The 72089-nt window shown below is 40.3% G+C and overlaps 1 protein-coding gene across 5 annotated transcripts; it reads right to left on the bottom strand.

Moving 5' to 3' along the window:
• Positions 1-12748: 12748 nt before the first annotated feature.
• LOC146621373 (transducin-like enhancer protein 1) lies at positions 12749-33513 on the bottom strand. Of its 5 annotated transcripts, none has more exons than XM_085367365.1 (20): positions 32725-33513; positions 32276-32364; positions 31516-31579; positions 30804-30848; positions 25923-25985; positions 25694-25798; positions 22451-22670; positions 22252-22268; positions 19109-19222; positions 18914-18967; positions 18576-18725; positions 18330-18468; positions 17796-17995; positions 16726-16802; positions 16378-16627; positions 15264-15511; positions 14744-14891; positions 14416-14566; positions 14147-14223; positions 12749-13712 (listed from the first exon to the last, which is right to left on the bottom strand). In XM_085367365.1, the coding sequence occupies exons 1-20, from the start codon at positions 32746-32748 to the stop codon at positions 13605-13607; spliced, it is 2343 nt and encodes a 780-aa protein (XP_085223491.1). In that variant the 5' UTR covers positions 32749-33513; the 3' UTR covers positions 12749-13604. The 5 variants fall into 5 exon arrangements, with proteins under 5 accessions (XP_085223491.1, XP_085223490.1, XP_085223488.1 ...); XM_085367364.1 differs by having other exon boundaries at positions 32276-32376; XM_085367362.1 differs by lacking the exon at positions 32725-33513 and having other exon boundaries at positions 22451-22667; positions 25724-25798; positions 32276-32473.
• Between the last annotated feature and the right edge of the window lie 38576 nt (positions 33514-72089).

A 72089-nucleotide genomic window follows, 5' to 3' on the forward strand; every position in this document is an offset into this window, starting at 1 on the left:
CTGATCTGGTAAAACCTGGGACAGTGCATTTGTATGCCCTGGATAATCCTATTCTAACCACATTTTACCAGTTTAACTTAATTTTGTATTCGATTAGGCCTAAAACTAGCAACTGAGCCCACAATGGATTTACTGGTGTCACAGAGCAAAGGAACTGAGGACTATTTTCAACCTCGAAGATTTTCTGAAACCAGAGGAGTTGCCCTCTGCTGGTTATTAATGTTAAATTCTGGTTTTAGACACTTCCATCTTTGCTTCACCCTTCTCTCATCTTTAATACAGTGGTCCCTCGCTATATTGCAGTTCACCTTTCACAGCCTCGCTGTTTCGCTGATTTTTTTTGTGCAATTTTGCATGTTTTTTTGTTTGCTTGTTTTTACAGCGCATTGTGTTCTGCATCCTGATTGGCTGTAGACCATTGTCAATCAATCTCGTGCTGGGTCTCTTGTACGGTAATGCCTCCAGCATGTCAAATTTACTTAAATCTTCGATCGCTAGCACTGTGACTCTGAAGTACCGAACTGTATGTTTGTAAGTTTTCTCCCCAATGTCGATGAAACGTTTTGCACCGGCAAAGGCACCTGGTTTCATTCTATAATACTGGACTTATTTTTCTGTTGTTCATACCTGTCTGAGAAAAGTGTGTAAAGTGTGTAGTGAGGGGGTTTTAGAGCCTTAAAACATCTATAATAATTGTAAAAAAATAAAAATAAAAATAGCGTTGGCTACTTCAAGGATTTCACCTATCGTGGGTTATTTTTATAACGTAACTCCGGCGATAAACGAGGGACCACTGTACACGTTATTTGATAGTGCCTCTAGTGGCCACCTGAAAAACTGTAGTTTCTTGGAACTTCCTGTTGGCTTCATTTTTCAGTGTGTTATGTTGTGAAATTGATTGTAATTCAACTACCCTTATCGTTAAAGGGATATCTGGCAATTACTTGGATAGAATTTCTAACTTATCCAAATGGAAGATAAATGTACACCTCCCCTTAGCTGGTCTGTCTTTTTCTGTGTTGATTAGAACCTTTGAAGTGGTGCTCAAACTTCAGGTCTTCTTTTGGGACCTCAGATTTCATGGCAGCATGTACTTTACACTGTGGTGGAAAGCTTACGTCACAACATTTAAAACTACAATTGTGTGGGTAAATGTTTTTCTTAAATAGCTAACAGATTGGACATTTGAGTGTTTGGTGTTCCATGTTTGATTCTGCACAGTACATAAACTACAATAATAGCCAAATAATGTCATTTTCAAATAAATAAGGACTTGCTTTGAGACCACAGTGAGAAGGATCCAAGCGTGCTTCATTTAACATGATACAGCAGCATCAGAGGTGACCTGTAGAATTAACAATGTCGACAGATTAAGAGGAAAAAAAACATAAAGCAATCAGAATCCAGTGTTTAATCTCCATTATGATTAGAATTTTGATCAAGTGAAGTCTAGCGGGAATGGAGAACATTACAACGCCCTTTTGTTCTGGATTTGACTGTGAGCATGAAACACCGAGTTTGTCGGAGTGCGAAGAATAACACCTTTAGAATCAGTGAAACAAATGGATGCTGTTTCACAGTCTGACAAAAAGGATGGGATGGGGGCGACAAACAGAGTTCTATCAGAAGAGGAGGATTATGGAAATCAGGTTGTGATCTCTGGTGCGGTAATCCTCGCCACAGCAAGCAATCCCATAAAAAGTGTTAGTGAGATTAACCAGCAGATTAGCCACGTAGCCACACACATGTTTAACTGATTAAAACCCTTAAAAATCCAGACTCTGGGGAAGACCCATTCCATTTAGCGTCTGTATTCAGAGTTTCCTCAAGCATAATTAAAGAAAATTTTCTGAGTTGCCCCCTGAGTGTGTGAGCAGTGGCAGAGGCAGGCTAAAATGAATGAAGATAGAGGATTAGTGTGACCCAGAGAGCGATAAAAGAATTTTAATTCCCTTTGTATCCTGATGATTGATGAGAAATCCCCTTTTCCCCTCCACTCTATTGCTGACTGAAAACATAACATTTTGAATTAAAAATGAAATAAAGAAAATGGAGATATGAACTACGAGGGGGTTTATGCATGTATGTTTAGTTGCTTGTGGTTAGCGATAGCTGAAATGAGTCACGCTAAAGGTAATCGATGTCTCTGATCGGCAGACTCCAGTTTATAGCTATTGACTGGGTGGTCAATACATGATGAGCTTTCAGCCTGCTGGGAAAAACAACCCTGGAGCCGTGTGTTTGAAAGCAGCTCGCCAATTTTCTGATCAATTCCCCAAAACTGGGTGAGTCAAGGGCTGAATGTCGAAAGTTGTTCCACTCATAGGAAAACAAGCTCAGTTAGACTCATAAATTAGAAATATTGAAGAAGCTTGTGCTGGTATATGCTGCAAGTTAAACGCACACAAAATAAACAGCAGATAAGGTCAGTGTACTAGGATCAAAGAGCCAGTACATCAGAAGAAGTCTTGCACATATAGAAATGACCCTAAAATAAGACTGAAAGAAGAAGAAAATAAATGCAAGTGCAGTTTTTTCCTTAGTAAACTTTACTGAATATGACTTTTTATGTGGTGCTGTATTTTCAATCGGTCTCTACAGTGCATTATTGTGCAAAGGCCAAGTGAGGTAAATAAAGTCACCTCCCATTACCACCCAGGTAGGCCACGCAAGACATCTGGATGAGCTTACTGTAGTTCTTCTGTGGATTTAGGCTGTCTTAGTGACTTCCGCCTCGTCTAATCCCACATTTACTCAGTGATGCAGAGATCAGGGCTCCATCTGTTGCAGGACTCCTTGTTTTTGTTGTTGCTGAGGAAAGATCTCTGCGTATCTGGGATAAGTCAGACACTTCCCTGATGCTCCTGGATAATGGGCAACAAGTTAAACACCTACGCTGCCTAAAAGTTGAAGTACAGTATTGTGTTACTTCCCACCTTACCAGGATCGCAGATAGAGTGATTATTGTGATGCAGACAACTGTATCCTATAAGTGAATTCAGTGTTTAAACCTACAATGAGTGAGAAAATAGTAAATGTGCAAAGACCGAATCCTTGTGAATGCTATCATCTGTGCCAGTGGCTGAGGTTTCTTAGATACCTTAGCACTATTCACTTACACGGCACTCTAATCATTACCACATTTTCATAAACGATTTATTTTACAAGACTAATCCAAGTTACATTTCTCTGATTATGCAAGTCCAAGGTTAGGAAAACTCTGTGGCTTATTTAATCCTAAAACCTCAACTGACTCAAATATGAAAAACACATTCACATATAATGAATAACTACAATTACACACCCCTTCAACAAATTGCCACCCACAAACTCAATAAATGAAATTTGTGTGGCAGGAGTAGAGATCAGGCTGGAAAGGTGGAGGTATGATCTGGAGAGAAGAGGAATGAAAGTCAGTAGAAAAAAGATAGACTACATATGTGGGAATGAAAGAGAGACAGGTGTAATAGTGAAAATGGAATGAGCAGAGGTTGTGAAGGTGGATAAGTTTAAATCCAAAGCAACGGACAGTGCATATGAGAGGTGATAAAGAGAGTGTAGGCAGGGTGGCATGGGTGGAGATGAGAGTCAGGGGTGTTTTTTGACAGATGGAGTGAAAGGGAAGGTTTATAAGATAGTAGTGAGACCTGCTGCGAGGTATGATTTGGAGACGGTGACACTAACAAAAAGGCAGGACGCAGGATGTTCTTTGGCGTTCGTCTGCTTAACAATTAAGCTCCTAATTAAGACTTTATTGTAGATGACATTTCAGCAGCTGCAGTTCCTCTGGGTGGGGCCCAGGCTGAGGTTTAGCTGCTGGTGCGGACCGCTGTGGTGTGCTTCTTTTTTTTTTTATTTTTTCAATAACTCTGACTGACAGTCAGCTTCAGGTGAGGATGCATATTAAAGATGGAAAAGCCTCACTCACATTCACACACACATACACACACAGATGCAAGTACACACCTTTATCTCTGTCCTATTGAATAACTCTCTGATGCTTTCCATATTCCATGCAAGGGATTATTACAGCTTACCCACAATCCCCAGCAGCTGATTATCTTGTGTGTTGACAGGACAGAGTTGTGCTATCGGCCCTGCGCAGCAGTCAGCTGTGTGTGTGTGTGTGTGTGTGTGTGTGTGTGTGTGTGTGTGTGTGTGTGTGGGGTTGAGAAAAACATACCGTGTTTGATGTGTGAATGAACATGAAAAGGAGAAGGAAAGATGTATTCTGCATTTATGTGTACGAGTGTAGCAGAGGAGGAAGAAGGAAATGATTTTATTCTCACGTGTCTGTGTTAATGTGAGTAAAATGGAATGAAAATTAGTGCGTGTGTGTGTGTGTGTGTGTGTGTGTGTGTGTGTGTGTGTGTGTGTGTGTGTAGTAGTAGTCCTGAAACAGGCAGGTGTTTGTGGTTGATACCTGCAGCTCCAGCAGTGCTGATCACCCCAGCATGGTACCTCACCTTGGGAGGGAGGCAACTCTAAGCTTATTAACACGCACACACGCATGCACAGAAACACACACACACACGGGGGGGGGGGATTATTATAATAATGATAATAATAATAGTAGGAAATAGAAAAGTAAAAGGGAAAAATCGAATAAGCTCGGGGGAGAGCGAGGAGGAGAAACCATCGTATGTTTCCAAAGGAGAAGGAGACGTGTGGAAAACAAGTAGAGAAAGATGAAGGAAGGCGCACCAAGCAGGACCAAGCGGAACTATAAGAGAAGAGGAACCACAAAAGGCAAAAGCATCTTAGCTTTGAAAGAAGATAGAACAGAGGGAGGTGGGAAATAAAAATGAGAGTGAGGGCAGGAATAGAGAAAGGAGGAGAAAGAAAAGTAGAAGGAGGCTTGAAGACACAGCATAACAGCATGTAATAGTTTTAGAGGCCCCGGTTTTATTCATGCTGGCAGCACCCGCTCTCTCATTATCCCCTAGTCAGATTTGTGTGAATTTAATTTAATATAGGCATTTTGTAGCTTGTCTTTCTTCAGACTCTCTACTGTATGAGAGATGTCCTCAAACTCTGTGAGGAAAATGTAAACAGCATTAGAATAGAGTAACATAAAGCACACAAGTGATCCCGGAGTGACCATTAATAGTGTTGGAGTGCTTGTGTGACAACATTATAGCTCGTGCTATTATCATCTTTCACATCGAGGTGTCATTTTTCAACTTGAAGGGTTAATTCGACCTAAAAATCAATGTTTCCCCCAGCCTGCAGTGATACTTATTCACTAGATTGTTTGTGTGTGTGTGTGTGCGTGCGTGCGTGCGTGCGTGCGTGCGTGCGTGTGTGTGTGTGTGTTGGCCAGGTTTAGCAGAATAACACAGAATTGGATGGCACTCGGTTTAAAGAGCAGATAAAACAAAATAACTTGAAAAACTATGCAGCAGGTAGACAAAGTTTCACCTCTCTAAAAGCAGAGGTTTGGGCAGGTTGCTGGTCTGGCGCAGTAAGGTGTCAGTGTATACAATTACCAAATAGGAAAGACATCAGCAAGGATCGTTATTGCTGTCTGCCAATTTAGGAAGGGTTATAAGGTCATGTCCAAACACTTTGAAGTTCTACAGTCAAAAAAATTATTCATAGGTAGAAATCCTTCAGGCTGATGTTAGAAATGATAGTGCAAGAGACTGGCTGGGTTTAGGATTTTTTTTTTTTTTTTATCAGTTTTCTTTCCTTCAGCAGCCTGAATGACGTGACTGCACCCACTTGATTTTTCTCGTTACCGACCAGACCAAATTGAAACAACCTAAGAACAGTTTTCCCATTGCACTACAATTATATGCAATTGTGTTGTTTTGCTGCTAGTTAATGTCCAGCTGCAGAAAGCTGCATATTCATACTGCATTGTAACCATTTCTCATGCCTGTGTGCACTGACATAGTATTGCTATATGATTTTAACTCCTGAAAATGTTGATTTTTGAGGAGAAATTATCCTTAAATACCCATGTGTGCCAACTTTGCTTCCAAGTGTTTAGTCAGGAAGAGTGTCAGATCAAGAGGAGCTTGTGTTTTTTTTTTTAAATCATTTCTTTGTGCCATGCAGCTTTTAACTCACTACAGCAATAACCAGTTTGAGTTGTTATGAAGCTTCCTGGTCCTCTGTCCCCAAGCTTTTCACCGTTACCTTCTCAAAATTATCCACAAAAACAAAACAAAACATGGTGACTCACGTTTGCATGCCAACTTTTTTTTCTTTTCCAGTTTTAGAGGTAGTTGAAGCCTATGATGTTCCTGTCTTTGCTCCTTCTGCCTGTGAGTTAGAATGTAAACCCTCCTCCCTTTGCTTATATCGCTGCTCTTTGACCTCCAGTGAACTCTGTCTAGCTAGCATTGCTATACGCTAACTCAGCATCTTATCTCTTGACCTTGACCGGTGTGCACAGTTCAAACTCCTAACCTTGTTTTGAATGTGATTATGACAATGAAGCAGAAAATACTAAGAAATACTTTGTACATAGTTCAAATTCAGTACTTGGGTAAGTGAGTATGTACGTAGCGTGAGCTAGAAGGTAAAGTTGGCTTTTTAAAAATGATAATTTATCAATAAAAAAATAAAAAAGAAAAAAGAAATCCTTCAGGCATTTGCCAATCTTCCCGGGAGTGGACATGTCAGAGAAACTGCAAAAAACATAAAGGCTACATCTCAGACACTACAGGCCTCAGTTAGCATGTTCAATTTTTCATGACAGCACAGTTAGATAAAGACTGGACAAGCCTGGCCTGGGTTGCCAGGAGAAAACATCTTCTCTCTAGTGAGGATGTTTCGCTATAATGCACAGCATCACATTTGGAGGAAACCAAACACAGCATATCAGCACAAACAGCTCCCACCAGCTGTCAAGCACACTGGTGAAGGAGTGATGATTTAAACTTGCTTTGTAGCCACAGCACCTAGACGCCACGCAGTCATTCAGATGACATTCAACTGTATTCCAGTATAAGTAAATGTGTAACTTTTGTATAGGCGACTCCATCTGTCTGACACCTAAAGCTTCCCAAAGCTGGGCCATGCAAGAGGAGAACAACAAGCAAAACAGGAACAGAAAGACTGAAAAAGAAAAGAATCAAGGTGTTGCAGAGACGAGACCTCAACCCGATTTAAATGCTGTGGTGGGAACTTTAAGAGCGCTGTACACAAACAAATGCCCACAAACCTCAATGAACTGAATCAGCGCTGTAAGGAAGAGAGAGCTGAAATTCTTTCACAATGACAAGAGACTGATAAAGTCATACAGAAAGGATTATTGGGGAGTACTTAGTTGTTCACAGGAACTGCATAGTAGTGTCCAGTGAGAACTTTCTTTTTTGCATTGACTATGCATGCCTGAATAATATAAATATTAATCACAATGATGGAACTGACTGTATGAAGTATTTTAAGAGCTTTTTTGGTCGTTCTGATCTTCCAGTCTAAAACTTTACTGTTTAACGTTGAGTTTCTCTGATCTTAACTGAGATTTTGTCCACAGCCAACTGTTTTTAGGCACTCCAAAAATCTGCGATAAAGACAATAACCCACTGTGCACCACCTCGTAACATGAAATGGTCCGTGGCGTTAACAACCAGTAGGTACAGATATGGTGTCACATTTATCAGTTAAAGATTCATGTGTAGAAAACCAGAAAAGATAAAAGAAGAGTGAACATTAAATATTACTAAAAAGGTGGCTAGAAACAAAACTACAAAAGAAAACAAAGCTGTCCTTGTGTCTCTGTGTCATCCGGATAAACATGTTTGCTTTAACATTTAAAGCTGTAATATCTGAGTGCAACTCGTGTCACTTCCCTGAGAGATGGAAGACGCTGATTGTCGGCCTTAAAACACAATAAAGTCTGAATTATGCTGAATCCATGCATTATAGTTTGTGATAAGGTTGAACCCTGCACGTGCATGCATCAGTCGCGTTAACGGAACTTTTTCATTCATCAGTAGATCATTTCTTTCTGTCTCAGGCATGCTGAAGGAAGAAATATCTTGTACCATACATACGCACTTCACCGTATGGGGTTTTTGTATTTGTCTGTATGAACGCTGTAGGAACCCAAATCCAATCTCTACTTGTGTTTAAATCCTTCAACAGAAAGAGCACAGCCTGAAATATCTTATATCCCAAACCGGTCCTCATGAATGTAGAGATTCGTTTCTACATACTCACACCCGTACTGTACACATAAGCTGAGCAGCAGGAAGAGAGCACCTTTTTTGTGTGGCGTTGAGATAAATAGGATTAGGGATTTGGGAGATTTAGGAGGAATAATCCGTCTGTGTATCGGAGAGAGGCAGCAGCGGTGATGATCAAAAGAGAACACTGTGATTCGGAGCTCAGACATCTCCGGATGGACTGAAAACTTGGAGTGACATTTTCTCCATTTTTTTCCTCCAAGGATCAGCTCTCATTTTGTCACTGTGAGTGCTGTAATTGCCACATAATCACCTCGTACTGTACGACAGTGTGTTTATGCAAGTGCCAGGAACGGATGGAGAATTATATATTCAAAGTAATTAATCAGATTTACAGTTTACATCGGGGGAAACAGCGAGCTAGTCTGCTTGTTGTTGGTGTTAGTATTAAGCAGGGGATTGGACTTAGTTATTTAACACACAGATGATTTGAACAGCTGCTTTGTTCAGCTGTTATCTATATGTCCACATCAGTACAATACAGACAAAAAATGTTTAAAAAACAACAACTTTTTTTTTCCTGCGGACAGATTGTTAAGTGGGCCACCCAACAGCTCCATTCTTCATCTACCCATTTAATGCTACTCTTAGCCATGAGATTTACCCTCAAAGCAATGCACAGAAAGCAGGAAAACACTTCATAGATGGAGGTCAGGTGTTTCTTCTAGTCAAAATGAGTGGTAACACAGGAAGAGGTTAGACTTTAGTGAAATTCAGCAACTTGTTAGCAAGACGAAGGCAGTCAACTGAAGCAACAGGAGAAATGGACGCTGTCACGTACAGATGTGGTCAGAAGTTTACATACACTCATCATGGGTCGTTAATGTCATGGTGATTTGTGGATTTTAATGATTTCTTTGAACTGTTCTTAATTGTACAACATGCATCAGAATTTAAAAAAGATTTTTTCAAAGAGAGCTGGATGCAAAAGTAGGTGGTTATATTTTGTCAAACATCCCAGTATGCAGTTGGACATCCACCAGATGTTTTTGGTAGCCATCAACAAAATTGGTTGGTTTCCTGGCACGGACCCAGCTTTTAAGAATAGTCCACAGATTTTCAGTAGGGTTAAGGTTAGGTTGGTTTTGATGTGTGTTTGTTGAGACCATCGTCCTGTTGGAACACCCAGTTGTGTTTCAGTTTCAGCTATTGAAACTATTGATTTTATCGATTTACCTTAGCTGTTTACTTGAAGAATTTGGAGGTAGTCTTTCATTATTCCATCTACATGCAATGTACCAGTGCCCCTGGGACCAAAGCATGATGCTACCACCACCATGCTTGACATTTGATACAGGGTTCTTAGGTTTGAAAGCCTCCCCTTTACTGTCATTGAGGTCAGATAACTCCGTCTTTTATTGATCTGAAGATAAAAAAAAAACATTCCCCAGAAGGCACCTGACTTTCTCCTACAGGCAGCTACAAATTTCAGTGGAGCCTGAAGGTGTCAATTTTGAAGCAGGGCCTTTTTTTTAGTCTGCACCCTCTCAGTTCATGGTGATTTAAAACTCTGAAAACCTTCTATGCCCTTTTGCTTTTAATCATTCAGTGCAGTCTAATACCAAAACATTTCGCTCACTGCTCTTCTTCTGTTTATTTGCTGATGTTGTGCGTTTTCCATTTAGCACCTATATATGTTTACATTTAAGACATCCCATGAGGTTATTCTCCAACTGTCAACACCAGCAGACCCAAACCCAATCCAGTCAGTAATTATGGTCAAAACATACTCATTAGGTGTCTTCCTGTTCAAACAACGTTCAACCCCAACCGGGACAGACTGTGTCACGCCTCCCTTTAGCAATAACCAACTGTAATATACCAGAGTGCTGTCATTAGTGAGTGAAACAGTTACACAACTGCGTTGCCTTAACGGCAGGTCTCACCATTCAGATGTTGTACTAGTGTTGCAATCTTGGCAAAGGTAAGGCCCTGAGGAAGTATTTTGGACAAAGCAAGCACCAGTACATCTCCCAAGTTATTCAGCTGACTTTTCTTGGCGACCCTCTCAAAGCTGCAGTCATCCCAGTTGCTCGTGAAACTTTTCCTGCCACACGTTTCCAGTTAACGTTCAATTTAAATGCTTTGATAAAGTTAATCTGTGAGCAGCCAGCTTTCTGTGGTGTACCCTCCTTGTGAAGAGTATCGATAATCATCATCTAAGCAACTGTCAAATCAGCAGTGTTCCCCATGATTGTGGTTGCATTTATTGAACTTTGTGTTCTGGATGTACTCAAACTTGAAATGATCTATTCTGATCATTTGAGGTGCTGATTTTATGATTTTTATGATCTGTAAAAAGCCTTCAAAGTTAAAATTAAAAAAAGGCTTGCAATATGCCATGTTCAGTAAAGAGTTTCTAAATTATGAAAAAACTATGTTCTCATAATATCTTTTTGTTGTTGTTGTTAGATGCACTGGCATGCTAGCTTCACTTAGGACTGTACAGGTTGGACCTTTCAGCTTATAAAGTAACAGAGGTGACAAAATCATAAGATTTTATCTCGTGTCAGCAGTTATGTGGGAAGCAGCGCACTCTGAATCTTCACTGGATGTTTTTCATGTGACTCCCAAAATAATTATCCTTGATCAGATGCAGTAGGCCAAGTCACAGCTATTCATTTCATGCAAGTTTATAGTGGTAAGATGGCCAATAGGAGCAGACAGGATGCAGCTTTTAGCTAAGAAAAGCAATGTGTTGTATGAGAGTTACATAATGACACTCAACTACAGTGCATTTTATTTTCATGATTCATCCACAAAAGCCAATAATTCCCTACATCTTCCTCCTTTAAAAACTTGAGTGTTGTTGTATCAAAGTGCAAAGTTAAAAGACACACGTTTTAAAAAAGAAACATTTATTGTCTAGACATTTCAATCATTTTAGACCCACTAGCATTAAGATCACTTAGTATTTCTCCCGATTAGACGTTTCTGCTTCATGTAAAAGACGTACAAAAAGTTTGTTTCTAAAGCAAATCTGGTAAGAAAAAAAGAACATATGTACATTTATACAAACAGAAACAGATTTAAGAACAAGCTAAGCACAAGGTCGTGAAATTAATGAGCTGAAGCTAACCGACTCCTTCCTGAAGCTGAAGCGCGACTGCACCTTCTCTACCCTCGTCCTTAAGACGACGGTGAAAAATAACGATTTAATCTTTTCTTTAAAAAGTGACATCACATGTTTCATTTCAAAGCTAAACTTTGACCTAGTGTCCAAATTCAGAAATACAAGGTAAAGAAAGTATATAGCAAAAAAAAAAAAAAAAAAAAAGTAATTTATTTAGTGAGTATAATCAGGAGAAGTTTTGTTTTGTTTTTTTACCCATCCTAGTCACTTATGATTTTCCAAATACAAGAACATTAAATTACATGTTAAGCCTTAATTTGTTCCCATCCAGGAAATATAATCATCGATTCATACAATAAGACATGACGTGTTTCAAAGATTGGTAAAGGCAGGGTGGGGGTGACTTACAGCGGTAAAGACATGGTGATTCTGTGACATCATTTCAGATCCATTGAGCAAAGCCCTTTCCGACATGCATTTCTTTCCTTTAATCACACAGCTTCATGTCTGAATGCACGAAGCAGCCTGTCACACTAGAATGGAGCCGGAAACACTGAAGTGTCACTTTCAACACAGAACAAAGTCTATTTGTCATGCCACTGTATTAACGGATGCACAAAAACTACTGCTCTCTCTCTCTCTCTCTCTCACACACACACACACACACACACACACCTACCTTTCAGTGACTGACAGGGAGTTTTAAACATCCAAATGTAACCACACTAGAGTTAACACTGCCAGTGCAATAAATCTTTTGCACGTATTGCAAAACTCAAATCGGACATCTGCATATATCACGTCTGAATGAATTCGTGTTTACTTTACCACTGCCCACACCCTACAAGTCAAAGAACATAAACCCCAAATATTTTTTTTAAAGTCATTATACTCACTTCACTACCCCAAAGTAGTCAACCTGGAAGAAACAAAAAGGGACCTACAGCACTTTACCAGTATGATGAAGCCATGGAGTATGATGTCTGAAAGGGACTTAACTGTGGGGTTACTCTAAGGAAACACCCACCAACATGCACTGATGGCATAGATTACTGCCATATTGTTATTATTGCCATGCCCCTGCCCCTTGCTTTTGTTAGAATAAAGCTCCATCTAAATATTTCTGTCAATATTGTGGAGATTTTACATTTGTGTAGGACAACTTTAGTGTGAAAATATATGAAACCTATGTAATAATAGAATTTGACAATTAGTTAATCAACTTTTTTGAAAACACCAGGTTTTCACTCTTGCTCTCACCTTTTCCCCTTTTCTTTTTTAAAATTAAGATCACAGAAAGAAGGTTTTTCAGAATAACCCAAGTTAAGCATTCTGTAACATATTACCATTTCCTGTTCTTGAAGCTTATCTGGATTGTTATGCTAATTTTTCTTCACATAGCTGAGTGCTTCACTTTTTCCATTTGAAACTGGTATGGATCTTTAAAAAAAAAAAACAACAAAAAAAACCCCTATCATGTTACATGAGGATCAAATAAACTCATGACAAATGTTCGTGGCAGCATAATGTGAGACAAGTCATCATAGCCTTCAGCGTGTTTTAAAAAAATGTACCATTTGGACATTTTAAGTAGTTAAGTACAGCGTGTAGGTGGAAAGCTACAACTACAGTGCAGTTAGTGAGGATAGGACTTAAGGTAAAGACAGAGAATGTACTTTTCAGACAGAGTAGGCGTATCAGAACAGTAAGCTGAGGTTTTAAGGTCAAACAGCCATAGCTAAGAGGAACGAAAGGCTGTGAGCGTCTTCTGAACCAAAATACAAATCAACATATTCCGCATTCACTGTTTGAAAATGTCCCTCCATTCTGTTGTTCCTCTTTTTCTACCATCTTTCCAACATGATGCCAATTCTTGTCCATTCTTCCTTTTCCATTTGTCGTTTTTTTTACACAGTCACCCCGCAGGCCTGAGAGGTTGTCCAAATGTAGTTGTGCTGACATTTAGTGTGTTTCAATATCTGATGTTCAGCAGTGTTGTCTGAAGAGCTCGTTTCAGAGTCCCCTTTGGTCCTTCTCTGATTCGTGTAAATGATCCCAGGTTAGCCCCCAGCAGTAAGCAGATATCTGAATATTTCCTGTGCTTCCATTATCATCCACTTGCTCCAGTTTATTCCCAGCTGAGTTGGAGTCATGTACACAGGCACAACAGATCAGTGCATATACAACATGGGTCTCCTTAATGTGTTTCTCTGAAGGTTTCTAACAGAATAAAGAATGTGCCATCAAGGTCCACCTTATCTGTGGTGTGTTTCTAGAAACACAGAGCATATTGGAAAAAGAAGAAATGTCCCAGCTTTCTTTCCATATATTTAGTAGATGACCTCATAAACAGTGGCCTTCTTGTCCCCTGAACCAGTAACAATGTACTTGTCATCCACAGATATGTCACAGCTTAGTACCGAGGATGATTCTTTAGACTGAGGAAAAAAGAGATAGGGGAGAAAAAAAAAAAGTCAGTAATGAAACGTTTTAAAAGAAAACTAGAAAATAAATTCATGTGTGTTTGTATGGAACACAGTGCTTAAAAGTTTTAAAGTTGTGCTTTTAAAATTTACTGAATAGTACTGAAAGTAATATAGGAGCGACTATGAGACTGCGAGGCTTTTACCTCAGTACTCATATTCAAAGTTTAAGCACGTTTTTCTGTATAATTCTCTTTAAACAACCTCCTTTGTTGGACAGCACTGACTGTTTCATAGCATTGACTCAGTTACTGCATGGATGCAAAACAGTGCTAGTGGATTTTGCAGGGTGGTTTATTAAAGCCAATGCAGCAACTTTCGAGGAGCACATTTTGTGTCATTTATGAAAATATATAATACAATGAATGTACTGATCAATTGCCACCAACCTGGAATATGCTCGCCCCATAAGGTGTCCTCCATGCATTCAGTAAGTTGTCCTTTCCTGTGCTCACAAACCATTTGCCTAGTAGAAGAGTAAATACAAGCATGCACAATATAAAAAATGAAAGCACTGTAGAATGGAACATACAACGTACAGACATAACTTCAGTGAAACCACTGGGCTGGGGGTGTCTTCACCTAACAATGGATTCCAAGCCCACGTTTTTTTTTTCCACCTCTATTTTGCAGCTCATTTAATATGCAAGTTGCTTACCACAGTAGGCAAACTGCAGGGAGAGCACACAGCTCTCATGTAGATGAAGCTGGTATTTATCCGGTTTGGTTACATGAAGGACCTCAACATTGCTACTCTCCATTCCAACAGCGAGCCATTCTCCTGTCGGACAGTAGCCGAGCGAGAAGATCTGAACACAGGAGAAAATAAATATTAATAAGTCCTGTCAGGATTACAAATTTAACCAACTGATACACACAGATTTTGTTTTAGTGGGGATGCTACTTTAAAATAAAAACTGAAACTTGTGGATTTCTTTTTAAGTAAATGACTGAAATAATGTTCAAATGCCTGTATGATTGTGCACCTGTGATGTAAAGTCATGCTGCTGCAGCTGCCGTCCCTCCCTCAGATCCCAGGAGCGGACTGTGTTATCCAAGCCTCCGGTCCACAGCTTGGTGCCATCATTGGAGATGTCGATACAGCTGGCTCCATCTGTGTGGCCCTGGAACTGCCTGTGGGATACACACATACATTCTCAATTAAATAAAGACGGACATTTTGGAACAAGGCACCAACCATGAGCTGTGCAGGGCAGTTGGTATGCATCACATGTTATCATATGGAGAGTGCTTACAGCATTTCTCATCAGAAGCCACTTTTGTAGTACTAACACTACAGATTGTCTGCCTCTTGGTGCTACAATCATAAAGGTTAAATCAGTCAGGGGCTGAGACTGCAAATTAAAGGTCAAATCTGTTGCTTAGAGGAGATTAGAAAAGCCAAGCAGTGATTGTAGATGTCCTTAACATTTAGCAGAGGCATATATTTATTTGCAGCAATCTTCTGAAGAGTGACAGAAGTAAAAGCATACAGTTATCTTTTACCTAACGAGTGTCTGGTTGTGCAAGTCCCAGACTGCAATGTTTCCATCGCTGCAGCAAGAAAAGCAAACTTTGGAGTCTGGGCTAATTGCCAGAGCGTAGCATGCTGGTGCTGATGATGTTAACTCTGCTTTAATCCTGGGAGTAGGCGTGGCCAAATCCCAGATTGACAACGTGCTTGCCTCGCCTCCCACAATAAGCGTCCGACCATCAGGGAGAAGACGGCAAGACCGGATGTAGTTGTCTCGGTTCTAATTTGGTAGGCACAAAAAAAGTTAATATTTAGTACAATATACAACATTTTATTGTGTTGTATATTCACCACATACATTTCATTCACTATTCTGCAATCTAGAGCACAAATTCTAGTCTGATCATTTCTGACAAACAAGTGTTCCTCAAACTAATACTCAACTATATATTATAAGGCCATTACTGTAGTCCTATCCCGGAAGGAGTATAGTAAGTAAAGCTAATTTTTCATGGGGATTCGACAAATTTGGCCTGTCCAAACAGTCCAATACTTTTTGTTATATGGACTGATCACCATCAAAACACTGCCAAGTGGTCAAACCAAGTCTGGACAGGTAAAAGGGAAGCTGTTGTCACCACACGAATAACACAGACAGGCAGAATAACAACAAATTAGTGTTGTAGAACAGTTTTCTCCGCTGTGCATGTTGATGGCAGCTGGCCAGTCTCCCCTCACAGCTTCTATGTTTGGCTTTGTTTTGTGCTCATGTTAATTTCCCTTTTACTTCTGCAAAATAAACTCATTGTTATATGTGGTCTCCTCTTTTGAGCTAGTCCAAAACCCTATTGTGGCAGGAAATATTTTCCACTTCTGCACCTCAACAGGCCTTGCAGCAAAAGTACATTAACTTTTGGGTGGTGCAATTTTGAGAGTCTCAAACTGGTAGGCCTGGGAAGACTTGTTTTGTTAGAATTCATTTGCTGCTACAACTCGCCTTGCTCTTGTGGCGGCTGATTCCTTTGCAAATTATCCCCTAAATTCTAACTTAAGCTATGTATATATAGAAAAATTCTCCTGTGTTTGTAAACTGCTATCCACTTTATGCAAACCATGAGCCAGCTCATAACAATACACCTCACTCACCAGACAGTCTAGCTGGGACACAGGACTCTTGTTTCCTGGGTGACTAATGTCCCACACCTTGACACAGCCCTTTCCTCCTGTGTACACATGTCGGGTGGGGTTACTGATGGTAACGGCACACACCACCTCTCCGTGGTTCAGTGTGTTGATCTGACGGGCATGGCGAGGGATCCCAGGCCCCACCAAAGCATCTGGAGGAAATGGAACTGGCTGCATCTGTCCGTCGGCCGCGACATGAAATGAATAAGCACTGATGACAGAGTGGAAAAAGGATCAAGAAAAAGAAATCATCATTGTCACCATCATCATGGGAATTATAAGACTAATTAGTTTTACAACTATACTTACGGTTTGCCACCAGGGATTCCTGTCAGACTAGGAGGCATTCCAGGAACTCGCATGTGAGGATGAGGATCAAAACCAACCTTTTGGACAGAAAACAGACATTTTATAAGCCCAGGACTAACAAATACCCATGAGAATTGGCAAAATGCTCACAGGTCAATACTAACCTGTGAAAAAGAGCATAAACACTCATGAGCGCAAAGCTAACACATACTCTCAAGCACACATTAAACTGCTTATTCTAAATGACAACTACAAGAGACAGCAAACACACACAGGCAGATCTGTAGGTATTTGTGACTGCCTCCCACCCCATCCTCATCCAACAAACAAACACACACAGCTGCTAAGTACACAACCTGAGTTGCTATCAAGTGTTGCTCAGACACTGCTGTGTGACTACTAAAGATATTTAAACAGTGTAATGAACACTATGCAAAGAGTAATGTGGCGAATGTACTGCACATAGGTATGCAATCTGTATAAATACTATCCAAAAGAAAGCAGGGACATGAAGCTTTGCAACTATTCACAATTTAATAGTAGTTTTTTTGTTGTTGTTTTGATTCTTGTTTTAAAGTATTCACATTGATTAATGTCACTTTCTTTAAAATAAAATTTCCATTCTTTTGAGTATTTAAATGCCCTTTTAAGTTACAATGCATGACACGGGAAACTACAACATAATGACTATTTCTTTAGAGGGGTGTAAGTTCAATGAATGTGGTAGAGATGAAAATCTGCCTGGAGCAGGTTACAGAGTTTTATGGCTGAGAGGTGACAACAACTGCTGCCCACCTGCTTCAGGTATAATAGCAAAGAGAAAGGCACAGTTGAAAAGTTTCATGTGAAGGGAGCAGAACTCAAAAATGCACTCTGTTCTTTTCACACACATTCACTGACATGAAAATTCATAAAACTAAAGAATCCAGAAGTGCAAACCTGACACCAGGCTAACATAACTCTAGCATCTGAGTTTCTGCCAAAGTTCTATCTTGGCATGCAATCCATAGACATACACAGATTTAAAGGGTCACCTCATTTTATCACGTTAGTCTTGTTCTTCTACTCACCATTGGTGACCGCCCGTATGCGGCCACTGCAGCTGCCGCTGCAGCACTCATCTGAGGTGACATGTTGTGCAGCCCAGCAGCATAGGCTGCAGCTCCAGCTGCACCAGCTAGCTCCCCGTTCATTCCTGCTGTGTGGGGCAACATGCCAAATGCACCTGGATATGGACCTGGTACAGCCAGGGGAGTTCGCAAACCTGCAGCTGGAAACAAGCACAAGAGGATTAATTAGTTAATGTCTAAGAATGCAAGTCTACGTCTTTTCACCATGCACTTACCAGACATTACTGCCAACGCTTGACTAGACTATCATGTAAAAGCAACTTAAGCCTAGGTAAACTGAGATTTCTAACCAGATATCTTGCAGTCACACTTCATATTAAGCTGTCTCTAGGATAAGGTTTTAAATATCTTCCATGAAACTGACTGAACGAGCAGACTTCTGCCTGAAGCAAGCAAACTCATTTTATTTGCCTCTAACAGAAAACTACATCATTTTTATAACCATTTATTAAGTAGTAAGTTTAAATGACCTACTAGGTGGATGTGGTATTTCCATTGAGGGGGGTTTTGAAAGATTTGGTCGGATTCCAGGTGTGGAGCTGGGCCCGGGGGTGGAGTCACCTCTAGGCGTGGGTGTGCTTGACTTCAGCCCAGGTGTACCTGCCTTATCTCGCTGCCAAACACCAAGGAATAATTATAAATATACAATAAATAAATAAATCACTCCATTTACTGGGTTTATTTATATAAAACAAATAAGTTTTTCTTTTCCATTCCTACCATTGCCATCTCTTTAGACTTTAAGGAGGAGGAGCTGGCTGATGATGCAGTAGAGGCTGGACTACAGGGGTCTTTCTTGAGAAGACGCGCTTTATCCAAACCATTTTCTCTAGGAGAAGGAAGAGGTGTGCCACGAGGGGAGGCTGGATCCTGGTGAAGTAACAAGAATTCTGTTAACTATTTGGGAGTTCAACTTAATACAATCCTTGAAAGAAGAAGACCACAGACGCCTGAATATGATGCACATCTTAAAAATGGACCATTGATGTAATGTAATTTAAGCATGTACCAGACAGCACAAAAACTAACATTTATAAAATATATTCAAATGTACTGACCTCATTTGAGACATCCACCACCAAATTGTCATCACTTTTCTCTGCGTCACTATCCTAGGGAAGAGGATCAGTTAGATAATCAAATTAGTCCATTGACTGGCTGTATAATTAATAAAATATGTTCAAATGAATGAAGACATTCCTTTTCCTTTGTCACGTTACATTAAAGACACAGGTACCAGAGAGATTCCTTACATAGTGACTTGAGTCCTTGTCATCCACCTTTCGCTTTTTGGTGTCATTTGAGAAGTCAGGTCCGTTGCGTCGCTTATCTGAATTCCTAAGACTTTCTGGCAGCAATGAGTTACTCTGCGAATGAAAGCAACGAGGAGGATGAGAAGGGCAGAACACTGCCGTTCATAAAAATATGAAAAAGAAAAAGGACAATTTGGAGGATAAAGACAAATTTTGCCATTTACGGTTCTGATTTCACTCAGTTGTGTATGCATCCTGCATGAGCTCACTAAAGTGTCTGATCCGTCTACCACTAATTACAAGAGCTATTCAGCTATGTAGAGCAGGTTAGAAAAACATACTCCTACTTGCAAATAGGTTAATAGTTCACAGAAGCATGAATTAAGCAGCACTAACACTTAAACAGCAACCTCTTTTCTCACTTGACCAAAGCCCGTCACAGCCACACACAAACACATGCCTCTGAAGTTGATGATTACATTAAGTGGCTCTCAAAATCTATCAGTGCTCCCTCTCCTGGCTCTGACAAGCTGCACTGGCTGTACTGAGAGTGTGGGTGAGAGTGTGTGTGTTTGTGTGCACAGTGTGTAATTGACTGTGAAAGCCTGTGTGTACGAACAAGTGTGTAACAGACTGTGAGTGTGTATTGCTTGCATAACACTCCTGTGTCCCTGCGTCCCAAGACTACACATACACACAGAGCTGCCTCCCCCTGGCCTCCTGACCAATGGATCCTATTGTTAATGGATTAAAGCTTCATGTTGAGTCCATTATAGTCTCAACCTGTCAATGAAATGTGCATCCAACATACACAAACACATGCGCATGCACAAATCAAGCAAGGGAGTGAGTGCTTGGGCTTTGAGGGGGGAAAAGGGTAAATGAAGGAGGAATGGAGGGAGGGTGTGAGAGTGTGGAGGAAAAGAAAGGGTGACAAGAGACGAGGGACGGAAAAGAGTTTCGGGGGGGGGGGGGGATCTGTATTCTGCCAAAGGCCCCTTCCTTCATACCCCCCCAAACCTCCTTTCCTCCCCTCCTCTCTTTATTGAAAGGTTTTAGTGAGCTGAGCACAGAAGCACTGACCCGCAAAACGTAAGCAATTTCCCCCCTCCCTCACTCTCTGTTCGCTTTTAGCATGGTGCCTCTCTCTCCCATCTCTGAAATACACACATATACACACGATGTCACATGACTGCTGGTCCCTCACCCCCCACTCTTCCCCAAGCCCTCCCCTCTCAGTGGTGATGATATTAAACACAATGAGAGTCTTTAAGCGCGGGATAAGGGGCGGTGGGAGGGGGAGAAGGGGGTAATCTGCTCACTGAGGTGTTAAATAGGCACAACAATGCAGGCTAGGGTTGAGAAGTGTGTGTGTATGAAAAATGTGTGTGTGTCTGTGTGTGACCATGCTAAAAAGCTCATTTGGAGGAGAAAGGAAACCTAAGTTCAGAGCAGATCTAGGGCAGAACTAAACAGGCAGGCCAAAGCCCTACCCAAAGAAATCCCACCACCCCTGCAGACACAGACACACACAGAGACACGGACACACACACACACAAGCTGAGAGTCAAAATGCACAACTTAAAAAGGTAAAAGCTACCTGGGTGTGAAACAGCACTAAAAACTACAAGGTGCTTTTATTCATAATGACATGTCATAAATTTTATTGATCCCTCAGGGGGAGTTACATAATAAAAGCAATTTCCATATAATGGGGACACACACACACACACACAGCAACAGGTGACATCTACTCGCATTATGAAATTCTGTCCTACAGCATTTGGATGGATTTGACATCAACCTTTAGCTACTGCATTTTCAATTAAGCCCTACACCTTCTAAGAACTGTATGAGTGGCCAAAAATAACCTTTTATATAAGTGCATTAGTAAAAACCAAGCAATTAGCATATCTCTTGAAATTATATAAATTAAATATGTATAATTAATGTGTGTGTAAATTAGGGCTGCCACAAACGATTATTTTGATAGTCGACTAGTCACCGATTATTTTGGCGATTAGTCGACTAATCAGATCATCATCCATTGGACGTAAAACGTACAGCTTATTGCACCAGCAGCATCTGCTCTTATATAACTATCATTAGCTTACAGCTTTAAGTGTTTAAGGTCTGTGCTAACTAAAAATAAAGACAGGATGATAGTTTATTAAATTTTAATGAAATTTGCAGATTGTTTCGGTGAAGTTTAATAAACTCCTTGCTATCTAAACTATAACAGCATCTCACACTTCTGATAATCAGCTGTCTGCTTGACGTTTATTCAGCTGTGTAAAAACTATAACTTTAATCTCAGCCAAACTGATTTACTCAGGAACAAATAAAATACTAAAAAAAAAAAAAAAAAAAAAAGGCAAAACAATAACATTTTTAAGTTATCTAAGTGACTTATATATCACGTTTAACCTGAGGAGCGAAAGACGGCGGTGGGTTTGAAAACTATTTGCCGGGAGTCCGGTGCTCTCACGGCTCTAGTTAGCCTAGCCCCCGGCTAGCTATCGAGCTAGTGGGTAACAGACGTCTCCGAAAACGTCGGAGCGCTTTTGAAAATATGTGGTGTCTTGATAAACTGAGCAGATATTTGAGGTTTACACAGCTACATTCTCGCCTGAAAATATGTTAAACGTTTATTTTGTGACCCAGAAAGAATAATAAGAGTAATATTAAAACTAACTAGCTGCCGCCATTGTTGGAAACTGAGCTGGGCCGCGCTATGAATTCTGGGACACAGCTTCTTCTTCTTCGGGGTTTAACGGCAGCTGGCATCCTTGTACATGCAGTGCTGCCATCTTCTGTTTCAGTCCGTTATTACACTCTTAAATCCTGCTACTTATTTCTGCGTCTTTTGGATCTTACAAAGCTTCAAACGACGCGTCGACTATTAAATCAGTCGTCGACGATTTTGATAGTCGACGTAATCGTGACTAGTCGACTAATCGTGGCAGCCCTAGTGTAAATTTGCATTTGACCATGTTTAGGAGCAGTTTACTTACTCACAGCTATCTATTAACTAGAAGAACAAAGCAAATTTCCCGTAAACCTAAACTATCCCTCAAACAAAAGTAAGACAATAGTAGCTCACCAGAGCAGTAAACATTGCTGCAGAAAGAGGAAGTACTTACTGTGCTGGGCTCTCGCTCTGTTGTCATTGGAAAAGCATGTGTGTGGTTGAGGTCACGGGGGGTTTACCAGAGCAGAAAAAAAACCAAACAGATAAGGGAAGAAGAATGAGTTCAAACAGACTTCATTGCAACACAACTCATACATAAACAACCCCTTTCTATCAGAAGTGTTTCTGTGCTGGAAGGTGCGTCTCCTTACCTCTCAGGTGTTCAGGTCCTGCAGGGTGAGAGTCTTGTCCAGACATGTGAGGTTTTTTCTCACCACTCTCTTTTCCTGCCAGATGAGGAGGAACAGCTCCGAGTGCTCCTGACAGAGCCAGAAGACTAGCTGAACCACCCAGCTGAGAAGGATGGAGGCCAGCAGGGTGAGGAGTGAGGGGCACAGGAGCACCACCATGGTTATGGGACAAGTGCTGCTGCTTTAAGAGAGGGGAAGGGGAAAAAAACAGAAGGCGAAAGAGGTGGTTAGTTGGGAAAAACATTTTTAAAAAAGTGACCTGCTACAAAGAGGCACCAGTCCATTTTTATTTAGTCTGTGGTATACACAGCTGGACCTGTAACAGACAGGTCAGACAGATGAATAAAAAGCAGTTTAAAAGAACCACACCTATGTGGGTATGGCTTAATTCAGCAGTTGTGATGTAGTGCAGTACATCACAATCATGGCTAAAACAAAAAACAAAAAAACAGAGAAATTGAGTTCAACGAGAAGTCTCAAATTTCATAATACAACTACCATAAATGTTTAAAGCATCAGTATCCGACACCAAAAACCCAACATAAAAGCAAGCCAAAAACAGCTAAAACTTAACAATGCTCTGTAACCTAATCAAAAGAGACTTCTGTCCCTATTAAAGTCTTCAACAGATGGGACAGTTTCTCCACTGTCTGGGGTTTACACCACCTCAACAAGCTGCTGCGCTCTACAAGGTGGTGAACACAGCCTCTCCCCCCTACACACATCCTCCTCCCTCTAAGGTCAAACACTGAACAATACTGACAGCTGGGATCACAGCCCAAACCCTGAGGATGTGGAGGGGGTAGGAGGGAGGAATGACGAGAGCCCCAGCTGCTGCTTGCACTGTCAGATCTTGTGAGAGAGTGAGGCGACTGAGCAGAGAGGGGAGGAGAGAAGGAGAGAAGAGGGTCAGAGAGACAGAGAGAGAGGGAGAGCCAGTTTGGCTGGCAGCCCTGCTCTCTCTTTCACACCAAATCAGGCGCTCGTCTGAGCGTGAAATGCCTTTGTGTTCCAAAACATCATTATTGCCTCCTCAGACAGTAGCTGCGGGAATCCAAGCTCACTGATTCGCCGCAGGGAGGGGAGGAGGAAGGAGGGAGAGAAGAAGGGAAGGTGGGGCACAGGAGGCGACTCGGCGGGGGTGGAAGCAGTGCTGAAGGTCAAACCGACTTTTATCTCACCTAATTGACGCACCCACCCCCATCTCACTTTGGATCCCCCGCCTCCTTTTACCTCTCCATCTATCCTTTGCTCCCTGCATCCTCCCCCAAAGAATGGAGGTAAAACAACAAAACAGTCTTTTAGCATCAACCCCCATGCCTGCCTGCGCTCACACACTCAATTTCCAGAGTTAGCTCGCCTGCCAAACAATCAAACATAAACACACCCACACGTCACACTTGATCACACTTAACATGCATACGCATAGTCTAGATAAACAAGGCAGGCACACACATCCTCACTCAACCATCCTACCTCTGCCTGTTGTTTTCTGGGGATAACAGAAAAGCATGCTCTGCTACACACAAACGCACACACACACAAACAGATGCAAAGCACACACACGCACGCACACGGATACACAAACAGGACCCCTGATGGGAGTAAATAGAGGGGAAGTATTGGTAGAGGCAAGGGGAGCCTGGTTTGTCATGGGATGTTAGTGTGAACTGGTGTGTCTGCGTGCATTTGTGTGGGATGTGCATGCGTGTGTGTGTGTGTGTGTGTGTGTGTGTGTGTGTGTGTGTGTGTGTGAGAGAGTGTGAAGGTAGGGGCAACATGCTTCATTACGCTCATTTAACTCACAAACGGGGTGAATGACAGGCTGGCGTGGGAGACGAGAGGAGATGGGAAGGGGGGGGTGTAAGGGCAACGCTGTGACCCCCCCTTTTACAAACACAAAAATCCTGCAATTAAGACTCAAACAGCAACTGCCAAATCCACCTCTCACACCAATCAGACACTAACAGAGACCCCCATCAGTTCACGCCAACTAACAAGCCCACCCCACATCACACCAAGCCCTCTCCAGACCCCTCCTCTTTCCCACATTCCCCTTGAACCAAAACCCATAGCGTCTCCTCCAGCCAGTCAAGCCCCTATGGCTCCTATAAGTCCGAGTAATAATGGTTCTCTAATCCCACCCAAAGAGTCATCACCACCAACAGCTAGACTCTCCATCTCCGTTTTACGTTGAGCATCACTGTCAAACCTCAAGGAAAAAAACTACTTTTTACTCTTAGTGTGCCAAATCATTTTCTACTTAAGTATGAATAGCTGGTCATGCCCCATCAGTCTTCCAAGTCTGTCAACATCTTTTCAATAAACACCTTTCATAATTCCTGAAGCATATCCTCTTTGTCAACTTACTCATAACGAAAGAGTCCAGTTCTATCAATCAAAATCAAAACCATAGTCTCAAAAGAGAAAACATATTTGCACAAGGGTTAATTTTCTTTCATTTCCCATAAAAATCACTCATATGCCCTACATCTAATTCTACAGTCTAAGTCCAGTGTTGGCTTATATCCTTGAGTTAAGTCTGGTGACAAAGGAATAAGGAATCTCATTTAAAAAAAAACAAAAAACAAAAAAACAACACACAGTCTCAGGCATATTCCTAAAACTTTATATAGATATCTGTTATGATTTGGTAGCAGTTCTCAGGGTTTTAACTGAAATGAGAAGAGAGAAAAAAAAAGACAAGACAGGTGACCAAAATGAGGACTTTTACCTTGTGTTTGACTTTGACCCATTTGTGTTTGAGTAAACAGTAAGATGTGTATTTACAATCCGTTTTTACTATGTAAACAGTACAAATTGTTTCTTCAAATAGAACACAGACCTTTGATGACACAACAAGACTGTGGAAAATGTGGCTTCTATGTTAATCATTAAATGGTGCATATGCAATGTATTAGGTAATTTGCTATACTAATGTCCATGTCCTTATTATGGTTGCCCCCTAGGCAGCGACTAACACTAGTCATACTTACTATGTTAATTACACACAAAGAACAACAAGAACAAACAAAGAAGATTACTGTGGTAGCCAACAACAACCTGAGAACTGAAATAATTTTATTACCAGAGCAAAATCAAACTGTGTTCCAAACTTGTTTGTGTAGGGAAAGAAATATTTCCTATGGAGTAAACACACACACTGCGATAGTTAATGCAAAGAGAAATTAAAGGAATACACACTGTAGGTGGAAGACCGGGCAGTCCACGTACCCCGATGACAGCATTGAGCTCTGCCATGGTCACCTGTTTGGCTCGCTCCACAGCCTGAACCACCTGCTGCTGATGCTGTAAAACAAAGATGCACAAACGTTTGCCAAAGCCTGAGAGTAATGGCAGATTTACCAGTAAAATTAGAGTGTATAAATGGGATACAAAGCACAGTCTGTAGCTCTAAGTCACACATACTTACCTCCTGTGAGAGGAAGGGAATGACTTGTGCACAGATGGTGTTTAGTCTCTTGGCAATCTCAGTCTGATGAAGTAAGAGACACACACAGATAGAAAGAGACTTAATTGTTGATAACATAATTACATTCATTTAGAAAAGACATCTGTTCAGTAACACCAATAAAGCAATAAACGTGCACACACACACACACACACACACACACACGAAAGTGCTGCCACCACAGCAAGCAAGCAAAATACCCCCCCCAAAAAAAAAACCCTACCAGAAAATGATACCGATGACACTCATCGACTTCTCTCCACACAGAAATCCAGTGTGTGCCATTTTCAGCACACACAGTGTAATGAGATTTTCCTCTCTAATTATAATTGTGGGCTCAGCTCAGGTTTCTCTCTTACCCGTTCTATTTCTTTTGCTCCCTCTCCGCCTGTCCTCTGTGTTCTTGTCCCTCTTCCCATCAGCACTTCAACATAATCTCATCAACTACTAACTTGGTTTGCTCTCCCTCGGTATCCATGCCAACACATCCGCCTGCCCCTTAAACCCCCGGAGGTGGTTACAATTGGCTGAAACCAGATACCTCCGTGGTGGCATCAAATCAGATAAGGGGACTCATATTACACATCATCCAATCAAATTGATACGAGGACGACCAGAGTGAAGTGGGAATCGGGGACCATGAAAGGTAGTAATGGCTCAGACGACACACACATAAATATATAGATACATAGAAACATGCATCATATCACCCTGTATTATTGTTGGGTGAATACTCAGGAAAAATGCGATGGTTGTCGTCACCGAAACAACAAATGGTTTTATGGAAACTTTTCAAAACTCAGCCAAAATTAAGTCATCAAGCTAGAAAGAAATGTAATATCCCACAGCACAAAGCAACCACCTGTGTGGGTTTAACTAACCCAAAAATGACTTCCCTTGCTATGCAACTGTTATATGTCCTGTTGACTCACTTTACAGTAATAGCAAACAAGTAACTGTTCAAGAATTCATTGCCCTAATCTCCCATCTACATATAATTAATTTAACCTGACAATCTGCTATTGTTTACAAATTAGAAATTTGAAGAAATGGCCACAAAATCAGGGGATTAAAGCCATTACAGATCATCCAGAGAGTGATGGTAAAGCTAACATAGGCAAAACCTTTTTTTATGCTGTCACCGAGCAAAAATTCAAGACTAATCTATGAGTAAAGTGTAATCAAAATGGTCCGAGAGGAAACCTGACTTCTGCATGTTCTCTTGGCTGTTTTAAAACTGTGAAAAAATGCAGAGAGGAAGACTTTGGGAAAACGCTTATATTTTTAAGAATAAAGGAGCTCCTGTTGGCTGTTCTACAAATGCAGATGTACATGAATGTCCCTTCAGATGGAAACCCTGATTGAGTCATGGGAAATCCCACTGGGAAACTTGCTCTTCAATCACTGGCATGAACTGGCCGCACAAAAAGGAAGATGGTCTTGTCAAACAAAGAGTCTAAAAGGGAGACAGCCAATAAACATATTAAAGCATGGTGTATGTTTCTTTTACAAGTTGGAGGATCGCTCATTAGGTAAAGGGGAGTGTTAGTAACGTTACACACCTAGCTAATGGCATGGTAAGTTCCCAGACATCAGCAACTGTTTGAAGGAGACATCAATATACAATATGTTATAGAGTTTTATTACCCGATGAAGGTACATCACAGCACGACCGTTTTGGAAGCATGACTGTCTGTTAAAACTTCATCTCAGTCCTTCCACTAGTCACTAAGATATTTCAGCCTGGGCCAAAGTCCAAAGGCTGACAGGCACTGCCATCTCTAAAACTTTAAAACCATGGCGTTGCTGCTCTAAATTATTTAATGATTTTAATGGGTCTGACAGCTCCTGAAAAACTGAAGTGGAGACGTCCTCTTTAGCTGGAGCATACTTGCGCTCAATTAGATGTCTCTGTCACGCACACACCTGTCAGCTCGCCAAACAGCCACAGTTCAGCCAATTATGTACTTGGATGAGCTAAATCAAGTGCTACCGTTTTCACAATGAGTCTTGAACTACACACATAACTGCTTCAAAAATAATAGTACTTTCAGTTATATTTATAAAAATTATGAATATATTTATAAAGTAACACAACATACATCTTGACAAGTCAACAAATGATACTCCCCAGACAAATTTAAATAAGGTGGTTGAATAAATACTCCACGTAAAAGTAAGCAAAGTCAGAACAAATAGACGTAAGTATATATGGAACAGCTTCCCTCTGAGAAAACTAAACACCGAACAACTGACTCTTTATCCAGAATCAAAAGACATGTTAAGCCTTCAGAGTACGCATACCTCCGTGTCATAACTACATGAGCTCAGCAGCCTTGCCACAGTTTTAACATTGCTGTCTGTGTATGTGCACCTGATGGCTACAGGACACTTTCGACAAATAAGAAAGGGGGATCTTAAAAACCTGTATTCTGTCCAGTTTTAAAGTTTCAGACTTTCCTGTACTGCCAAAGTGCGTCAAAAATAACCAAGTCATTCCATACCAAGAAATTTTGAAATGAAAAGCTATTTCTGGCATACTATGTATATCCATTCTCAGAATTATGAGTTGTAAGCCTATAATTAGCTTTGTATACAGGGTCAATCATTAGGCTGCCTGAGAATAGTGTGACCAGATACTAGGGCAACCCAGCAAACCTAAGTCGAGAGACAAAGTCAAATGCTCAAATTTCCCAGGCTGCAGCCAAGACTTACAAGTTCATGGTGTTGGCCTCAAAAGTTTCTCCTCTCACTCACTTTGAACAGGGTAACGTTATATGTTATCTAACTGAATTATATTTGCTTGTGGGGAAAAGCTGCAAAAAGTTTTCAGGCAGCAGCTCAGGTGCTAACCAATCAAATTATGTTATGCAAATGTCCTGAGAGAGCAGAATGAAGATTGAGTACTCTGTCATTCATTTGAACTTTAGCAATAATCTCCAGAAAACAAACTAGACTTCTATCAGTGGAGGGACGAAGACTGTTTTGTGATTTTTGGCAATATTTATGATGAAAATGATCAAGTTAGAAGCAACAAAACATGTTTCTTTTTCCTCTACTTGGTGCCCAGCCTTTGTATAGGTGGTACAAAGGAAGGGAAATAAAGTATTGTTGTGTGCACTAAAGGAAAAAGCAATGTGACTGTGATATTACTAAACCTAAATGTCAAAACTGAAAGCTGAATATCCACCCAATAATCAAATATTAGTGTCCAGCTCGACCAGTTCTCTTGTATATGCTTACATTTAGACCCAACCAGCTACACTAAGCTCATAACTGCTAATCAAAGCTTTCTTTGCTTGCTTTGTGATTTTACACAATATGATCTGTTGTTACTCTACTACGCCTCTCCCCCAACATTGAGACATGTCTAATGTCAAGCATAAAAAAGTAACAAAATCCACAAAAACTCACAGCCCGTGCATCCAAACCCTTAAATTAACATTTCTATATAGTGAATGAATCGAACAATGACTCATAACTGAGACAGTGGGTGAACAGAAGTTGAGGATGCAGAGACAAGATGCAAGCATACACAGAAAATGTGCGAACAGAGAAGCAGCTTCCCATTACACATATAATTGGAGCATTATGCACCCCCCACAAACGTACATCCTCAGCAGGAGGTGAGTTGTTAGTCTATATCCTCCATACCCCCACCCACCCACAGAAGCTTGTTGCTCTGACAACTGCAGTCCCAAGCTAATGACCTCCCCTGGAGCTTTAGTGAGTGTAACTGTGTGTTTATGTGTGTGTGTGGACAATAGGAAGAGATGCATCTCCCTTACAATGAAAGAGCAGTAGCTTCACATGGACATAAAATGAAAGAGGAGCCAAAGAAGGGGGAATTTGGGGTGGGGGGTGGTTTGTAGCAAAAAGGAAGAAGAGATCCCATAACTGTTATTGGAGAGCAGAGGAAGGCAGAAAGAAAAGAAGAGGACTTGGGGTATAAAAAGGGAGAATAACACAAGAGGAGAAGGAAGGGGAAGGAGTGTGAGAGAGGCGGAGAAGTATCCCCACTCTTCACTGAAGCATCCAGCCAATCCACCTCCAATTTCCTCTGGTCTGACTGGTCGATAGCTGTGGTAATTACTGGTAAACGCTCTGAGCCCTGCACCACTCCTGTGGGGAAATGTGTGTTTGTGTGTAGCGAGAGGGTGAGTTTTTCCCCTGCTCATCATCCACATGTCTACACACTTAAAAGAAAATTTTTAACTTTCACTGTCTGTGTACATATGTATATGCATCAACAAGTTCTGTGCTTGTGTTCACTCTACCGTCTGTGAACTGAAACTGTCACTATCGTCGCGTTTTTGCATACATTACTTAGAGCTATGCAAAGTGCCCTTGCCTTTCTGCATGTGCATGTACACTGATTGGGTAATTGCCCTTGTTATTGTGCGCTTCATGTTTGAGTCTGCCTCGTTACTGTGTTAACCTCCCAACTTCAAAAAAGGGAGAGCTCCACTGTATCTCCTCCGTCTGCCTCACCGTGATCGATTCCTCTGCCCTCACCAGCCCTACCCCTCTAATGTAATAAAGCAGGCCGCTCCCCTAGACAGCACCAATCAATCTACAGAGCCATTCATCCTGCCTCTGGGCTCAGCCGGCCGGCCCTAACTGGGGAAATGGAGACAGAGCCCCATCGATCACAAATAAACACACATCCACACACACATATACAAGCATACAGTAAAAGAGAGACACACACACACACACACAAATGCACTCGTGCACACGCAAGGACACGTCAACAGGCCCACACTCCACATACATCAAAATCCATCCATGAGAGGAAGAGAGATAAACAAGAAGACCGACAGAGTAGACGAGCAGCCATACCTGTTTGTGCATTTCAATGTTGAGACCATACGACATCTCATAGTACTGGGGGAGGGGAGGGAGGCAAAGAGTGAGAGGGTTAGAGGGGGTGAAACAAATCCTAAACCCCTGAAAGAAAAAGCCTGAATAACTTAAACAATAATTAGCTACACTGTAGATGTCTTTGAGGATATTTGCAGATCTTTTTAAATGAAGTGTTCCACAAAGAGGTCAAACTACTTTGAAAGTCAAAACATGCAAGTCAAATGCTTTTTAACTTGAACATGAGGCAATGCAACATGCTCGCAAACAATCTGAACTGAACAGCATTCGTGTCCATGTTATGTTTGTTTCTGTGCTAGATTAGAAGCTTTTGACACACAGCCACATTGCTTTGTGTAAAAGAGGTAAAACTTCAGTGATTTAAGGTGAAAAGTAAGCTCTCATGTATATTTTATTTTCTGAAACAGTGAAACACATTTTAAATCAACATGAAAAGTCGTAACAGCACAGCATCTTTACGCAGTAAAAGCAGGTGACACTTGCATGTTGCTCTTCCTCTTCCCTTCATTTAGTATTTAACAATACATATATTTTGTATTACGAGTCTTCAGATAGGAATTTGTATTCTGCTTTATAAGATATGGACAACTTTCTCCTCTAGGAAACTTTAGAACTCAGGCATGTGATGTGTGACCCTGCAGGGCAAATGAATTGAGTATAGGGAGCTCACCATGACGTAGTGCCTCTGCATCTCTGTTTTTTCACTGGCCAGCTTCTCACACTCCAGTTTGAGACTTTAAAAAAAACAACAAGAAATACAATACACCATTTACTTTGAGTGGGACTCAACATTTCAAGTTAAACTAATCAGTTTTCATTCTTTCTCTCACCCCTCTTGCTTGATGATTTAAACACCTTCTAAAACAGACCATGGAGATGTTTTTAAAAGAATTGGTGCAAAAATGGAAAATACAATGATTGTTCCCGTCAAATAATGGGTATATGTTTATGACAATCCTCTTCTTTGAATATGTAAATCAGAAACATTATGTCTGCAGGTCTAGCTTTCACCTGTTGTGAATGACCCACACTGACAACATCTAGAGCAAAGTTAAAAAAAACAAAAAGAAAAAAAAGAAACACTCACATGTAGTACTTAAGCAAGCCTTTTCCCTACACAGCTACACACACAGGGGAAAATAAGGCGTGATTTATGAAACCCTCAGCCCACACGCCACCCCTCTGGCTCTCACCCATCAAGAAGATGTAGACCTACCGCAGTGCAAGCGCTAACACTGATGCCTGCTTGCATATGTGTGCACTTTTGTATGTGTACGTGAACCTAATCCAGGTTTATGGGTTAGTCTGAAGCCAGGGTTGAGGTTTTGTTCATTATGGTTATGAGGATGACTGTGGTTAGGGTGAAGTTTAGTGTTGGGAGGGCAGATGACAATAGAGGAAAATGTGAATTGAGTGTTTGTGTTATCCACCTGTGGTACTGTGCCTGAAGAAACTGAAACTCCTCCTTGATGCGGTCCAGTGACTCTGGGATGGTGAACTTGAAGGGCTGGCCTGGAGCCTGGTGGGGCGTCTGGCGCGTGCGCGCGCGCGCAAACACACACACACACACACACACAGACGGATTACCAACATCACACTGGTACATTACTTACACATTATTGGTTACATTATGAATCTGGTACTTTTCAGCACAAATACAATATCAACAACTTCGAAATATTAGTCGTTATTTAAAAAAAACAAAACACAAAAAGCTAAAACGCAGTATAATCAATCCCACTGTAGAGCCCAATTAGTTAGAGGACTGAGCTTAATATAAACACACAGGCAGCCCGGAGGGGCGGGTCATATAACGAGGTAATGTTACCCGGTTAGCCCGGTGAAATGAGCGTCTGTTAATGCACAAAGAGCGTCTTACCGGGTGTCGCCCCTGGGGAAACATTGTTATCTCCGGGAGGATGAAACTGTTTCTTTCTTAAAACCCCGTCAAAGTGGGATCAAATGGGGATGAAAAGTAAGGTTGTGGGAAGCTCCCAATCACGGAGAGGAATCCATCCGCCGTTGTTATTAGGACCCCCGGTCGTTAATTACAAAAAAGCACCGCTTGTCCGCTTCGTCTGGGTTCACCGACCGTTTAACGTGAATTTCCGCTTCTCCCTGTCTCTCGGTCGTCTGTCCTCCGCTCCACAGGCAGCGCGACCGTAAATCAACCGGAAAAACACGGGAAACGGCTCATTAGTTGAAAGCAGCTGAAGGGGGAGGGAAGAGAAGGGCAGGAGAGCCAGGTGAGAAATGAAGAAAAAAAAAATAGGGCTGGAGCCACCTTCGCCACTCCGGCGTTTGTTTTGTGTGCGAACTGATGTATTCCGAGTACGGAGGGCCGACCAAACAAACAAACAAGATAAAATCAACCCCGTAGATCCTCAACAGACAGCCGCAAACTGCCGGCGCTCAGTCAGAGCATCAGAAACAAATCCACACAAGTTAATTGTAGAGAAGAGTTCCCACTTGACTCGCCGCAGTCGCTGGCTGGCAGTTGAACGGTCAACAAATACAGAAATATTTACTTCCTCGATCAGTGTGGAAGCAAGCCTTGCCTCCAAAATAGATTTCTCGTTTTTAAGACAAAAGATAAAAAACGAGGAAATATATCGTTAATTTTGATAACAACAACTCCCACAGCGGCGGGAACTGTTCACGGTCTTGCTCTGCTTTACCTCAATGGCAACTTTCTCACGCGGTTTCACGCTCACCCAGCTAACCGAAACTATAGGCCAGCCCACAAAACGCCTCCGAACCAATCAAAGTCTCCGCTCCACGTGGGGACAATAATGTGGGTTATGAAACTGGCCAATGGTCTCTCTGCGAAGTTCCTCGATTCCGTTGACCTCGTTGAGCTACGCAGATTTTGACCAATCAGCGCGTCGCAAGGAGCTGCCACTTCGGAAGCGCGCAGGGCGGGCAGTGCGGTGGGGAAAAAGGCAAGTCTCAGCTGTCAATCAAAGTAACGTGGGTTCCAAGAGCAGAGCTGTAAATGTGCGCGTCCACACATACACACACACGCACACATTAACAAGCACACGCAGGCACACACTCAAACAGAAAAACACAAATATTGTTTTTCTTAGCTGCCGTGAACCTTCCCAGCAAGTGTCGTGACAAATAACCCCAAATCTCTCTCTTCCTCTGCTTTCTCTCCCCTTCTATGTAATAATTTTCAGCGTGGGAATTGATTTAGTAGGACTTGAACGCGCTTTATGTTCTGCTCCTAAAAAAAATCTAATTATGCTGCTCATCTGTTGCAGTTTATTGCTATTTTCATACAGTCAGTCTACAGAAATCGCTCAGTTTGCCTGATCATGTTTCCTTCGCTGGCCAAGGACAAATCCAAAACTCCTTACTTGTACTGTGATGTCTTTATATCTCTTCAAAAACGTAGCTCGGCATTGTGCAAATGCGATTTTGACCCAAAGAAAGCAGAAAAATGCCAGGGGGGTTCCCGATTCGTTGTAATAAAGCTCACAGAATGGTATTTTATTATACCAGCAGTCAAAGCCAGACTGAAGCAGCTGTAAATAAAGACACACTAACAAGTGAGCAGCGCACACAAAGAAAAAAAGCAGATAACAAGTCAAGAGTAGCTGCTAAAGTAATGAATACAAAAATATAAATGATAAAGAGGCTTTTATTGAAAATGTGTGAAGAGATATGCCACGTTCATCAAAAACGAAGACCATATCTTTTGCACATAAAAGTTTCAGCAATGTTTTTAAAATAAAGACGTCACCATTTATTGCTCTTCTAACCAACAAGCACAAGTTATAGCTCCATTCCCAATAAAGGCTATTGCTAAGTTACACTCATGTGCCAGCTACCTGATGAAATACTGCATGGCTGAAGTCACCACGTTGTGACTGGCGAGGGGTGTTTGAAGCTGAGTCATAAAGGAGGCTCGCGGGATCTTCTCTACTCCTCTTATCCCATCTACGCACTGCTCACTTCACATTGGATGGCCCCTCAGAGACACACTGGCCCGTGATTGGCTTGGAGACCTCAACCCCCTGACCCACGTGACCTCTGACCTCTATGGTGGCTGATCCAGTCCATATGAGAGACTCCTGACTGTGACCAACAGTGACCTTTTTTTGCAGGTCTCACACATGCACAGACACGCAGGTGCTGTGGAGTGGGTGGTACGGTTACAAAGGCTTGCATGGCAGCTACACATTTGTGTGGGTGCTTAAACGCATTTTGTCTTTTATAAGTGTTGGTTCACATTTGTGTTAACCTTTGCTGCCTGTGACCCACACCCTCACCCCACCCCCGGTCCCTCTAAAATGAACAACCAGGATTTCCTTGAAGTGCAACTCAGCCACACTGTTTGGAATTCACAGGAAAATTTTGTGCTGCATCAACCTAATGGTTGGACCTTTTCATTTAGGCTGTTTATATTAATTTATTCGTTTTGGCTGTATGCGACTGGCTTCTGGAGCTACAGTTAATCACAGTTACTGCCTTTGAATATATGGTAAATTTCCACTAAAGAAAATCATCCTGAGTGTGTGTAATTTCTGAAATTTACAGCATGTTTTTAGAATCTTGGCTAGTTATCTGTTTGCTGCATAATGTTTTGTTTTTTATTGTTTTCCATTCTTAAACCTCTCTACGGTGCACTGAATTATGCACATTGCTACACTTTCATGGCCCCAGTTCCCCCATCTTCTCTTCTGTTCTTCTCAAATGCTTCAAGGCTTAATGTCATCATTTTTTTAGTGCAGATTCAGTTGTTCAGAATCAAGTGCAGTGTTGGCCTTATTGAGTGTACCTGAAACGTAATCTAAAATTTAGATCAATAACTTGTCCATACTGTGTGATAAGTTCCTACAAAAAAGAGGTACAATCCCAGTTCTGCAAAGTTGTGATGTGGTGAAAAATGTAAAAAATTAATAAATAAATAATCTCATAAACACATACTTTATTTACACATCAAATCTTTCTTTTTAAAGTATTGAATTGAATTCGGTGGCAGCAACATGTCTCAAAAGTTGGAGTACTGCCACATTTACACCTGTGTAGTATCCCCTCCTCTTTACCACTCTGTAAGTGTCTCGGAACTGTGGAGACCAGCGGCTGCCCCCCTTTAGAGCAATGTCATCCCATTCCCTGGGTCTTCTTTATCATATTTTCCATTTTATGATCTGCCAATTTCTTTTAGTTGTTGGAAGGAGTGGGCCGCAAGCAATCCAGTTCAGCATCTGAACTCTTCTACTACAAAGTCATGCTGTTGTAAAATAGATGGAACATGCAGTTTAGCATTGTCTTGCTGAGGTATGCAAGGTCTTCCAAGAAAAAGATGTCATCTTTTAGGATACGTTGTCTAAAGCCTCTGTATACCGTTCAGCATTGATGACTTTCCAGATGTGGAAGCTGCCAGTTCTTTTCACTATTATATCGCCATAGCATCAGAGACTTTTGAACTGCAGACTTTTGAACTGAGTGCTGCAAACCAGATGGTCCCTGTCCTCTTTAGCCTAGAGGATGCAGCGTCCATGTTTTCCCAAGAGAATTTCAAATTTCGATTCATCTGATCACAAAACAGTTTCCCACTCTCCTCTGTCCAGCTTTGGCCCACAGAAGACACCAGCAGAATTTCAGGATCATGTTCACATATGACTTCTTCAGTGATTTGCATGACAGAATCATCCCTGTTTTTAATGCAATGTTGCCCAAGGGCCCAAAGATCAAGAGCATCCCAACTTTTGTGAAGCATGTTGCTGCCATCAAATTATATTTGAGCTGTTATTTTTCATGAAATAGTAAAAATTTAAATATTTGATGTTTTTCATGTTCTTATGTGGATAAAAAATATGGTTCAGTGCAAATCACTGCATTCTATTTTGATCTACTCTTTACAGAGAATCCCAACCTTTTCAAAACTGGGGTTGTAATCATTAACATTTTTAGTGCTCTATTAGTTCTACAAACACAGCAAAACAAGAAGAAGCACAAGGCAATATGCTCCTTTTTTCCTTACCTTAACTCACCTCAATGCAAAGATCCTAACAGCCCATCAAGTAATAGTTAAGAGGTCACACACCAGTCAAAACTAAACCTTTTTAATACACAACACAACATCTATAGTTAAACTATACATTGTATTAATAAAGATCCATGTTTTCTGTTGGTGTCTTTTCTGCACTATAGTATTTTATTTAACACTGTATTTTGAATATGCTAATCATCCAGTATCCCCAAATAAACAGGATGATTAGCATTTTATTATTACTTTATGAGAGATTTGCATTTGAGGTTATAGACACAAGACACCACAAAGTGTTGAGTAATGATGAAAGTGATGAGTGAGACAAATTGCTTCTACCTAATGTTAACCACAGGTTACTGGAGAAAAAAGTAAAAATACAGAAAAACACATGTCCTGTATAATAGAACGCTGCATTTTTTCTTAAAAGAAACACTGGCGGTTTTTTAAATACAGTTCAGTTTAATTTAAATTATATGGCATCAACTCACAAGAACAGTTTCCTCAAGGTACTCTAATGTAGAAACCTCCATATCGTGCACTTGGCGAAAGTAGGAAGGAAGAACTGCCTTTTAACAGGAAGATGCAACCAGAGAGGGGCAGCTATGTGCTGTGATTGGTTACGGGGTGAAGGGAAATATAAGAAAAATAGAAAGCATGAGGAGATAAGGACACATCACAAATTATGTTAGAAGTAAAACACGGAAAGTGAAAAGAGTAGTGTGGAGAAGAAATGCTCAGTGCAGCAGGGGAAGTCCCCCAACACCCTACTTGGCTCGATTCGACTCAAATCTACTCTACCCGGTTTCCATCATTTTCCATTACAACTAAGTATCACCTCAATGTGGGTGGGGTCATTATAGAAAGACTGCCAGAAAGTATGTTCACATTATTTGTATACAACACAAACACAGCACAACGAAGCGATGGTATACCTGCTGCTCGGTCCATGGCTTTCTGTCAGACTCAGGGTAAAAGAAGAGCACCGGAAAAGAGTGAAGTCGGCAAGACAAAACACTCCAGACCACGATGTTGGTTTGCGTGTTGCCATTTCCCTCAGTTTCAAAAATCACAGGCTTTATTCTTGTGAAGGAGTTGCTCTCATGACTCATCCAGTGACATCACTTCCTGGCCAATTAATGACATGCAGTCTGTTAACGTTACATTTTTGGTTCAACTCACCTTACTTGGAAACCCATAAGTAATAAAACCCATTATTACGGGTAGATTCGATCTGACCCAAGTATGTACTATTGAAAAAGAGGCATAATAGATAAGTCAGTTGATCTAGCTCTAACTATAAGCTTTACCAAAAATGGTTTGACCTTAACCCCAAAACTAGATAGGATGTCTTCTTATTTATATATATTAAATTTATAGTGCTGGTTTAAATCTGCGCCATAACAGCCCCCAGCTATTGTGATCGGCCGCTGTGTGTACCCGCTGTGCGTGTTCAGCTAGTTTTTCACTTCAGTTTTTGAATTTATCAGTGCGATGATAACAGTCATCACCTCAATATAAGTACTCAAAGACGTCAGCAAATCTCTAGACTGGGACTGCAGAATCAGATTAAGGGAAGGAAGGCACAAATTAGTGGAAAAACTTAAGGGATACATATGATAAAAATGCAAAACACAACCTCTTTGCCTTTACTTGTCATTTTGTATTCTATTTGCATTCTATTCATTTTATATTCTATTCTATTTGTATTCTATCTTGATGTAAGTACATTAATCAATGTATCATGACAGGATTAATCATGATTTCTGGGACTAGTATCAAAAGAATCTCTAATTCACTCATGAGCGTTGATAAAAATCTAAAGGTCATCAGTGGATCAGTAGCGGATGCTTGAAAGTCTGTATCCTGTGCAGTGAACATAAAAAAGAGGTATCCATACTTGGTAAATCTAGACCTCTATAAATATATTTAAGCAGGTCTTCTAAAGCAGGGGTATCAAACTTAAGGTCCAGGGGCCAGAATTGGCCTGGCAAAGACTCCAGTCCAGCCATCTGATGGCTTTGGAAAATGTGAAGGAGCGCATAAAGGTTTTTAACTTTAGTTCAATTGCAGCTTTTTCTTGTGATAAAGACGCCCCCCTTCTCTCCCATACCATTTTATTACACCAAAGTAATTAAGAAATGAATGAACAATTAAATGACACAAAAGTTCGCGTTTTTCAACTATCTGCTATAGAAATGTCTCTTCTGTTTGTTTGGTTTTTGTTACAGTGATTTCACTGGTGCAGCCCACTTGGGCTGAATGTGGTTCTCAATGTAAAAAGAGTTTGACATCCCTGGTATGAAGCGTTCATTTCTACTGCCACATGCCTCAGATATCCTCAGGAAGATTCAAGGGAGCAGGTCCAATGCCCTCAATGATACCTTGAGTTCCACTCCAGTGATTAGACGGCAACAGCGATTAGACGGCAACAGCGATTAGACGGCGACAGTGAAGATGGCGCATGAGCTCACTGGCCTCATGCTTTCCCTAACAAATGCCCTTCCCTTCATTCACTTCTAAAGTCTCTCCCTCTCTGTGTCCCAGTCATTTGTTTAGAGTGGGCAAGCACACAATTAGCCTCTGCTTTCGATGGGGTACAAGAACCTGCCATACAGGCCTCATTTGGTTTGCAAATGCCCAATTTCTTTCTGATTTTAGTAGCTAAAACAAATGCTTGAGCTTTGTTTATAAAAGAGGAGGGAGAGAGAGTGGGGTAGAGCGAGAGAGTGAGAGGAGCGAGGAGGCAGAAGTGGCTATTTTAACTGTGACCCGGTCATCTTGCCTGTAGAGGAGAGAAGAGGCTCTCCCAGATAATGACTGAACAAGCAGCTTTGTGTGGGATGACAAATGGAGTGATCCCACTCTCATCCCACTTACCACAAGAAGAGCTTTGGCGCAGTGTGTGTGTCTTTGTGCGCGATCTTATATGCAAACATATGTGTTTTGTTGGGCTGTGTGTCATTTGAATGTGTGCATATGCATACATCGGGTTAGTTTGGTTAGTGTCATTGTGTGTGTGTGTGTGTGTGTGTGTGTGTGTGTGTGTGTGTGTGTGTGTGTGTGTGTGTGTGTGTCAGGAGAGGGTGTTAAAGAGTGTATTCATGGTCAGGAGGTGGTGTGTGTCAACAGCAGATGATTTGCGTGAGGGTTCTGGCCAAGCTGTCCTATGGAGGCCTTTTGTTTTGTTTTGACTCTTCTGTTTTTAATAGACAACCAAGGGCGTAATTTGAATACCACCGACCCCGCCTGTGTGCCACTTTCTCTGTATTCTGGCTGTGGAAGTTCTAGGCACCGGTCAGCTCCTTCTCTGGAAAAACGCAACTCCCTTTGTGCCAAATCCAGTCATCCTGTGCACACTTTGGGATGAGGTTCTGCATGAAGAAGAGCAAAGGATATAATACTGTATATATGTTCCAAAACAGGTAGGAGGCCAAAGTCTTTGGGCAGATGTCTGAATCTGTTCACTGGTTCAATATTTGTCAGGATCAACTGAAAGATCAAAACCATCTCTAATCTGTAGAGTCAACATAAACTGCTGCCAGTGAAGAGCCATGACGCAAACATACAGAAATGTATTTGCTTTGCTTGTTTCACTGTACCCTTTCAGAACTTCACTCTTGATGCCTTCTCAGTTAACACAACCCTTTTTTTTTGTCATTTTCCATTTTTCTTCAAGAGCAAATATAAAATCTTTTACATATTTATCAGATTTCACCTTTCCAATCAAAAACATGCTTTTTTATTGTGACTCTGGAAGTCTGTTTTGGCATCCGCCTGGATCACTTGTATCACCCTCTTGCTCAAGTTCAATCTCAGTCTAAGGAGTGCCCATATACAAACAGGATTTTGAGATGTAGCAACTAGTTTGGAAGCCAGTTGCGATCCAATATGCAACTTACGCAAGTGTGATGTGGAAAGCTGAAACCACAGGTACACATATACTGACAATGGATGTTTGAGCGAGAGGTATCTTGGCTCTACAAAGCTAAAGTTTGTGAATTGATTTCATTAGTTTTAATTAATCATTTTAATCATTTTCACTAGTACATGCGCATGCTGCTGTATTATTTGGTGTGTTTCAGGTGTTGGCAAGCTGACGTGTTTAACCACACTGGGACAAGTAAAAAAAAAAAAAAAAAATCCGGAGTGGTAGATGGTTTTTTAAATAAACAGAAGAAAAGTATGCAATTCACTGTGTTTACAGTGCTTAACGAATTTATTACACCATCACACAATACATCCAATGTAAGGTTTATGCAGCATCTTACCTAAATTAACAGTACTGGTAATTACCCAAATCATTATTTGTGTTTCTGTAATATTAATCCACAAGTATGTACAATCTCTTTAATCAAAATCACAGGTTTAATACTAAAATGTGATTATTGTTGTTATCCATGAATGTTCAAATGTACTATTTTACAAAAAGGCAGAAAAAAACAGCAACACACGTTATTACAGTCAAATTACAGTTATTTACTTGGATTGACTCATTTCCAGTGTGTCACCTCAAATTTGTGTATAAAAATGTGAATTCAGTTTCTCATTTCAGAGTCAGAATACTTTGTTAGTCCCAGAGGAAATTATGTGATCACAGTTGCTCTGAGAACAATAATAAACAAGTTAATGTACTAAAATAAAATAATACAATATATTACAAAATTCCATATAGCTTAATAATACAAATATCTTTAATATAAAAGTATCCTGATTTGTTACACAAATTATAATATTAATAAAGTTGTATAATAAATAGCAATATTTAATAATAATTTTTAGTTTTAAATAAGATTTTGAGAGCTTTATAAGATATTTGTGTTTTCTTGTTTTTATGACAGGTGGTTTAATAAATTTGTTTAGCACTAATATATATATATATACGGGTCCAGGTCAACATATAACTTCATTCATCAGACACTGTCAACCCCTGTAAAGTGTAAAGGGAAAAAAATTGGTATCCTGAATTTGCATTAGTATTTATTTATTTTTCAGTGGCCATGTACAAAAATTAGTCTCCTAAGCGACTCACTGAACCAGATTTAGATATTTGCTAATTTCCATCTGCAGTCTCTGGGTGGGTCAAACTGTAATAAAAATACACAAAAAAACATCATCAAGGAACAAATGATACTAATATACAACCTACTCACAGTTCCCACATGATAACCCAAAGCTCAGCTCAGGTGGTAGATCAGGTCACCTACTAATTGGAAGGTTTGTGGGTTGATCCCGTCTACTCGAGTTGCTCTCTGATGCAGCCACTGGAGTATGAATGTGTGTGAATCATACTGAAATATCAAAGACACCTAAATGGCCCTCTTAAATCTTCATATTTAAAAGAAACAAAAGGACTACAAACTCTCTGTTTTTGACAGATTCTCAAAATCCACCTTTTGATATCACATGAGACAGACTAGAGATGTATTCCAGATTTCAAGCATTCAGGAAGATAATAGTTTTAAAAGAAGATGCAGGTTGGGAGAAAGCAGAGTATCTCAAAGCTCCAGAATAAATATATTCTTAGCAGCTGAATAAAGTTTTTTGCAACGTTATTTTTAAAAAACTGTTAACAATAGTTAATGTAAGAAAAAATAAACATTCTGTTTCTTTCATGAGTAAATTGTGAACTTGTCCAAAGGTAATATTGTGTGTTTCCTGTCATTTTAAAACTTTTAAAACTAAGTTTAGGTTTCCCTTAATGTTTAACTTCACCAATGTTGCTTATTGTGATCATTTCATTTAAGAAAAGAGGATTTAGTACAACAACAAGTTGTTTATATCCCTGCTGTTATTTGCACAGTTTTCCCATTTTCTGTAAATAGTCGGTTGTTTGTTTGTTTTTTAAGCGCAAATCATTTTAAATGCACTTTTTCTACATTAAAAAAAATCTTACTCAGTTGCACATTTCTTTCAATGTGAGCCTGCTGTCTTTAATAACCGTACAGTTTGATATTCTCTACTTTTGTGCGAATCTGCGTGCTCCATCTTCCTGTCACTTTGCTGCCGGAACACCTGCATTTTCCCAATGAGGGACAATAAAGGACAATTCTATTCTATTCTATTAACTTCACCAAGGTTGATTATATTAGGAATAGAGAATTTCAGTGATGGTATATTGAGGTGCTTTGTGGTTGAAAAACACGTATAAAAGATTTTTTTATATAATGGATGGAAATATCAAAATTAATATATTCAGTATTTGTTAAATTAGATCATACTACCTGGAAATGAAATTTATATGATGCTTTTATGAGGTGGTATTGGTGTCTAACTGCTGAAATGGGTTATTTTAGCCTGTTGCTTGGTTGCTAGACAACACAATTATGTCATAATATCTGATAACAACCTTCAGGTGCCTCAGATATACCTGAGAACCAAATATAGTTTCTCAACTTCTGATTGTGTAGGATTAGTTTGCTGACAAGGAAACAGAAAGACAGACGGATAGAGCTTCCTTATGTTATAGTGAGATATTTTGATATGCAACAGATTTCTTTCTTTCTTTCTTTCTTTTTGAAAAAAGACTGACTCTTAAGTGCTTCAGTCATGTCCATCTCAGAGGACAGCCTCAAGCAGGACCAGATCACACTGGAGAGGTTTTGTTTTTTTTATCAGGCTTGGAAAAAATTGCAATATCTCTCCAGGAGACTTATATACAGCAATAGGGAAATGTGGGTAGCTCTGATTAGGCTCCTGACCTGATTGACAAAGACCTGGATAAGCATTAAATACTGGATTGGTGGATGTCTTGAGCTAATACTTCACCACGAGCATCACCTCATCCTTCCTTGCCATTTACACTTGATACATGGCACAGAGTGAACTGTTGTGTGCGCACTGAAATCTGAGTAGCAGTGAACACACTACTGCAGTCTTGTCTTATTTTTACTGCTATGCCTACAGGAATGAGCATCTTCAACTGAACCTCCACCCATGCCTTTGGTAAATCACTCGTTTGCAGTTTCCCATCATCTCCAGTCGCTCTGGTGTCGTGTTGTCATGCAGAGAGTGATTCTCTTTCCACAGACTTTTGTTTTGTAATGCTGGATCAGCGCTATTCGTTTTAACACTGTGTATACATTCTTATAGACACATAGCTGAAATCAGAGAAGGGGAAAGTCCTATGTAAATATGGAATGCAAATATGTAAATGGTATTGAAAGCAGCCTGAGTGTGGTTCTGTTTATTCAGACTATAAGTTCGTGTTTCATCTTTATATAGGTCAGAAAACCTGGCTGCAATGTTTTCATTGTATTTTACTGATGTATAGAGTAAGCACTTTTTCTTTATATATCATCTATGCACTTAAATTCTGATTGGGCCCTGGGTTAAATTGGTTCCCGGCACTCTTACTTGTTACTTGAAGGGTTAACTCCACCTAAAGGTCAAGAGTCTATAAATTGCCACACTTAAACAACAAAATATACTGTAAAATTGGACTAATTCATTAACAGTTTGTGTGTTCAGATCATAAAAAAACTGATTAATTGATTAACATTTTATGTACAGTGACTAAAGCAGCATGAAGCGTGCACAGACAAGATCATAATTTCTTTAAATTTAAATCACGTTACAGTGAAATAATGAATTATACGTGGCTGATCTACTTTTCAAAAGTCTTTATGAATCACGTGGATATTTTTTTTTTTATTCCAGGTTGAATGTAAGACTTCCCATTTCACTCTTCAAGAGTCCTTTTTACTTAAAGGGCGTCACAGATTTAAACTGAACCTGTGAAACAGGTTTTTGGCATTTCTTGAAGTTGCAGTATTGTGTTCATTCCCAGTACGCTGAGCTCGTGTATAATTTATGACGGCGCATTAAACAGCCAAGCACCAGGCTGCCTATCATGTAAACAGATCAGGATTTTACAGCCCTCTTGCCGGCTGTTTAAACAGACGAAAGGAAAAGGAGGGAAATTAAAATCCAAATGGAAAACATGTGTGGCACTGCACGCGCACGTGTGTGTGTGTGTGGAGGGTTCACTGCAAGATAATGTGGAAGTGACGCAGCGTGAGGCAAAAATCCACACATTAAAAACTTTCAAACACACACACATACTCACATATGGACACACACACACACATTAACCAAAGTTCCACAAAACCTCCAATTTTATCAAGTGCAGCTGTGAGCAGAGTCGTATCAAAGGCAACATGTGGAGCAGGGCTGTGGTGCTGCAGAGAAGATCAGGTCCAGATGGGTTTAGTCTGTCAGACAGATCTGCTCACCTCTGCCATCATATCCGACTTAGTTACGTTACTGTATATATTGCTCCAGCCGCCAGACTGATCGTTTCTCCTCTGTTCTGGCCCTTTGTTTTATTTTATGGCTTTCCTGTTTTAGCAAACCCAAATAGTAACCACAGGGGTGACATGCAACAAAAGCGACGAAGCGGTTCAGGCTCGTATCGTGTGTGTGGGTTGTGTAACTTGGCTTCGAGCCACCAGGACGTCCGTCTGTGTTTCTGATCACAAAGATAGCCAACCAAGCCAGAACTGCATATTGTCAGTGGGGAGAATAAAGAGTCTCTAACTGTGCGGATCGTGTGGATGTGTTTTTAAGAGGTTACTTTGTGTGTCCTAACATGTGTAGTTGCAGTCAAAGGCATGATCTACAGCAGATGGGTTAGAAAAAGACACATCCACACATGCAAGTTCAAAGAGTGGGTAAGACTTGTGCCATATATATGCCACAGACTGGAAAAAAAAAACAGCTAATCATACTCAATGCTGAAAATGAATTCTAAAGAAGACATCATAGAACATATTATACAGCAATTAGCACAGACCACATCTGGTCACAGTGGTAGGAGATTATACTACTGTCAGAATAACTAACACTGTCGTGGACAAACATGTGTGTGCTTTAGCAACAAAGCTGTAATTAAGGATGCTGTGAACTTTCTTGTATGTTTCTTGTATGTGATCATCACACTGGTTTTATCATCCAGCTACATTTTCCCTCATTCCTTCCCGTGTGGTATAAAACAGCACACGTGGCTGCAAGAGGTTGCGTGCTGACATATTGTATATGACGACACTTTGAGTTATCATGCTCAAGTTAGTCTCCGTACACAATGCCTTACCTCTCCCTGGAAGTCTCCTTCGAAACAGCTGCACTTGGATCACCTTCAGTGTGTCACAAAGGTGACCCTTCAATTTAAATTTCATCGCAGAAGAAGGCAGAAAGCCGGCCTACTCGGGGAAAATGGCAACCATGTTAGACAGACATGTGAGACAAATGCATGCAGCTCTGTAAATACTGAAATAAGCATGCTTAAAGTCACACTCTTGACCTCATACCCTGCCAGTGGGCTTCAACAATGTGGACTCACAGCCTGCTCTCCTAATCAGTGATACTCCTTGACGTGAAGGTTGGATCAGTTTGGATGAGAACATGATGTTTGCTCCATGATAAAATCACACACATCCATACATTCATTATCAGAGCTACACTTCAAGGTTGCATCAGTAGCTGCACTAGAAACCATCCAGACGTACACAAGAACTTTGAAGAGAAAAATTCACATCGGGCATCTTTTGTGCATGCAACATTTTCACCACACAACCTTCAGTTTAAACCATAAACTTTGTCATGCATATTTACAAAATTTGCTGTTTGCATGGGGGTTTTTTTTGGTTCAGAAAACATATGAATTTTGTAGAATTCATTTTCACTTGCATTTTGTCTTATTGTGCACCAGAATGATGGCTTTAGTCGTGCTGAAATATAAAATAAAGAAAGGCTGAGAGAAAATTCTCCAGAAACCAGCTAAGCAAGTAAAAAAGAAAAGAAAAGAAAAGAAAAGAAAAGAAAAGAAAAGAAGAGCACAGTATGGCTTATTTTCTTGCTTTTATTATTCACTGGGCTGACCAAAGTCAGGGGAAACCTGGGGTGGAATGAAGCTGATCAAGAGAAGAGACAACTGCTCTTTGTATTCCAAAGTTCTACATTTTTCCATATACATATCAGTAAAATCTACTTCCATCCTCTTCACCTAACATGCCCTATTGCTGCAGGAGGTTTTGTTTTGTTTTTCTTGCTCATCATGTGGGATAACTATTTGTCCTCTGTAGCTCAGAAATAAGTCAGTCGAGGCTTACAAATCCCCCAAGGAATAGCCCATAATTAAAACTTGTATTAAATACTGACAACAAAGTGCTCCACTGTGTTGTGTAAGAGCTCGAGGACATGAGCTCAAAATCCAAGGCTCCCACTTTTGTCTTGAAGTCCTATCTGAAAGCTTTGTAGGGTTTTTGCATGTCCATGTTCACATAATGGTATTCCGCATAGCATCTCATGATTTTACAGCGAGCTAGAAATGTTCAAAGTCTAACGCTGAGAGTCAAACTTTATACCACTAGGGTATTTTGATCTGTCTTTTTGATCTGCGCGTTTGATCTGGCTATTCTTTTTGAAGCACTCTCCTTTTAGTTTTCCTCTTCACTTTAACAAGGATAAAACAGAAAGCAGAATTGTAGATGCCAAGTCGCTCAGGAACCAAAAAAAAAATCTTTTTTGTTGAGCGTGGAATGAAAGATGAAGTCTACTTCTACTTCTGCAGCCTCTTAACTGGAGACAATATTGCCAGTTTATATGCATTCTTTTTGTTGTTATTGTTATTGTAGGGTGTGTGGGTGTGCATGTTGCCCTGCAAATACACTCGAACATACTGTATTGCATTTATAATCTCTGTGGCTGCTCAGAGCTTCCACCACATTTGTTTGTTTTTGTCCACGCACGGCCGTGTATCTGTAGGTGTGGGTCAGGAAGTAGGTGCCAAGGAGTGGATTCAAGGTCAACAGGTGTGTGTTTTCTGACTAACCACTATCAAACAATTATGCGTGCATGTGTGCGCTATTCATGGCTGGCCCTTTGTGTGAAAAAGGAACAAAGATGCCTCTCTTGATACACCAACACCCAGTTTGTTTAACAGCCATGCAAACAGGCTTTTGGGAAATACCCACCATGAGTGATAATCAAAGGCTTGTTATGGTCATGGGAATGCAAATAACAGTGTGTGTGTGTGTGTGTGTGCGTTTGCATGTGTATCACTGTGCTTTATGTGTATGGCAAAGTCATGTGCAGTTTTAGAACACACACATTTCACAAGATAGCTTGACGTTAAAATCTCCTTGTTTAAATAATTTGCACAAAATTTGTGTGACAATGATCTCATTGTAGAAAGAGATGCAAATACAAGAGTGTTTGTGTGTGTGTGTGTGTGTGTGTGTGTGTGTGTGTGTGTGTGTGTGTGTGCGTTTGTGCATGTGTGTGTGCGTTTGTGCATGTGTGTGTGTGTGTGTGCACACTCTCCTTGGCTGTCTTGAGCACGCTCTTCTCAGCTGTTGCACTAATCCAAGAGACAGGCTTAGACACTGAGACTCTTGCGACCCTTTAAGTAAGCACTAATACCGTTAAACCACAACTGAGCTCTTACACACACTCTGAGAGAGCAGATAAAGATAGATGCCATGTGTGAGCTCTACCCCCCCCCACACACACACACACACACACACACGCGCGCGCACTCACACAGTAACATAAGCAAACACATATATTGCTTACTGTATGAACCTCTAATCTTCCATTTATAGCCATGCCTCTGAATTGTTCAGTGGTGATTTTGAAAATTTGAACAATCAGCTGGGCCAAAAAGAACAAAGATGGGGTTTTACATCACGATCGTCTAGCCTGCTTTTGTGACCCTGGGCAGGATAAGGATTACATCAGAGCCACTGGATCTAGATTTTTACACAACAAAATGATTATAAAGCACTAAATATACATTACAAAATATTATGACATGGTCAGACGGAGAAAAACCACAGTCGTCTAAATTAAAGTATCTATTATTGAACTGACATGTGGTAACATTAATGTTAGACGATTATAGTGAACACAATACGATCCACCAACTCTAAATACAGTTATAGTCTAGTATTGATAGAATCACATGTTATCTCTCCAAAAACCACAAGGAGCTTAATTTATTATAGCTTTACTGTAAAAAATAAAAATAAAAAAGACAAAATGTAAACTGTAAGTACATGTGAGTGTTCATTTCATAAGAATGGTGTGAGCCAGTAAAAGAGATTAAAAGTGGGAGGGCCGGCAAAAATAAAGATACAGAGATCCAGCGATAGAGGAACGGAGAGTCTGACAGAGGAAAGGAGAGGTTAAGAAGCTTTAAGTAACTGAGTTATTCAACACTAATGTTAAAGAGGCTTATGATTCCAGCATCACTCCCAGCTACACACACACACAACCACACACACTGTCTGTCATCATCTGACTGTTCCCTTGTAGGCCTGACCGTGAGTGTGCGTGTGCGTGTGTGCCTGTGTGTGTGTGTGTGTGTGTGTGTGTGCGTGCGTGCGTGCGTGCGTGCGTGCGTGCGTGCGTGCGTGTGTGTGTGTGTGTGTGTGTGTGTTACAGCCCAGTTTTTGCATAATAGGATCACTGTGAATCCATCTGAACTAAGAACTGGCCCCTGGATTTAGATTCATGAGTCTATTTGGCAAGGGAAGGCACAAACGCACACACAATGGCGATCATAAACTTGTGTATTTACATATAAAACTACAGATTTTCAAAATAATAAGAATAATAAGAATAACTTTATTTATCCCGAGGAAAATTCTTTTGTCATGTACATGCTCAAAGCAGCAGGAGAGACAGAGGAACAGATAAATAAGATATACAATATATACAATAAGAACAGTAGTATACAGTAATATACAGTAGTAGGATAGTGCAAGACATAGTATCAAATAACTCTAACAAAGTAATATAAATGACTGTATCCTGGAGTATAAATAACTTAACTATCAGTGTAATTCTAGAAAGTGACAGTATTGTGCAATAGAATAAAGGAAGTAGCAGCGTATGATGGGGGGATGAAACAAATATTCAATATTCAATAAGGTACTGTTGGGTAATATTGCACGGTCTGAAAGGGAACAGAATAACATTGGTAATTGTCTCAGGAAAATCACCTACAGAGCTAGGAAGAGTTATACAGTCTTATTGCCACCGGCACAAAGGATTTACTGTGGCGGTCAGTTCTGCATTTCGGGGCAATGAGTCTTTTGCTGCATTTGCTCCGATGGTCCATCATGGGGGCGTGCATGGGGTGACAGGGGTTGTCCATGATAGAAAGAAGCTTTTTTAGCATTCTCCTCTCATACACCTCCTCCAGGTTCTCAAGTCTGACACCCAGGACAGAACCAGCCTTTTTAATCAGTTTGTTCAGCCTGTTGGCATCAGCTGTTTTCACCCCACTTCCCCAGCACACAGCTGCAAAGAACACGACGCTCTCCAACACCGAGTGATAGAACATGGTCAGCATTTTTCTACCAACATTGAAGGCCCGAGTCGCCTCAGTAGGAAAAGCCAACTCTGCCCTTTTTTAAAGATAGCATTGGTGTTCTTGATCCAGTCCAGTTTACAGTCCAAGTGGACCCCCAGGTACCGGTAGTCCTCAACGATCTCCACATCAGCCCCTCTGATGGTGACAGGGTTAGGAGGAGGAGCCTGCTTCCTAAAGTCCATAATCAGTTCTTTTGTCTTTGTGATGTTAGGTTGTAGGTGGTTTAGCTCACACCACTCGACAAAGCTGTCCACTATTTTCGTATCTAATGACAAGCTACTGATGCTTAACTGTGTACACACACGTGTGCCACTCATGTCAGAAACAAAGATAATGTTAATCTGTTTGTTGGTATTTAGTTTCAGTTGGATAATGTTAATTACATGATAGACAAGAAATAAGAGATACAGGACCATGAATACTGCAGATGTACACTAGTACATTTCAGTCCATCACACTGACAGGCACACACGTGTGTGTGTGTGTGTGTGTGTGTGTGTGTGTGTGTGTGTGTGTGTGTGTGTGTGTGTGTGTGTGTGTGTGTGTGTGTGTGTGTGAAGGATATATATCATAATATTGTTCTGTGGATGATATTGCCATTAAATAAAAGTAATACAATGCTTTTATAGGCAGCAAATGCTAAAATTGACCATTTTAGGTCATTAAATTGTAATAATATCTGATACTGATAAGAATCTTCAGGGGCCTAACAAGGTTTAATTGCTGAACCCATGATTACGTAGAGGGAGTTGACCTGAAACAGACAGAGATTTGGCCTGTTACAATAAAATGACCATTAGCCTACCAACTCCCTCGTCACCTGAGCACTTTATGTTGTTTTTCCAGCAGTAGTAAAAAAAAAATATGGGTAAAAAAAAATACAAGAAATCAACAGCACAAATACAACTGCCATAGCAACACCAAAGGACATGTTCCATTACTAAAAAAATATCCATAAAACTGTTGTTCTGATGAACGCACATTATTCCCGTGGCATTCCAGGGCTCATAGGATGAGGTCATGCTTAGCAGTAAAGCAGCAGTCTCAGCTATCCATTTAGTCTCAGTGGCAGCTGTTTGACCTTTTATGAACCTTGCTAACAACTTTACAGCCTTACAGATCAATGCAAAATCTATTAGAAGAGATTAGCATTAAGGCAGAGCGTAATGGCTAGCCCAGTATCTACTGGGATCTCAGGTGTAAATACAGACTAATGCTAATGCTGCTATTGGCACTGGACCAGCCACAGCCAGTGATGAAAGCCATTATAAAACTAAGGTAGCTTCAAAAAGGTCAGAACTTGCTGGCCAATTAGAAGAGTCTAATGAGGCCACATTACCATAAGAGGAGGTGAGAGGAGTGAAACAGACTGGAAAGTAAACATGACATGTGGATGGAAGGTGACACGCAAAGGGAAACACTTACAGTACAGTGCAAAAGTCTTGTTTAATCCCTGATTTCCGTATCTTTCGCTCACAAAAAGATTGAATTAGAGATTTATTAAAACATGCGCAAACATACACGAAACAGAGTATGCAATGGATTTGTACACTTCGAACAAGTTTGAAAGTCTTGAACCACACAACCTGAACTCTCTCAGACAACCTTTTTTGTAATTTCTTAAAGTAGTCTTCAGGAATAGTTGTTCAGGTTCCCTTTTGCCTTTTATTCCATTTTTTATGAAGATGATCGCACACTGCTTTAACAGTGTTGAGGTCCGGGCTCTGGGGAGGCCAATCCATGACTGAGTTTTCCTATTCGGGGATTCTTTTGCTGCCGTGTCAAGTGTGTTTGGGAGCATTGTCATGCTGAAAAATGAACTTAATGCCAATCAGACCTTTTCCAAATGTTGCTTTCCAGATTAAAATCTGAATTCATCCCTTCATCAGACCTGTTTCTGCTAATTTTCACTCCACTTACTGTGTAATTTTGCGTACCTCAGTCTTTTCTCCCTGTTTTCTTTCCATAAGAATGGCTTCTTGACAGGCCCCCTTCAACTGAGACTATTTCTGATGAGGATTCGGTGAATAGTAGGGGGACGAGCTGAAGATGTATCTCTCAGGTCCTGTGTAAGCTCTTTCTTGGATATTTTTTTTCCTATTGCCTAATGACATCCCTTTCAGATACTGTCAGCTCCTCTAGATAGTTTGTTAAGCCTGACACTTTTTCTTTCGTCCTCCACTTGTCAATGTCCTCCAAAATTTTAAGGACACACTGCACAAAAATGGCAAGATATGCAAAGTTTTCAGTTAATAGTTGTTTGGGAATCACCTTATTAGTGCAAATGTACTATTTTATGCCTGTCACACTGCATTATCTTGGGCATTTTTCTTGAACTAAAGGAATGGGAATGAATAATGTGCTTCTGTGACAGGCTGGTGGTAAGAAAGTGACTAAAGGTACAATTTAAAATTGATTCTTTGCTATGCTGTTTGTTATGTGTAGTCCCAAATCTGGTTCATCCCTTTTTATGCTTGAATGATTCATAGGTCAGTGTTAAGTTGCTTAACATACAAAGTATGTACTCTGAAAATGTTCAAGTAGAAGGACTGAACTGAAAATGAGTGAAAAAGCAGCAAATGACTGGAATAAAAACCATACCATACCATCTGAAACACCATCAGAAAACTACTCAAGCTCACTTTTTACACAAAACATAAAGGAATGAGGGGTGGCTCAATACTGTTGCACAGTACTGTATGCATGTAAGAAAGTAAAAATAATTTTGATCTATGACTCTAGTCCTTCCTGCTTAAATGGGATATTGACCTATTATGCAGTAAAGCTTAAAAGCAGGAGCTGAATTAGCAGTATGCCTTTAATGTGGATGAACAGAAGATAGACCGGAGGGATGAGATGAGAGGAGGAAAGAAGATGAAGGAGAGACTTCAGCAGCTGTGTGGTTTTGAATGGAAAACCGCAGCCCTGCCTTTTTTTAACCAGTTAAATGACAGCACATTTATATTTACAGTAAACACCGGAGGGACATCTTGAAAAGGAAAAGGTTTTCTTACAAGTTTGCACAACCCAAACACACCCTGGGAGGAATTAGCAAATTAATCAGAGTCCATCACATGAGGCCTCACAAACAGCTCTTGGTGCCATTAAATTTCAGCATGGATACGCTAATAGGAATGGCAATGTAGGTCCAATAAAAAAAGAGGGGGAAAACAGAAGAACAGAAAAGAAAATTATGACGATATAAGGGTGGGTTACTATTCTCAGAAAAAAAAATCAGCAACTCAGAATTACCAAGATCGAAGATAAAAGTAAATTTACTTTAAAAAAAAAAGACAATTCTTTGAGACTGAGAAAAAAAATCTCTAAATAAGAATTATTGTTGAGGTTATGAGGTCACAAATTTATGACTAACTGTAATCGCACAGCAATAAATAAATGGAGGTTACTTTGATAAGGAGAAAAGACACACGCACAGATAAAGTGCTGCCCTTATGGCTTCTTACTTGGTAAAGAACCCTTTCTGAAAGTCAGCTACTTTATAATTCAATATTTTAACTTTATATTTGGCCACGGCATCAGTTTCTAATTAAAAGCCCCCAAACTGTATGTTTATAGTTCTGCTTGACCATACCCGCTCTAACCTTCTATTCTTCCACTTTCTTTGACTTCACATTTAGCTACGAATGCCATCCGGTCTTTAAGTCTGACGTTATTAGCCATATCTGGGCCCAAAGTCAAACGATCACTGCGGCATCACTGAGAGTTGAAAAACTGTCTAAATTCTTTCATCTGTAATAAAATGATCAGTGTGGCTGCTCTACCAGGTGTAACAATGAAATTTAACATCCAGGCATCCATGAAAATGGAATTTATTACATTTAACGGAGTTAGAAGTTAGCAGGGAGTTAGCTCGCTAGTTTCAATCTAAATATAATATACCATCTTCTGACTGAGGAATTTCTGAAACAAATTAAGACGTACAGCTCTGCTATCACTTCCAACATAAATGAAGACAGGAAAGTAAACAGCAGTGGCTGAAAGGTTTGTAGGGTTACTGAAGTTTGGCTAGCATATAACGATGTGCTACGTGATCACTAGCGACACAGCTATGTTAGCATAATATAAACAGTGAAGCTGGAGGATGAACGCTAACTTTTTTCACGTGCACATACATTGTGTTAAATGGACCCATCCAGTCACGGTGTGTGCAAGACTGAACCAGTGTTGTCTGCCGCTGTAGGTGCTCCACGTGGAAATGCTTTCTCTCAGAGTGGACTGTTCAGCAACACGAGCAAGATGAAAGAGCACTTCAAAGTTTGTGCGCGAGTCCATGAGACATGAGTAGCAACATGTTGTGTGTGATGTCTGGACTACTTTATTGTTGGTTTTTTAACACCACCTGATTGAAATATTATCACATATTCAGAGAGAAAGTGCAAGTGCAAAAATACAAGTGCAAACCCTAAATGCAGGCTTAAAATCAGTCCAAAGTGTCACTCATTTAGTTATCTATATCTTTTGTTTACATGAGCACAAAAACATTATTTTAATTAATATTGACCCTTAACACATGTATGATGTTGACGTTGTATTTGCTGAGAAAGGACATGGTAAGAAAACAGAAATAAAGTGAACTGCATCAGGCAGCTCAGGATTGCAGCTCTCTTCTGTCAGGTATTAGGCCATGTTGCAGTGAATAGGATAGGATGAGTGAGATCAGTAAGTATCCGAGGAAATAAAAGGTGTACTACTGTATGCAACTTCATCTTTTTAACAAATACTTTTCTGTATTTTTTCTTCTGGATAGGCACGCTGGAGCGCATGCCCCTCACAATGTCTGTGCATGGCTATGAGGAGATGGCTTTAGTGTATCAGATAGCTGCAAAGACATTCCTGGCTATACCAACTGTCCTTACTAACCTGTCTCTGTGGCCTTCACTTTAACCAGTGCCATCTGTGGTGTGATTAAGTTCATTCAACCCTGCAAAAATATGCTGAATGCCGGCTGGCTACATATCACTCCTGTACTCTCTTCAACTGTACTTCCATCTTCCACCTCTATCCCTCTCAATAATGACTAAAAACGCACCAAAAAGGCAACTGAGCAAGTCTTCCACAAAGCACAGGTTTTTTGTGTCTCCACATGTCAAAGTGTTCTTGGCCAAGACATTTTTATGCCTGATGGTGAGGCCATCAACCTGCATGGTGCTGTCACTGCCATTAGAGTGTCAGTTTGAGTATGTGAACAAGTGAATAGGTGTGGGGCAAAGCATATACAGCCACTTACCATTTTTTGGCTGAACTGTTGTGCCAAGATTCAAGACCCTCTCAGGGTACATTTGTCGTGTAGCTCCATCATCGGGTAGTTGGTGTTTTCACTTTGTGCATGTTGGCTTGACTAACAAGCAGTTTGCACAGCCTGTGCTGAGCTTCTATAGCATGGCTGTAGGCCATTAGTCTTGTTATTATTGCAAAGCTGAAATCTTGATTTTAAAAAAAGAACATGGAAAAAAATTAAATGAAACAACATTTCATGTCAAATCCAGAGGGCCTGTCATTAAACTGAGCCTCAGTCCTGAAACCTGCTAGGCTGCTTAAACTTATTCACATTTTTTAAGGTAAACATCAAAGATGTGCTGAATGCTAGTTACAAGTTATTTTGGTCATGTTTGACACATAGCAGCAAAGCAAAGTTGGAATGGTAACTAATGCAGCAAATCACCAATGAATCATTTGACTCCATGCTAACCAGCATACACAATGCATATGCTAAGACTAATCTACCTAATGAATTATCAACAGGAGCTACAGTGTAAATTTGCCTTCATTTAACGAGCCGTCAGTCACAGCAAACCCATCAGCAGATACCATCAAAACTGGAGCAGGTGGGCAAGTAAAAAGGAAAGGGGGCGTGTTTGAGTCCATTGGGTGTGTGGGCAGGAGTGTGACCCGGCGACTCCACCGAAAGTCACTACTGCGCAAAGTCTGGGTCCAAAAGTGCAACATGGCAGCTCCCACAAACAGGAAATTTTGGCTTCATTTTTGCACACTGGGAGGAAATGCGGCCAGGTTGTCCATTTCTTCTACAGTCATTGATTTGTTTTGTTTTTAAATTTATGTAATGTACATGTGTGCAAGCAAAGGTGGCTTCGCTTAAATGTGTTGGAGCTGATGTTTACGAGTGATTTGACCCTCGGAAGATATCAGCATACGTTAAAAAAAGAAAGATTGGTGCATAATGTGGCACTTTTAGCTAGATTTAAACTTCAGAGTATTTATTTACTGAAGTCAGAGGTGAGGTAAGGAAGGAAGGAAGTCAGTGTCTTTAGTTGGTGGAGAGCACATTGACTTGCTTTTGAACTGCCAGTATTATTAATTATTATACAATTGTCATAAGACTACCACGCAAAGAAATACAAGAATTCTCCCTTTGGACGAACACAGCCTGGTTGCTCATCTTTAGACAAGGAATAACAAAAATGTCTGGGGTCCAAGGGGGCTGGCAGCAATGCACTCAGTGAAAGGGATTGTGACAGAGAGTAATTTTTTCATGGAAATAACTGCATGCTTCCAAAGTCTTGGCACATTTTTATTACCTAACTGTAACATCTATTCTTTCCAGTGCAGTTTATAAAAAGATTAAAACAATATTGAGCAAAATTGAGTTCAGCTTATTGGTGCAGACCGCCACAAAAGTTCTAGTGTCTCATGCGGCCCCTTGGGAAAATTAATTGCCTACCCCTGAACTAGAGCAACATTTCAAAGGAGACTATACTATTAAATCTATTAAACAACTTCCCTATGCTTCATAAAGTAGTGCCCTGACCTGAGAGCTATCGTGTTGTCATATGAAAGCAACATGGAGCCACACTGACGGAGGATTCGTGGAAGTAGAGAAAGACAATTATGAAAGCATGACATTGATTATTCACGCTGTGTTATCAGTATCACATTACAAAAACACAAAGTGTTTTGGTATGTCTGCTGTTACTGATCGGATCCTGATGACTTGGTTGTTTTTTTTTTAACTGTGTGCCCCTATTTTCAAGGTCATGGGTGTTGAACAGCATCAGATGCTATAAAAAACAAACACAGTCATTGTTTTCAATGGCTGCAGGCAAAGTCAAGCTTTTAAGTGGTGTGTAAAAGCAGTTTGATTTGGTTCCCAGATTCAGCTCATAACCAAAAAAAGAACAGCTTTTATCACTGAGGATCAGTGCAAGGAACTGATGACCACGTCTAGTCTGCAGGCAGTGCTGAAAAGTGTCAGGGTACTAAACTGAAAATACTGCTTCTTGTTGGCTGGAATGGAAGATTAATGAAAACGAAACAGCAGCAAGTGTGTGAAGACATTTAAATTAAGGAAACAAAATAATGGAGCATCAGCAAAAAGGAACCTTTAGGAGGACTTTGATGTGGATAGTAGAAAAGAGTAAGTTACCAGTGGAGACCAATGACCAGCAGCCAAACCATAATTGTTCCCTAGCCTCACTTGTTTATGACCAAAACCAAAACAATAATGGTCTCCTTACATGAGTGGTCACATCATCCAACGCCATGATCTAACCCAGCCGCGTCATCTTTGTGTCTAAATGTAACCCAATGTTAAACATAGCTGTATGATATTACGACACTAGACACTGACAAATGATGTCTTTTTACTGGTAAAGATGTCAGTTCATACAATCAGCAGAAAATGTCGTCTTCTACCTGTGTGGATGTAACATTTTACTAACCATTTAGCATCTTCAGCTTCATGAAGTGAGACAGAGGTGGGAAGTAGAATTTCCAGGTATCTGTACTTTACTAGATTACTACTAGATTTAACAGTACGGACTGCTCAGTCAGATTTGATCAAATGGAAATTTAAAGCTTACATGTAAGTCCTCGTGTTTATTAATGAGACATTGGGTCTGTACTTGGGACATACGTTGTTTTCATATTGTGAAACATGCTGCAAAACAAACTGAGGTAGAGTAGCTGTGCTATTTAAATGTTGCATGAAAATAATCTGCAGGTTAGTGCAGGATAAGCAGGTTAGTTTGCTGCACGGTGATGGATTTAAAGTGTGTGTGACTGGTGCACAGTGGTTGTGGTTTCATGGTCAGGGTAAAGTACATTAAGTATAGCAGGGATCAATTAGAAGTTAAGCTGAAGCTTAGATTCATTGACTGAATTCCATCTTCATACCAACTCTTTATACCATCTAGGGTGGGCAACTCCAGGCCTCGAGTGCCGGTGTCCTGCAGGTTTTGTCACGGTTTGGCATGGCAAACCGTGGGGGGGGTGGGGAAGGAGGACCCAGGCGCGGTGCTCAATGTACAAGCAGTGCGTTTATTTACAGTGATGGAACAAAACAACAATAAATCCCCGTGCTCTCCCTGACTCCAGTGTCATGTCTCTCCGTGACCAGTCCGTGTCTCAGTGCTCTCCGCTCCCATGTCTCAGCACTCCTCGTGCTGGCTGCCGTCTGGCGCTCCACACTTCTCCTGGGGACACAATAGACGCAGCCGTCAGGACACATATAACCGCGGGCATACACACACTAACTCAGCTCAACAGGCTGACTGACATGGAGTCTCACGGAATGATCCCACGTTGGTGGGAGCTCCAAGACTCTCTTAAGTAGCTCCCCCTGACGAGGCCTGATCAGCAGCAGGTGTGTGGCTTCGGGTGTGGCCAGACCATCAGCAGGGCCACACCCATCATGCCTGAAGGCGCCCGCTGAAACACATATACACACACGCAAACAGGGAGAAAGACAGCAACACCAAATATACATACAATAATAATAATATAATTCATAACTGCTCAGGGATCCTGGGTCGCTCAGACCCAGGACCCTGACAGGTTTTAGATCTCACCCTGGGTCAACACACCTGAATCAGGTGATTCTTCTCTGGAGAACTTCAAGACATGTTGAGGAGATAATTTAACAATTTGAATCAGCCGTGTTGGATCAAGGACACATCTAAAACCTGCAGGACACCGGCACTCGAGGGAGGCCTGGAGTTGCCTCTCACTAGTCTAGAAAAAAGACAGCATAAACAGTGTACTGTCAGTGTAGTGGATCAAAATGTTGTTAAATTCAGTTGTGTCAGAAAAAGCAGTAAACCTCAGAGCAGCAGCTCAGCTGATCACAGCCTGAACACTAACAAAATCTACTGCACGGCTCAATAGAAATTATTTATGCACATACACAGATTATGATTAAATATTTTGAATGGTGTATAAAGGTGCACTGTTACTATTGTGTGTGTCTATCTATCTATCTGGTGCTCGTGTCATTCAAATGTAAGAAAAATCTTGGCACCCTGGCTTTTACGAGTGATAGTTAAGGTCTTGGACAATAGTAATGGTTCTCTCTTGGTCAGAGTGACTGTAGGCAAATGATGACAGCAAAACAAGGGCCAAAAAAGTCTAATTAAATGCAATCCAAGAGGAGTCGAGTTGTAACTAATAGTTTCCTTCATATTGCAGCTTGTGTGTGTGTGTGCGTGTGTGTGTGTGTGCAAGAGAGAGAGACTGCTGCACTTGCGTTCATTAAAAGGGGATTTTCCAGGTTGAAAACAAAGCAGCGCAGTGGCAGAGAAAACATCTGACGCACTAAGTGGGGTCCTGTGTGTGTGTGTGTGTGTGTGTGTGTGTGTGTGTGTGTGTGTGTGTGTGTGTGTGTGTGCGCGTGCGTGCTAAACGCTCCTGGGCGACTAAGGAAATAATGAAAGGCAGAGCGACTACATTCTCATGCAGATTGTGAGGCAGCATGACAATGTGCTACTGACTTTCTTGGCCTAAAAGTAAATATATAAACTTTATCCCCTGAACATTCACTGCACACTAGAAAAATAAGAAGCAACTCTTGTTTTGTAAAACTCTTGATGAAATTTTGAGAAACCCTCAATTCAGAGCCCACAAACTCATCGCTAGAAGCACTTTAGAGGGGTTGTATGGTCGAGTGGTTTGCAATGATGCATGTGACACCAGCGGTGCCAAGTTTAAACCCCACATCAGTGAAATTGCTTTTCCACAACCGAAGGAGTTCCGAGAAGAAAGTTGTTTCTCAGACAACTGAACGCCTGAGAAACAACACTGACAAATTGTGAGCTCAAAATTATAAGGCTCGGGATGTTTCTGTGGAGTATTCAGAATCAACGTTTTAACAACCCAGCTAGAAAAGCTTTTATAAAGTAAGATCTGTCTTTAAAACTCAACCAGCCTGACCTGCATCCTAATCGTACTTTTACAGCAATGCAAGTCATGCACGCACTATAAAACCAGTGTTTTCTCTGTCAGTGTTTTTTCTAACACTCTTGAAAAATCATGGTTACAAAAGATCAGTGGTTAGATTAGTGCTTTGTTAAGACTAGGGAAAACAGTTTTCCCATAATAAAGTCCTTTTTTTGTTTTTTACTCCTCTAATATTTGCAGACAAAAACAGCAAAAGTGATGATGACTGTCGGTGATATTGATGATGAGCTCTACATACAGACGATCTTTCAAACTGAAAATAAAAATCAGCATCTATGGATATGTTAAGACCGATATCTTTATAAATATGGTTAACCTGAAAATTTTGTATAAATCCGAATGACCAAGCATCAAACAATGAATGAACATTGTCAGTGATACAGTATTTATGTAATGGAAAAGCTAAAATTCTGAGATCCAGAGAAATCTTTATACTAGAAATGAGAGAAATTAACTTGCAGATCAAGCAAAGTTTGGCACCTTGGAAATCTAGCGATTGAAGCTCAATTTTTACAAGCTTGTTTATCAATGCTGTAATTCACGAAGCTTAATGTGGCAGACCCGTGAAGCACTAGTGGCCTATACCAACAGCAAATACACTAACTGGGTAGTTGACAGCTTTTTATATCCTGCTGCTGATGAGCCATACTTTGCTCATAACATGCCAGGGGTGTATCTCATACTTATCATCAGAGATGGGCAATAACGCGTTACTTGTAACGCGTTACTGTAATCCGATTACTTTTTTCTTTTTCTTTTTTCTTTTTTTTTTTTTACTTTGATTTTTATTAAGTTATGTTAACATTGTGGACATACAATAAAGAAAATAACAAACAAACATACATATAAACGAACATAGAGTCTGGAGTTTACATATCTTTTTCCATTTATCACGTTGCAGAAAAAAAAAGAAAACCTATTATGTTATTTCATTTGTGTCACTTCTGAATGTTTTCCACTTCCTCCATAGTCTGTCGTATTTACCTCCCATCAGTCTAATGTTGAGTGTTATTTTTTCCATCTCTGAGATATCCTCTACAATACTGATCCAATCCCGCTGGGTGGGAGGATCTGGGTGTAACCACTTCTTTGTAATTGCTTTTTTTGTTGCGGCCGGAATTATTTTGACTAAATACACGTCCTCTTTTTGTATGTGTTCTTTTATGTTTCCTAGATACATCACTTGGCAAGTATTTGGGAGTGTATAACTCAAAATATTATCCATATTCATTTTTAAGTCTTCCCAATACTTTTTAATTTTAATGCACTTCCAGAATACATGAGAATGATCCGCTTCTATTTCTCCACACAATCTCCAACAATTTTGTAAACTTGAGGTCAGTTTGCTTTTTATTTTGGGTATAATGAAAAAACGTGTCAAAACGGCGAATTAGTTGTACTGTGTTGCAATTCACACATATTGAGCCATTCTTTCTCTGTTATTTTTATGGTCAGTTCAACTTCCCATTTCTTTTTAATATAGAGTGTTGAATCTTGTCTATTTTCTTCTAATGACCTATAGAAGGTGGAAATAGTTTTAAATTGTTTATGTTCATAGCAATCTTTTACTTTTTCGACAATCCCCAGTGGTTTCCTAAGCCAGTCAGATTTTATTTGTTTTGCGCAGTAGTCCCTAACTTGCAAATATCTAAAGAAATCTCTATTTTCCAATTTGTATTTGTTTTTTAGTTGTTGGAAACTCATTAGTCTTCCGTTTTTCATAAGGGTACAAACTGCTGTAATCCCTTTTAGTTCCCACTGTTTGAATGTTTGGTCCAATTGTCCTGGCTTGAAATTTTTATCATGTCTAAACCATCTGAGTATAAATAATTGTTCTTTTAACTGACATTTTTCTATTACTGTGTGCCATATGTCTAATGTAAATTTCACAATTTGATTCATTCCACTTTTATTCTTTGTCATTAAATGTTTGTCAGAGATAAAAATTTGAATGTTGTTTCCCTCGATTTCTTTCTCAATTTCCTTCCATCTTGCCTCATATTCTGGTCTACACCAACCAACAAGTGGTCTGAATTGGGCTGCATAGAAGTATTCCCTTAGGTTCGGCAAGGCCATCCCTCCCTTGCGCTTCGGGAGTTGCAGTGTTGTTAGTCTTATTCTGGGCTTCTTCCCACCCCAAATAAACCTTGATATCATCTTGTCCCATATTTTGAATTTTTTTTGAGATATAGGAAGTGGGAGTGACTGAAACATGTATAACAGTCTTGGGAGAACATTCATCTTTATTATTTGGATTCTTGAGTAAAAGTTTGTAGGTGTTGCCGACCACCGTTCTAGATCTTTTCTAATGTTGCCCTCCACCTGATTATAGTTTATGTCCGCCATATCTGATAATGATTTTGTCAAGGTTACGCCCAAATATTTCATGTTGTTCGAGTGCCAATTTAATTTGTATTCGTCTCTGATCTTTTGGGAGGGTATATAATTGAATGATAGAATTTGTGTTTTGGATACGTTAATTTTATAGCCTGATAAGTAGTCAAAGGTATGGAATAGTTGCATCAAAATTGGGAAGCACTTGTCAGGGTTTCGTAGAAAAATAATAACGTCATCAGCAAACAATCCAATAAGGTGTTTTTGTCCAGCAAGGGATACCCCCTCCAACTTTGAATGTTGTCGCACTGCTTGTGCTAGTGGCTCAACGTATAAGGCAAAAAGAATTGGTGACAAGACACAGCCCTGTTTTGTACCTCTATATAGCCGAATTCTATCTGTCAGACTACCATTCACCTTGATTCTAGCTGTAGGTTGATTATAGATTGTCCTTATACATTGTATTGAGCTGTCCTTAAACCCGAATTTTTCCAATACTCCAAATAGGAAGAGCCAGCTTACGCTATCAAATGCCTTTTCTTGATCTAAGCTAATTAACACAGTACCGATATTAGTTTTTTCTGCATTGTCAATAATGTGAAAGACTCTCCTTATATTGTCCTGTGCCTGACGTCCCTTGATGAATCCAGTTTGATCCACTTCTATCAGATCTGGTACAAATTTTTGAAGTCTTTTGCTAATGATCGAAGCGTACAATTTATAGTCGTTATTTAGGAGGGAAATGGGTCTATAATTCTTGCAATATTCTTTGTTTTTTCCTTCTTTGGGTAAAATTGTTATAATAGCTTCTCCCCATGATGGTGGAGCTATTCCCTGATTCAGAGTCCAGTTGAAGCAAGATAGAAGAAGTGGCTTGAGTTCTTCTTTGAAAACTTTGTAAAATTCAGCCTGAAAGCCATCACTTCCTGGGGCTTTATTTGTTTTCTGTTCGGCAATAACTGTATCTAGTTCCTTATCCGTAATCTGTGAAATCAGTAACTTGTTTTGGGTATCTCCTATGGAGGGCAGATCCAGCGGGTCAAGAAAATTTTTAAATGTCTCAAGGTCTGCAGCTGCCGGTTGTGAATACAGTCTCGTGTAATATTTTTTTAATTCATTTTCTATCTCATTGGCAGTGTTGGGAAGGTTACTTTTAAAATGTATTCCGTTACAGAATACAGAATACATGCCCCAAAATGTATTCTGTAACATATTCCGTTACGTTACTCAATGACAGTAACGTATTCTGAATACTTTGGATTACTTAATATATTATCGTGCTTTTTACAACAACGTGAATGTACTATTGCTGTGTGATTTATTACTATTACTGAAGGTCCGCGACTCCGAACTGTAGTAAAGGGACCTCTGACTAATACGGCGGGGTCCCTGTCGGCTCATAGCCGAAAAATAGCTTTACTTTGTTGTGTGGGTCAATTTTTCTTGCGAGAGACAGAGAGAGGCGTTGAAAGACTGCTCCAACGGAACTTATTGTTTTCGGAGGAAAACACGAACACGGTGTACAGTCGAGTCTTAATAGCTTACTTACAGCTGGGCTCGTCAGGCACTCTTCTTGGCTGCAGTGGTTATTATTATATTTACATGCTTCCAGCTCCCGTTTTTCCTCGACGACAACTCGTACCTTTCCACTCGCCTTTTTCTCCCTCCTCGCGCTCACAGACACATAACGTGTATGGCAGTGCATTCTCCCTGCAGCACGGACTATACTGCCCATGATGCTGCATTCTTTAGAGCTATGCTTGTAGCATTCTGCCTGTTAGCTTAGCACAACAACAACAACGAAAAGGCGCTCTCTCACCCAGGAAACACACAGTCGCAGAGAGAGAGAGAGAGAGCGTCGCCCTGTAACCATGGCAACCGTAACGCTGCCGCCTGGAACGAAAGAACGTAGCTGTCAAACAAAACCCAAACAGTCCTGACCCGCGACAATATGAAACAGGAAAGTACCGCAGTGTAATCCATTTATTTCAACAAAGTAACTGTATTCTGAATACCACATTTTTAAACGGTAACTGTAACGGAATACAGTTACTCGTATTTTGTATTCTAAATACGTAACGGCGGTACATGTATTCCGTTACTCCCCAACACTGCTCATTGGGCATATAATGTAATTTGTTACTATCCAAGTTTCTTACTTTATCAATAATCCTTGATGCCTGCTTTTTACGCAGTCTACTGGCAAGTATTTTAGTTGCTTTGGGCCCTGATTCGTAATAGGTTTGTTGCATATACCTAGCCTTTTTTTCTACTTCTTCTTTTAATAATTCATCAATTTGGTTTCTGATGTCTGATATTTCTTCTAGAATTTCTGGATTTTTAAGTAGTTTCTGTTCCCTCTCCAGATGTTTAAGTTTTTCTGTCAAATTTTTATATAGGGCCAGTCGCGCTTTTTTTTGTGCTGCTGTTAGGGCTATGAGTTTTCCCCTTAAGACTGCCTTTAATGCATCCCAAAGTATAGTTGGGCTCACATCTACGGTATCATTGTCTTCTATATACATTTTTATATCTTCTTTAATTTTCTTAACATGTTCATCCCTATTTAAAATACCCAAATTAAGTCTCCATGCTGTATGTATTTTCCTATTATCGAGACTGATTTCTAGACTAATCAAACTATGGTCTGAGACATCTGCCACACCTATTTTACAATCTGTAACATTATGAAGTTCTTCAATATTAATTAGAAAATAATCAATTCTCGAATATGTGGCATGAGGTGCAGAGTAGTGGGTTTAGTCCCTGGTTTGAGGATTACGTGTTCTCCATACATCAATCAGTCCCACCTCTTGTAATATTGTATTCATAAAATTAGACAAACGATGTTTACATGTTGCAGCACTGGTAGTGTCAATATCCCGATTTAGCACAACATTGTAATCCCCTGCACATATCACCAGACCTTCAGATTCTTGTGTCACTAAATTGAATAAATCTTTATAATCACTTTTCTTACTTCCTGGTGGGGCGTAGATATTAACCAGGGTAACTAGTTTATTTTCCAATTTCCCTTTAATTAGTAAGTATCTACCCTCTTTATCAGACACTTCTTTGTGGCATTCAAATTGTACAGAGTTTGCTATTAAAATAGCTACTCCTCTTTTCTGACTTTGTCTGTAGGAATTGTAATAGGTGTTTTTATAACCAAATCTTTTCAATTTTTCATGTTCCTGTTGGGGCAGGTGAGTCTCCTGCAAGAATATTACCTGTGCCTTTTCTTTTTTGAGTTTTGTTACCACTTTACTTCTTTTGATTGGGTTATTCAGACCATTCACATTCAGTGACACCAGTTTTATATTATTAAAAGGCATATAATCCACGCGATTGTAGATCGTAATTCTCCAGACAACAAAAAATTGTGGCCTTGACATTTGGCCAACCACCATATACCATTACAACAGTGCAAAATAAGTAAAAGAAAAAACAAACAAACCCTATAACACCCGACTTCCACGTTGGGGTGAACGCTTCCCACCCCGAATCCCCGTTGGCAGGCTGAGGAGAAAGTCTCTTCACAGAGGGCCCCTCCTTGGCGGTGATACATAATGTTTCACACATCCAAAAGTCCAACGATCTCTGGCAGCGATATTTAGAGTCACAGCGAAGTCTATTTTGTATTAAACTATTCAGTAAGGTGCTCTTTTTTGATCGTTGTTCTCACACTTAGGAATAGATTGTCACTCTCTGAAGAGGAAGGAAGAAAGAAAAAAAAAAAGGGGGGGAAAAGGGGGAAACCCCGGGTAGAGAATAATTGAGGACTCACAGTTCTAAAGTTAAATAATCCCGTGGGAAAAATAATCGATACCTTGAGTGACATAGATGAGATCTTCATGTCTTGAGAGCAGCTTGTATTATCCTCTTACTGTGTCGATTCACTGCCACAGTATTGCTCGTGAAAGATGCTCCATCTCCGGTCCCAAATCCGTTGAATCTGCTCCTGGCAGCTGCACAGTGTATCCTCTCTTTCTCAGCTCAAGCGCAGCCTCCCTTGCGCTGCCGTAGGTTCGTACACCCGTATCCCAATGGATACGAATTTTATCAAGCGGTGTTTGGAATCTGACGCCTTTTTCTTTCAATGCCCTTTTGATGTTCCCATATTCCCGACGTTTCTGGGCCACCTCTGTGGCATAATCATGGTCAAATAATATATGCTGACCTTCATACTCCACTTTGCCAGCCCAGGCTCTTTTCAAGATGTCCTCCTTACATATATATTCCTGAAAATTTATTATTATTGACCTGGGCGGTGCGTTCTGACCCGGTTTTCCCGTCAAGGCTCTATGGGCTCGTTGTATCCGTAGTCTCATATCCTGTGGCAATGAAAGAGCTTTTTTCAATAAATCTTCCACGAACTGTGGCATCGATTCACCTTCTACTCCTTCCGGGACTCCGTAAAGTCGAATATTATTCCTCCTGGATCGTCCTTCCAAATCCGTCATCTTTCTTTGTATAGATTTGTAGTTTTCCATAACTTTGATTAAAGCATCTTTCATGGCTGCCTTTAATTTCTCCGCTTCCGCTATTCGTGTCTCTGCTTCTGTCAATTTACGCTCAAGTGTGTTGGCTTTTTCAGTATTTGCAGAGATGCCGATTACTTTTTTCAAGTAACGAGTAAAGTAAGGGATTACTATTGCAAAAACAGTAATTAGATTACCGTTGCTTTACCGTAGGAACGCTGCATTACTGCGTTACTAAAAACGTGATTTTTTTTGCGAGAATGTCTCATGACAGTGACTTAAGCAAGTGCGATGTTTGTGACAACAGCTGTGTGCAGATCAACAGTGGATCATATATCAGTGCGGGAGAGAGTATGAGCATGCAGCGTTTAAAGCGTGGAAGTACTGACCTTATTTTGAGTTTGATTCCATAAAATGTGACAAAAACATTAACGTCCGTTGTGCGTGGGAAGAAAACTTCTTTTAACAGCGAAAAAAAAACCCCTAAACTTCCAAGCAAGCACCAAGTGCGCTACCACGTAATGGGAAAACTCAGAGAAACTCGCGGATTCTTCCACTGACCGCTGCGGCTCTCCTGCACCAGGGTAAACCCTACTCCTGCTTTACAGGTGAAAATAGAGCCAAAGGACCGCTAGTCTTTGATTTTATTTATTTTCTGCTGTGTTTTACTTCCATCTATTTGAAAGACTGAGTGTAAACACACACAAAAAAATAATAATTATGTGCTGGAATGTGCAGAAAATATAGGTTTAAATATTAAACAAATTTCAGAGAATGTTGCATGTAATCAAATTTTTGCTTGATGCATAAAGTTAAAAATTCAAACTAATAAAACAAGTTTTAAAAAGGGACCTTTCCATTTGATTACATTTTGTATGATGGATTATGCAGAAAAAGTAGAATTGGGCTGAAAGATCTATCGCTTTATCACCTATTCAGGTTGTAAATCGTGTTTTTAAAAAGTAACTAAGTAATTAATTACTTTTGAAAATAAGTAATCAGTAAAGTAACGGGATTACTTTTTGGGGGAAGTAATCAGTAATTAGTTACTGATTACTTTTTTCAAGTAACTTGACCAACACTGCTTATCATAGTCAGATAAGCCATATAACCATATGTACATCATAATCTGTCATTAAAACTATCACGCAAAAGCATCCATAAACCCTATACTTGCATTAAAGCTCTATGACCCTATAAATCCCCAAATAGAACCTAAATCACCCAATTAACTCACCCCCCACCCACCAAATGTTATCCTTTACCTGTCCCAGAACCTTTAACTAGTGTTCAGACCCCCAAGGACACATTTGCCTGAACACAGGTGAGTGTTTATTATGTCATAAATTCACTAAAATCATCACTCATATTCAAAATATTTGCACAAATGCTTTTACCCACACTATTCCTAACCAAATGATAATCAATTGCATTTGTGGCTAACACTGTCTCTTTATCTCACAGCATCTGCCCAACATCCACTGAATAGCTCATTAAGTATTGAAGGGTTCTCATAACCATGTTTCTTAAAGTGCAAACATGCACATAAAAGCGTTCGTCGTTACCTAAAACAAAATGCAAATTCCTCCTAGCAAGTAATGAAACAGCTCTTTGTTACATCCTATTCAAGCTCCCCCTGTTTGAAAGTAAGTTTCCTCCTAAAGCAGACGTTTATGTGGAAACCGTCCTATTTCTAATTTCAGGAATGCTTCCATGGGTCAGTTGAGACAGTAGGAACAAACAACCAGTATAATCATCCAACTGGAGGAATTGTCGGAGATGTTATTTTGACTTTGAAACCAAACCTTTTAATGAAAAAAAATTGTAATAGGATATACTATTTTCTTGTTATAACATTGTGTTTTTCATCTCCTGTGCGTAAATATTTGATCCCGAACATGATTTGTTTTTATTATTAAGTGAACCCATCTGTATCTGAAGCAAAGCTGCAAATCAGGGAGCTTATTCCCACTGAGAGACATTCATGTGTGTAAAGCCAATGTCTCACACATCGAATTTGTGTGTTCATGCAGATGTGTGTGTGTGTGTGTGTGTGTGTGTGTGTGTGTGTGTGTGTGTGTGTGTGTGTGTGTGTGTGTCTGTCTGTCTGTGTCTGTGTGTATATATATTTCCTGATTGTGGGTGGGCCCATTAGCCCACAACCTCTCATAGCTTATGGGTCAGTGGTTTAGGAAAAAATGTTCCGAACCACAACCACACATCAACACTAACCACAACACACATAACCACACCGTCGTGCCAAACTATATACACACATGCGCACACACATGAAAAAACACCCTCGATAGTGTGACACACATCATAACAAACATTGCTCACATAAACCAAACACCCTGACACGGGGAGCATATGTGTGTTTGTGTGTGTGTGTGCGTCTGGCTTTACTGAAGTTTTATGATGAAACATGAAGACTGAACCTAATGCAAACCATATGACAGAACCAGTGTTTGATCTCCACATGCAGCTCTCTGAGACACAGAGGGGCATACGGTGTGTGTGTGGTCACATGTTCACTTTACACATGTGATGAGTTAATGGCCTCAAACACACACACACACACACACACACATACACACACACACACACACACACACACACACACACACACACACACACACACACACACACACACAGGCACAAAAAGAAAGAGTGTGTGCAATTGAGAGGGAGAGTGCAATGCAAGTGAAAACATTTGTTTTAGCAAAGTACTGTGCAACTACCAATCCAGTGACATTTGCCTTCAGCTGCACTGATCACACAGAAACAAGGACTGACTCAAAGGACTGCTCTGTGGCTGGTACACATTTTAGCCCTTTTTTAAAAACTGGGGGTTTTTTTGTAAACTGAACTCAATCTTACTCACACGAAATGTTTCATTATTTCACCGTGAAAGTTTTGCATTGTAGCCTTAGTTATAACACTCGCTTTTATTTTTGTTCATGTGAACTTTTTGTTGAGTTACAGTTAAAGTAGTTCCATGGATGGTATAAAAGATGGACGTAGCTACACCAACTAGTTTCTGAAGTCCCATTTTGAAGCCTCGAGATGAGCATTTGGGCCATCGCCATCTTTTTGCAAAAAACATGGATGTGACGACCCGGAAGCTACCTGTCCATCCATACTGTCTATGAGTAGTTTGTTACAAGCTACATTTTGAGGCGACTGTGCGCAAACGCCTTTCAGTTAAAAACTGCTGCTGTCACTGATTACGATGATTGTAACACTGTGCTCGAGGGAACATCAGAAGAGACGCATGACTGCCTTTGTGTATCCTGAAAAAGAAAGAAGAAGAAAAAAGAAAGTGTATTTGAAGATGGTTTGACTGCGTAAATGTTTGTCTTGTGAATTGTTTAACCACCGTTGAACCCTGACTTCAGCCTTTTCTCTTTCTGTTTCTTTGTGAGTGCTGCTGGTCAAATGTCTCATCTCTTTGTTTAGCTTGTCTTTTCTTGACGTTGCTGCTTCAGGGATTACCATACCTGTGTGCGCTCGCTTACTTATTATTTGACTGTGCAAACCCATTTAAACAGCTGACTGATAAGATCTCTCACTCACACTTGCTCCTGTTTGCTATTTTCATAGCTGCTGAACTGCAGCCGTATACATAAAAAGGCTGAACGGTATTCTCGGAAAGCTTTGATCAGATTGGATCATGAACTCAAGTCATTCTGTCAGGGCTTTGTTAGCCTGCGGACAAAATCACAACACAAAAGCTAGCCTCTGTGGGCAACAGTCATTGTTCGGCTTCCTGTGTAACCACAATATCTGGATAAGTGGTAACTGATTCCATGCACCAGGCATTGTTTACAAATACGAACTTAAGAAGCTAATAAATAAAATAAAAATGCAAAATATTTGTCGCACCCTAGCTGCAGGTTGTAATTCAGCAAATTCAGTTCCTTTTTTGGTCTCCACATGGAGTGTTCACCTGCATACAGAAAAACCCACTTAACTTGGATTGGTCAATAGATTATGGACAGCACACTAATACAAACAGAACCGTTATCCATTCCCAACAGCAATTCATGTTCTTGTGTTGGTCTATCAATATTAGCCTGTGTCATGGTGCAGAGGGAGTTGAGACTCAGTGAAGTTTTCACTTTACCTGTCAGTCTATGTTTCTTTCCTCACCTAAAGCTTGGGTCAAAGGTTTCATGCTCACACTCATTATGGGCATGAATGTCATAGTAATTATGGGAACTGTTCTTCTTCCAAGGTGGAATTATTGTACAGCATTACTTTAAAAAATAAGACTTGGGTGCACAAGATTGGATTTATTTTGGATTATCTCTAATGCCCACAGGCTCAAATATATACACCTTCACTAATATTTGGTGAAATGTCCCTTAACAAACTGCAACCATTTCAACCATTTAGCTGTTGATTTGAGGTGAAGTTGAAGAATTTGGAGGTAGTCCTCCTTCTTCATTATTCCATGTAACAGCATGATGCTATGGCCGCCATGCACCGTGACACTAGTGTTCCAGTTCAGTTCAGTTTCCAACCGGCCCTCTTCTGGCCTTCGCTGTGCGCTCATGCACCTTGCAGAACGGAGTTTAATGTGCAAGAAGTGGTCGATAAGGATGAAGAAACAAAAGCAAAAACAAACAAAAAACAAACAAAAGGTGGGGCTGAAAAGCTAAGAGAGAACTAGAAATAGATGCAGCAAATAGTGTCAGAATCACGGAAACATTAGCAGTTGCACGGTAAACAGTAGTGCCAGGAATAACTAATAAAGCCCTGGCAGTCACAAGAGGATGCTGTTGCTACCACTGGAGAAATGTAGGAGGAGGAGCAGTAATTGATGTGTAAGAAGATAGGGA

Source organism: Diplotaxodon limnothrissa, linkage group LG12 (assembly GCF_057381915.1).
Source record: "Diplotaxodon limnothrissa isolate DT_005_m linkage group LG12, D_limnothrissa_male_GT1.1, whole genome shotgun sequence".
In the NCBI taxonomy this organism is placed as follows: Eukaryota; Metazoa; Chordata; class Actinopteri; order Cichliformes; family Cichlidae; genus Diplotaxodon; species Diplotaxodon limnothrissa.

What these genes read in the sequence shown, in the direction of transcription:
- LOC146621373 (XM_085367360.1), bottom strand. Translation starts at nt 32,451, where the DNA reads ATGTACCAGTGTGATGTTGGTAATCCGTCTGTGTGTGTGTGTGTGTGT. An exon ending in GGAATCCCTGGTGGCAAACC is followed by an intron (nt 16,628 to 16,725) that starts GTAAGTATAGTT and finishes CTCTGTCATCAG; the next exon opens with TGCTTATTCATTTCATGTCG. An exon ending in TGTCCCAGCTAGACTGTCTG is followed by an intron (nt 15,512 to 16,377) that starts GTGAGTGAGGTG and finishes CTACCAAATTAG; the next exon opens with AACCGAGACAACTACATCCG.